The sequence below is a fragment of the Struthio camelus genome, chromosome 33, assembly GCF_040807025.1.
Source record: "Struthio camelus isolate bStrCam1 chromosome 33, bStrCam1.hap1, whole genome shotgun sequence".
In the NCBI taxonomy this organism is placed as follows: Eukaryota; Metazoa; Chordata; class Aves; order Struthioniformes; family Struthionidae; genus Struthio; species Struthio camelus.
This window is the reverse complement of record NC_090974.1, coordinates 3911756-3983844: the sequence shown is the minus strand read 5'-3', so window position 1 is coordinate 3983844 and position 72089 is coordinate 3911756.

The following is a 72089-nucleotide window of genomic DNA, read 5'->3' as shown; positions in this document are numbered from 1 at the left end:
CTCATGATGTCACGAACAACTGAGCTCACAATCACCACCAGCACACACATGCCTGCCACTGGCCTCTCATGACGTCACGAGCAACTGAGCTCACAATCACCACCAGCACACACATGCCTGCCACTGGCTTCTCACGCCCTCAGGCACAGCGACCTCACAATCACCAAGAGCACACACATGCCTGCCACTGGCTTTTAACTCCCTCAGGTACAAGCACCTCACAATCACAACCAGAACACACCAGTCTGACACTGGCCTCTCATGCCTCCACGCACAACTGACCTCAAAATCACCACCAGCACACACATGCCTGCCACTGGCTCCTCATACCGTCATGCACAAGGACCTCACTGTCCCCCCCCAGCACACACATGCCTGCCACTGGCCTCTGAAGACGTCATGAACAACTGAGCTCACAATCACCACCAGCAGACACGTGCCTGCCACTGGCTTTTAACTCCCTACGGCACAAGGACCTCACAATCACCACCAGCAGACACATGCCTGCCACTGGCCTCTCAACCCGTCACGCACAAGTACCTCACAGTCACCCCCAGAACACACATGCCTGGCAATGGCCTCTCATGACGTAACGAGCAACTGAGCTCACAATCACCACCAGCACACACATGCCTGGCACCGGCCTCTGATGACATCAGGAACAACTGAGCTCACAATCACCACCAGCACACACATGCCTGCCACTGGCCTCTCGCCCTCACACACAATGACCTCACAATAACCACCAGCAAAAAAAGCCTGGCACTGGCCTCTAACGCCCTAAGGCACAAGGACCTCACAATCACCACCAGCACACACATGCCTGGCACTGGCCTCTGATGATGTCACGAACAACTCAGCTCACAATCACCACCAGCACACACATGCCTGGCACTGGCCTCTGAAGACGTAACGAGCAACTGAGTTCACAATCACCACCAGCACACACATGCCTGGCAATGGCCTCTGAAGACGTAATGAGCAACTGAGCTCACACTCACCACCAGCACACACATGCCTGGCACTGGCCTATGATGACATCAGGAACAACTGAGCTCACATTCACCACCAGCACACACATGCCTGCCACTGACCTCTCGCCCTCAGACACAATGACCTCCCAATAACCACCAGCAAAAAAAGCCTGGCACTGGCCTCTAACGCCCTAAGGCACAAGGACCTCACAATCACCACCAGCACACACATGCCTGCCACTGGCCTCTGATGATGTCACGAACAACTGAGCTCACAATCACCACCAGCACACACATGCCTGCCACTGGCCTCTCATGACGTCACGAGCAACTGAGCTCACAATCACCACCAGCACACACATGCCTGCCACTGGCTTCTCACGCCCTCAGGCACAGGGACCTCACAATCACCACCAGCACACACATGCCTGCCACTGGCTTTTAACTCCCTCAGGTACAAGCACCTCACAATCACAACCAGAACACACCAGTCTGACACTGGCCTCTCATGCCTCCACGCAAAACTGACCTCAAAATCACCACCAGCACACACATGCCTGCCACTGGCTCCTCATACCGTCATGCACAAGGACCTCACAGTCACCCCCAGAACACACATGCCTGGCACCGGCCTCTGATGACGTCACGAACAATTGAGCTCACAATCACCACCAGCACACACATGCCTGCCACTGGCCTCTCGCCCTCAGACACAATGACCTCACAATAACCACCAGCAAAAAAAGCCTGGCACTGGCCTCTAACGCCCTAAGGCACAAGGACCTCACAATCACCACCAGCACACACATGCCTGCCACTGGCCTCTCATGACGTCACGAGAAACTGAGCTCACAATCACCGCCAGCACACACATGCCTGCCACTGGCGCCTCATACTGTCATGCACAAGGACCTCACAGTCCCCCCCAGCACACACATGCCTGCCACTGGCCTCTCATGCCCTCAGGCACAACGACTTCAAAATCACCACCAGTAGACTAGTGCCTGGCACTGGCATGTGGCAACATCACGAACACCTGAGCTCACAATCACCACCAGCACACACATGCCTGGCACTGGCCTCTCGCCCTCAGACACAATGACCTCACAATAACCACCAGCAAAAAAAGCCGGGCACTGGCCTCTAACGCCCTAAAGGCACAAGGACCTCACAATCACCACCAGCACACACATGCCTGGCACTGGCCTCTGATGATGTCACGAACAACTGAGCTCACAATCACCACCAGCACACACATGCCTGCCACTGGCCTCTGATGACGTCACGAGCAACTGAGATCACAATCACCACCAGCACACACATGCCTGCCACTGGCTTCTCATGACGTCACGAGCAACTGAGCTCACAATCACCACCAGCACACACATGCCTGCCACTGGCTTCTCACGCCCTCAGGCACAGGGACCTCACAATCACCACCAGCACACACATGCCTGCCACTGGCTTTTAACTCCCTCAGGTACAAGCACCTCACAATCACAACCAGAACACACCAGTCTGACACTGGCCTCTCATGCCTCCACGCACAACTGACCTCAAAATCACCACCAGCACACACATGCCTGCCACTGGCTCCTCATACCGTCATGCACAAGGACCTCACAGTCCCCCCCAGCACACACATGCCTGCCACTGGCCTCTAAAGACGTCATGAACAACTGAGCTCACAATCACCACCAGCAGACACGTGCCTACCACTGGCTTTTAACTCCCTACGGCACAAGGACCTCACAATCACCACCAGCACACACATGCCTGGCACTGGCCTCACAACCCATCACGCAAAAGTACCTCACAGTCACCCCCAGCACACACATGCCTGGCAATGGCCTCTGAAGGCGTAACGAGCAACTGAGCTCACAATCACCACCAGCACACACATGCCTGGCACCGGCCTCTGATGACATCAGGAACAATTGAGCTCACAATCACCACCAGCACACACATGCCTGCCACTGGCCTCTCATGCCCTCAGGCACAAGGACCTCAAAATCACCACCAGTAGACTAGTGCCTGGCATGGCATGTGGCAACATCACGAACAACTGAGCTCACAATCACCAACAGCACACACATGCCTGCCACTGGCCTCTCGCCCTCAGACACAATGACCTCACAATAACCACCAGCAAAAAAAGCCTGGCACTGGCCTCTAACGCCCTAAGGCACAAGGACATCACAATCACCACCAGCACACACATGCCTGGCACTGGCCTCTGATGATGTCACGAACAACTGAGCTCACAATCACCACCAGCACACACATGCCTGCCACTGGCCTCTCATGACGTCACGAGCAACTGAGCTCACAATCACCACCAGCACACACATGCCTGCCACTGGCTTCTCACGCCCTCAGGCACAGCGACCTCACAATCACCACCAGCACACACATGCCTGCCACTGGCTTTTAACTCCTTCAGGTACAAGCACCTCACAATCACAACCAGAACACACCAGTCTGACACTGGCCTCTCATGCCTCCACGCACAACTGACCTCAAAATCACCACCAGCACACACATGCCTGGCACTGGCCTCTGAAGACGTAACGAGCAACTGAGCTCACAATCACCACCAGCACACACATGCCTGGCAATGGCCTCTCATGACGTAATGAGCAACTGAGTTCACACTCACCACTAGCACACACATGCCTGGCACTGGCCTCTGATGACATCAGGAACAATTGAGCTCACAATCACCACCAGCACACACATGCCTGCCACTGGCCTCTCATGCCCTCAGGCACAAGGACTTCAAAATCACCACCAGTAGACTAGTGCCTGGCACTGGCATGTGGCAACATCACGAACACCTGAGCTCACAATCACCACCAGCACACACATGCCTGCCACTGGCCTCTCGCCCTCAGACACAATGACCTCACAATAACCACCAGCAAAAAAAGCCTGGCACTGGCCTCTAACGCCCTCACGCAGAAGTACCTCACAATCACCACCAGCACACACATGCCTGGCACTGGCCTCTGATGACGTCACGAGCAACTGTGCTCACAATCACCACCAGCACACACATGCCTGCCACTGGCCTCTCATGCCCTCAGGCACAAGGACTTCAAAATCACCACCAGCAGACTAGTGCCTGACACTGGCATGTGACAACATTACGAACAACTGAGCTCACAATCACCACCAGCACACACATGCCTGCCACTGGCCTCTCGCCCTCAGACACAATGACCTCACAATAACCACCAGCAAAAAAAGCCTGGCACTGGCCTCTAACGCCCTAAGGCACAAGGACATCACAATCACCACCAGCACACACATGCCTGGCAGTGGCCTCTGATGATGTCACGAACAACTGAGCTCACAATCACCACCAGCACACACATGCCTGCCACTGGCCTCTCATGACGTCACGAGCAACTGAGCTCACAATCACCACCAGCACACGCATGCCTGCCACTGGCTTCTCACGCCCTCAGGCACAGCGACCTCACAATCACCAAGAGCACACACATGCCTGCCACTGGCTTTTAACTCCCTCAGGTACAAGCACCTCACAATCACAACCAGAACACACCAGTCTGACACTGGCCTCTCATGCCTCCACGCACAACTGACCTCAAAATCACCACCAGCACACACATGCCTGCCACTGGCTCCTCATACCGTCATGCACAAGGACCTCACAGTCCCCCCCAGCACACACATGCCTGCCACTGGCCTCTGAAGACGTCATGAACAACTGAGATCACAATCACCACCAGCAGACACGTGGCTGCCACTGGCTTTTAACTCCCTACGGCACAAGGACCTCACAATCACCACCAGCAGACACATGCCTGGCACTGGCCTCACAACCCGTTACGCACAAGTACCTCACAGTCACCCCCAGCACACACATGCCTTGCACTGGCCTCTGAAGATGTAACGAGCAACTGAGCTCACAATCACCACCAGCACACACATGCCTGGCAATGGCCTCTCATGACGTAAAGAGCAACTGAGTTCACACTCACCACTAGCACACACATGCCTGCCACTGGCCTCTGATGACATCAGGAACAATTGAGCTCACAATCACCACCAGCACACACATGCCTGCCACTGGCCTCTCATGCCCTCAGGCACAGGGTCTTCACAATCACCACCAGCCAACACATACCTGCCAATGGCCTCTCACACCCTCACGCACAAGGACCTCACAATCACCACCAGCACACACATGCCTGGCACTGGCCTCTCGCCCTCAGACACAATGACCTCACAATAACCACCAGCAAAAGAAGCCTGGCACTGGCCTCTAACGCCCTAAAGGCACAAGGACCTCACAATCACCACCAGCACACACATGCCTGGCACTGGCCTCTGATGATGTCACGAACAACTGAGCTCACAATCACTACCAGCACACACATGCCTGCCACTGGCCTCTCATGACGTCACGAGCAACTGAGCTCACAATCACCACCAGCACACACATGCCTGGCACTGGCCTCTGATGACGTCACGAACAGCTGAGCTCACAATCACCACCAGCACACACATGCCTGGCACTGGCCTATCATGACGTCACGAGCAACTGAGCTCACAATCACCGCCAGCACACACATGCCTGCCACTGGCTACTCACGCACTCAGGCACAGCGACCTCACAATCACCACCAGCACACACCTGCCTGCCACTGGCTCCTCATACCGTCATGCACAAGGACCTCACAGTCCCCCCCAGCACACACATGCCTGCCACTGGCCTCTCATGCCCTCAGGCACAAGGACTTCAAAATCACCACCAGTAGACTAGTGCCTGGCACTGGCATGTGGCAACATCACGAACAACTGAGCTCACAATCACCACCAGCACACACATGCCTGCCACTGGCCTCTCGCCCTCAGACACAATGACCTCACAATAACCACCAGCAAAAAAAGCCGGGCACTGGCCTCTAACGCCCTAAATGCACAAGGACCTCACAATCACCACCAGCACACACATGCCTGGCACTGGCCTCTGATGACGTCGCGAGCAACTGAGCTCACAATCACCACCAGCACACACATGCCTGCCACTAGCCTTTGAAGACGTCATGAACAACTGAGCTCACAATCACCACCAGCACACACATGCCTGCCACTGGCCTCTCATGACGTCACGAGCAACTGAGCTCACAATCACCGCCAGCACACACATGCCTGCCACTGGCTTCTCACGCCCTCAGGCACAGGGACCTCACAATCACCACCAGCACACACATGCCTGCCACTGGCTTTTAACTCCCTCAGGTACAAGCACCTCACAATCACAACCAGAACACACCAGTCTGACACTGGCCTCTCATGCCTCCACGCAAAACTGACCTCAAAATCACCACCAGCACACACATGCCTGCCACTGGCTCCTCATACCGTCATGCACAAGGACCTCACAGTCACCCCCAGAACACACATGCCTGGCACCGGCCTCTGATGACGTCACGAACAATTGAGCTCACAATCACCACCAGCACACACATGCCTGCCACTGGCCTCTCGCCCTCAGACACAATGACCTCACAATAACCACCAGCAAAAAAAGCCTGGCACTGGCCTCTAACGCCCTAAGGCACAAGGACCTCACAATCACCACCAGCACACACATGCCTGCCACTGGCCTCTCATGACGTCACGAGAAACTGAGCTCACAATCACCGCCAGCACACACATGCCTGCCACTGGCGCCTCATACTGTCATGCACAAGGACCTCACAGTCCCCCCCAGCACACACATGCCTGCCACTGGCCTCTCATGCCCTCAGGCACAACGACTTCAAAATCACCACCAGTAGACTAGTGCCTGGCACTGGCATGTGGCAACATCACGAACACCTGAGCTCACAATCACCACCAGCACACACATGCCTGGCACTGGCCTCTCGCCCTCAGACACAATGACCTCACAATAACCACCAGCAAAAAAAGCCGGGCACTGGCCTCTAACGCCCTAAAGGCACAAGGACCTCACAATCACCACCAGCACACACATGCCTGGCACTGGCCTCTGATGATGTCACGAACAACTGAGCTCACAATCACCACCAGCACACACATGCCTGCCACTGGCCTCTGATGACGTCACGAGCAACTGAGCTCACAATCACCACCAGCACACACATGCCTGCCACTGGCTTCTCATGACGTCACGAGCAACTGAGCTCACAATCACCACCAGCACACACATGCCTGCCACTGGCTTCTCACGCCCTCAGGCACAGGGACCTCACAATCACCACCAGCACACACATGCCTGCCACTGGCTTTTAACTCCCTCAGGTACAAGCACCTCACAATCACAACCAGAACACACCAGTCTGACACTGGCCTCTCATGCCTCCACGCACAACTGACCTCAAAATCACCACCAGCACACACATGCCTGCCACTGGCTCCTCATACCGTCATGCACAAGGACCTCACAGTCCCCCCCAGCACACACATGCCTGCCACTGGCCTCTAAAGACGTCATGAACAACTGAGCTCACAATCACCGCCAGCAGACACGTGCCTACCACTGGCTTTTAACTCCCTACGGCACAAGGACCTCACAATCACCACCAGCACACACATGCCTGGCACTGGCCTCACAACCCATCACGCACAAGTACCTCACAGTCACCCCCAGCACACACATGCCTGGCAATGGCCTCTGAAGGCGTAACGAGCAACTGAGCTCACAATCACCACCAGCACACACATGCCTGGCACCGGCCTCTGATGACATCAGGAACAATTGAGCTCACAATCACCACCAGCACACACATGCCTGCCACTGGCCTCTCATGCCCTCAGGCACAAGGACCTCAAAATCACCACCAGTAGACTAGTGCCTGGCATGGCATGTGGCAACATCACGAACAACTGAGCTCACAATCACCAACAGCACACACATGCCTGCCACTGGTCTCTCGCCCTCAGACACAATGACCTCACAATAACCACCAGCAAAAAAAGCCTGGCACTGGCCTCTAACGCCCTAAGGCACAAGGACATCACAATCACCACCAGCACACACATGCCTGGCACTGGCCTCTGATGATGTCACGAACAACTGAGCTCACAATCACCACCAGCACACACATGCCTGCCACTGGCCTCTCATGACGTCACGAGCAACTGAGCTCACAATCACCACCAGCACACACATGCCTGCCACTGGCTTCTCACGCCCTCACGCACAGGGACCTCACAATCACCACCAGCACACACATGCCTGCCACTGGCTTTTAACTCCCTCAGGTACAAGCACCTCACAATCACAACCAGAACACACCAGTCTGACACTGGCCTCTCATGCCTCCACGCACAACTGACCTCAAAATCACCACCAGCACACACATGCCTGCCACTGGCTCCTCATACCGTCATGCACAAGGACCTCACAGTCCCCCCCAGCACACACATGCCTGGCACCGGCCTCTGATGACATCAGGAACAATTGAGCTCACAATCACCACCAGCACACACATGCCTGCCACTGACCTCTCATGCCCTCAGGCACAAGGACCTCAAAATCACCACCAGTAGACTAGTGCCTGGCATGACATGTGACAACATCACGAACACCTGAGCTCACAATCACCACCAGCACACACATGCCTGGCACTGGCCTCTGATGATGTCACGAACAACTGAGCTCACAATCACCACCAGCACACACATGCCTGCCACTGGCTTTTAACTCCCTCAGGTACAAGCACCTCACAATCACAACCAGAACACACCAGTCTGACACTGGCCTCTCATGCCTCCACGCACAACTGACCTCAAAATCACCACCAGCACACACATGCCTGCCACTGGCTCCTCATACCGTCATGCACAAGGACCTCACAGTCCCCCCCAGCACACACATGCCTGCCACTGGCCTCTAAAGACGTCATGAACAACTGAGCTCACAATCACCGCCAGCAGACACGTGCCTACCACTGGCTTTTAACTCCCTACGGCACAAGGACCTCACAATCACCACCAGCACACACATGCCTGGCACTGGCCTCACAACCCATCACGCACAAGTACCTCACAGTCACCCCCAGCACACACATGCCTGGCAATGGCCTCTGAAGGCGTAACGAGCAACTGAGCTCACAATCACCACCAGCACACACATGCCTGGCACCGGCCTCTGATGACATCAGGAACAATTGAGCTCACAATCACCACCAGCACACACATGCCTGCCACTGGCCTCTCATGCCCTCAGGCACAAGGACCTCAAAATCACCACCAGTAGACTAGTGCCTGGCATGGCATGTGGCAACATCACGAACAACTGAGCTCACAATCACCAACAGCACACACATGCCTGCCACTGGTCTCTCGCCCTCAGACACAATGACCTCACAATAACCACCAGCAAAAAAAGCCTGGCACTGGCCTCTAACGCCCTAAGGCACAAGGACATCACAATCACCACCAGCACACACATGCCTGGCACTGGCCTCTGATGATGTCACGAACAACTGAGCTCACAATCACCACCAGCACACACATGCCTGCCACTGGCCTCTCATGACGTCACGAGCAACTGAGCTCACAATCACCACCAGCACACACATGCCTGCCACTGGCTTCTCACGCCCTCAGGCACAGCGACCTCACAATCACCACCAGCACACACATGCCTGCCACTGGCTTTTAACTCCTTCAGGTACAAGCACCTCACAATCACAACCAGAACACACCAGTCTGACACTGGCCTCTCATGCCTCCACGCACAACTGACCTCAAAATCACCACCAGCACACACATGCCTGGCACTGGCCTCTGAAGACGTAACGAGCAACTGAGCTCACAATCACCACCAGCACACACATGCCTGGCAATGGCCTCTCATGACGTAATGAGCAACTGAGTTCACACTCACCACTAGCACACACATGCCTGGCACTGGCCTCTGATGACATCAGGAACAATTGAGCTCACAATCACCACCAGCACACACATGCCTGCCACTGGCCTCTCATGCCCTCAGGCACAAGGACTTCAAAATCACCACCAGTAGACTAGTGCCTGGCACTGGCATGTGACAACATCACGAACAACTGAGCTCACAATCACCACCAGCACACACATGCCTGCCACTGGCCTCTCGCCCTCAGACACAATGACCTCACAATAACTACCAGCAAAAAAAGCCTGGCACTGGCCTCTAACGCCCTAAAGGCACAAGGACCTCACAATCACCACCAGCACACACATGCCTGGCACTGGCCTCTGATGATGTCACGAACAACTGAGCTCACAATCACCACCAGCACACACATGCCTGCCACTGGCCTCTGATGACGTCACGAGCAACTGAGCTCACAATCACCACCAGCACACACATGCCTGCCACTGGCCTCTGATGACGTCACGAACAACTGAGCTCACAATCACCACCAGCACACACATGCCTGCCACTGGCTTCTCACGCCCTCACGCACAGGGACCTCACAATCACCACCAGCACACACATGCCTGCCACTGGCTTTTAACTCCCTCAGGTACAAGCACCTCACAATCACAACCAGAACACACCAGTCTGACACTGGCCTCTCATGCCTCCACGCACAACTGACCTCAAAATCACCACCAGCACACACATGCCTGCCACTGGCTCCTCATACCGTCATGCACAAGGACCTCACAGTCCCCCCCAGCACACACATGCCTGGCACCGGCCTCTGATGACATCAGGAACAATTGAGCTCACAATCACCACCAGCACACACATGCCTGCCACTGACCTCTCATGCCCTCAGGCACAAGGACCTCAAAATCACCACCAGTAGACTAGTGCCTGGCATGACATGTGACAACATCACGAACACCTGAGCTCACAATCACCACCAGCACACACATGCCTGGCACTGGCCTCTGATGATGTCACGAACAACTGAGCTCACAATCACCACCAGCACACACATGCCTGCCACTGGCCTCTGATGACGTCACGAGCAACTGAGCTCACAATCACCACCAGCACACACATGCCTGCCACTGGCCTCTCGCCCTCAGACACAATGACCTCACAATAACCACCAGCAAAACAAGCCTGGCACTGGCCTCTAACGCTCTAAGGCACAAGGACCTCACAATCACCACCAGCACACACATGCCTGCCACTGGCCTCTGATGATGTCACGAACAACTGAGCTCACAATCACCGCCAGCACACACATGCCTGCCACTGGCCTCTGATGACGTCACGAGCAACTGAGCTCACAATCACCACCAGCACACACATGCCTGCCACTGGCCTCTCGCCCTCAGACACAATGACCTCACAATAACCACCAGCAAAAAAAGCCTGGCACTGGCCTCTAACGCCCTAAGGCACAAGGACATCACAATCAACACCAGCACACACATGTCTGCCTCTGGCCTCTGATGATGTCACGAACAACTGAGCTCACAATCACCACCAGCACACACATGCCTGCCACTGGCCTCTCATGACGTCACGAGCAACTGAGCTCACAGTCACCACCAGCACACACATGCCTGCCACTGGCTTCTCACGCCCTCACGCACAGCGACCTCACAATCACCACCAGCACACACATGCCTGCCACTGGCTTTGAACTCCCTCAGGTACAAGCACCTCACAATCACAACCAGAACACACCAGTCTGACACTGGCCTCTCATGCCTCCACGCACAACTGACCTCAAAATCACCACCAGCAAACACATGCCTGCCACTGGCTCCTCATACCGTCATGCCCAAGGACCTCACAGTCACCCCCAGCACACACATGCCTGGCACCGGCCTCTGATGACATCAGGAACAATTGAGCTCACAATCACCAGCAGCACACACATGCCTGCCACTGACCTCTCATGCCCTCAGGCACAAGGACCTCAAAATCACCACCAGTAGACTAGTGACTGGCATGGCATGTGACAACATCACGAACAACTGAGCTCACAATCACCACCAGCACACACATGCCTGCCACTGGCCTCTCGCCCTCAGACACAATGACCTCACAATAACCACCAGCAAAAGAAGCCTGGCACTGGCCTCTAACGCCCTAAGGAACAAGGACCTCACAATCACCACCAGCACACACATGCCTGGCACTGGCCTCTGATGATGTCACGAACAACTGAGCCTACAATCACCACCAGCACACACATGCCTGCCACTGGCCTCTGATGACGTCGCGAGCAACTGAGCTCACAATCACCACCAGCACACACATGCCTGCCACTGGCCTCTCGCCCTCAGACACAATGACCTCACAATAACCACCAGCAAAAAAAGCCTGGCACTGGCCTCTAACGCCCTAAGGCACAAGGACATCACAATCAACACCAGCACACACATGCCTGCCACTGGCCTCTGATGATGTCACGAACAACTGAGCTCACAATCACCACCAGCACACACATGCCTGCCACTGGCTCCTCATACCGTCATGCACAAGGACCTCACAGTCACCCCCAGCACACACATGCCTGGCAATGGCCTCTGATGACATCAGGAACAATTGAGCTCACAATCCCCCCCAGCACACACATGCCTGCCACTGGCCTCTCATGCCCTCAGGCACAACGACTTCAAAATCACCACCAGTAGACTAGTGCCTGGCACTGGCATGTGACAACATCACGAACAACTGAGCTCACAATCACCACCAGCACACACATGCCTGGCACTGGCCTCTCGCCCTCAGACACAATGACCTCACAATAACCACCAGCAAAAGAAACCTGGCACTGGCCTCTAACGCCCTAAAGGCACAAGGACCTCACAATCACCACCAGCACACACATGCCTGCCACTGGCCTCTGATGATGTCACGAACAACTGAGCTCACAATCACCACCAGCACACACATGCCTGGCACTGGCCTCTGATGACGTCACGAGCAACTGAGCTCACAATCACCACCAGCACAAACATGCCTGCCACTGGCTTCTCACGCCCTCACGCACAGGGACCTCACAATCACCACCAGCACACACATGCCTGCCACTGGCTTTTAACTCCCTCAGGTACAAGCACCTCACAATCACAACCAGAACACACGAGTCTGACACTGGCCTCTCATGCCTCCACGCACAACTGACCTCAAAATCACCACCAGCACACACATGCCTGCCACTGGCTCCTCATACCGTCATGCACAAGGACCTCACAGTCACCCCCAGCACACACATGCCTGGCACCGGCCTCTGAAGACGACATGAACAACTGAGCTCACAATCACCACCAGCACACACATGCCTGCCACTGACCTCTCATGCCCTCAGGCACAAGGACCTCAAAATCACCACCAGCACACACATGCCTGGCACTGGCCTCTGATGATGTCACGAACAACTGAGCTCACAATCACCACCAGCACACACATGCCTGCCACTGGCCTCTGATGACGTCACGAGCAACTGAGCTCACAATCACCACCAGCACACACATGCCTGCCACTGGCTTCTCATGACGTCACGAGCAACTGAGCTCACAATCACCACCAGCACACACATGCCTGCCACTGGCTTCTCACGCCCTCAGGCACAGGGACCTCACAATCACCACCAGCACACACATGCCTGCCACTGGCTTTTAACTCCCTCAGGTACAAGCACCTCACAATCACAACCAGAACACACCAGTCTGACACTGGCCTCTCATGCCTCCACGCACAACTGACCTCAAAATCACCACCAGCACACACATGCCTGCCACTGGCTCCTCATACCGTCATGCACAAGGACCTCACAGTCCCCCCCAGCACACACATGCCTGCCACTGGCCTCTAAAGACGTCATGAACAACTGAGCTCACAATCACCGCCAGCAGACACGTGCCTACCACTGGCTTTTAACTCCCTACGGCACAAGGACCTCACAATCACCACCAGCACACACATGCCTGGCACTGGCCTCACAACCCATCACGCACAAGTACCTCACAGTCACCCCCAGCACACACATGCCTGGCAATGGCCTCTGAAGGCGTAACGAGCAACTGAGCTCACAATCACCACCAGCACACACATGCCTGGCACCGGCCTCTGATGACATCAGGAACAATTGAGCTCACAATCACCACCAGCACACACATGCCTGCCACTGGCCTCTCATGCCCTCAGGCACAAGGACCTCAAAATCACCACCAGTAGACTAGTGCCTGGCATGGCATGTGGCAACATCACGAACAACTGAGCTCACAATCACCAACAGCACACACATGCCTGCCACTGGTCTCTCGCCCTCAGACACAATGACCTCACAATAACCACCAGCAAAAAAAGCCTGGCACTGGCCTCTAACGCCCTAAGGCACAAGGACATCACAATCACCACCAGCACACACATGCCTGGCACTGGCCTCTGATGATGTCACGAACACCTGAGCTCACAATCACCACCAGCACACACATGCCTGCCACTGGCCTCTCATGACGTCACGAGCAACTGAGCTCACAATCACCACCAGCACACACATGCCTGCCACTGGCTTCTCACGCCCTCAGGCACAGCGACCTCACAATCACCACCAGCACACACATGCCTGCCACTGGCTTTTAACTCCTTCAGGTACAAGCACCTCACAATCACAACCAGAACACACCAGTCTGACACTGGCCTCTCATGCCTCCACGCACAACTGACCTCAAAATCACCACCAGCACACACATGCCTGGCACTGGCCTCTGAAGACGTAACGAGCAACTGAGCTCACAATCACCACCAGCACACACATGCCTGGCAATGGCCTCTCATGACGTAATGAGCAACTGAGTTCACACTCACCACTAGCACACACATGCCTGGCACTGGCCTCTGATGACATCAGGAACAATTGAGCTCACAATCACCACCAGCACACACATGCCTGCCACTGGCCTCTCATGCCCTCAGGCACAAGGACTTCAAAATCACCACCAGTAGACTAGTGCCTGGCACTGGCATGTGGCAACATCACGAACACCTGAGCTCACAATCACCACCAGCACACACATGCCTGCCACTGGCCTCTCGCCCTCAGACACAATGACCTCACAATAACTACCAGCAAAAAAAGCCTGGCACTGGCCTCTAACGCCCTAAAGGCACAAGGACCTCACAATCACCACCAGCACACACATGCCTGGCACTGGCCTCTGATGATGTCACGAACAACTGAGCTCACAATCACCACCAGCACACACATGCCTGCCACTGGCCTCTGATGACGTCACGAGCAACTGAGCTCACAATCACCACCAGCACACACATGCCTGCCACTGGCCTCTGATGACGTCACGAACAACTGAGCTCACAATCACCACCAGCACACACATGCCTGCCACTGGCTTCTCACGCCCTCAGGCACAGCGACCTCACAATCACCACCAGCACACACATGCCTGCCACTGGCTTTTAACTCCCTCAGGTACAAGCACCTCACAATCACAACCAGAACACACCAGTCTGACACTGGCCTCTCATGCCTCCACGCACAACTGACCTCAAAATCACCACCAGCACACACATGCCTGCCACTGGCTCCTCATACCGTCATGCACAAGGACCTCACAGTCCCCCCCAGCACACACATGCCTGGCACCGGCCTCTGATGACATCAGGAACAATTGAGCTCACAATCACCACCAGCACACACATGCCTGCCACTGACCTCTCATGCCCTCAGGCACAAGGACCTCAAAATCACCACCAGTAGACTAGTGCCTGGCATGACATGTGACAACATCACGAACACCTGAGCTCACAATCACCACCAGCACACACATGCCTGGCACTGGCCTCTGATGATGTCACGAACAACTGAGCTCACAATCACCACCAGCACACACATGCCTGCCACTGGCCTCTGATGACGTCACGAGCAACTGAGCTCACAATCACCACCAGCACACACATGCCTGCCACTGGCCTCTCGCCCTCAGACACAATGACCTCACAATAACCACCAGCAAAACAAGCCTGGCACTGGCCTCTAACGCTCTAAGGCACAAGGACCTCACAATCACCACCAGCACACACATGCCTGCCACTGGCCTCTGATGATGTCACGAACAACTGAGCTCACAATCACCGCCAGCACACACATGCCTGCCACTGGCCTCTGATGACGTCACGAGCAACTGAGCTCACAATCACCACCAGCACACACATGCCTGCCACTGGCCTCTCGCCCTCAGACACAATGACCTCACAATAACCACCAGCAAAAAAAGCCTGGCACTGGCCTCTAACGCCCTAAGGCACAAGGACATCACAATCAACACCAGCACACACATGTCTGCCTCTGGCCTCTGATGATGTCACGAACAACTGAGCTCACAATCACCACCAGCACACACATGCCTGCCACTGGCCTCTCATGACGTCACGAGCAACTGAGCTCACAGTCACCACCAGCACACACATGCCTGCCACTGGCTTCTCACGCCCTCAGGCACAGCGACCTCACAATCACCACCAGCACACACATGCCTGCCACTGCCTTTTAACTCCCTCAGGTACAAGCACCTCACAATCACAACCAGAACACACCAGTCTGACACTGGCCTCTCATGCCTCCACGCACAACTGACCTCAAAATCACCACCAGCACACACATGCCTGCCACTGGCTCCTCATACCGTCATGCCCAAGGACCTCACAGTCACCCCCAGCACACACATGCCTGGCACCGGCCTCTGATGACATCAGGAACAATTGAGCTCACAATCACCAGCAGCACACACATGCCTGCCACTGACCTCTCATGCCCTCAGGCACAAGGACCTCAAAATCACCACCAGTAGACTAGTGACTGGCATGGCATGTGACAACATCACGAACAACTGAGCTCACAATCACCACCAGCACACACATGCCTGCCACTGGCCTCTCGCCCTCAGACACAATGACCTCACAATAACCACCAGCAAAAGAAGCCTGGCACTGGCCTCTAACGCCCTAAGGAACAAGGACCTCACAATCACCACCAGCACACACATGCCTGGCACTGGCCTCTGATGATGTCACGAACAACTGAGCCTACAATCACCACCAGCACACACATGCCTGCCACTGGCCTCTGATGACGTCACGAGCAACTGAGCTCACAATCACCACCAGCACACACATGCCTGCCACTGGCCTCTCGCCCTCAGACACAATGACCTCACAATAACCACCAGCAAAAAAAGCCTGGCACTGGCCTCTAACGCCCTAAGGCACAAGGACATCACAATCAACACCAGCACACACATGCCTGCCACTGGCCTCTGATGATGTCACGAACAACTGAGCTCACAATCACCACCAGCACACACATGCCTGCCACTGGCTCCTCATACCGTCATGCACAAGGACCTCACAGTCACCCCCAGCACACACATGCCTGGCAATGGCCTCTGATGACATCAGGAACAATTGAGCTCACAATCCCCCCCAGCACACACATGCCTGCCACTGGCCTCTCATGCCCTCAGGCACAACGACTTCAAAATCACCACCAGTAGACTAGTGCCTGGCACTGGCATGTGACAACATCACGAACAACTGAGCTCACAATCACCACCAGCACACACATGCCTGGCACTGGCCTCTCGCCCTCAGACACAATGACCTCACAATAACCACCAGCAAAAGAAACCTGGCACTGGCCTCTAACGCCCTAAAGGCACAAGGACCTCACAATCACCACCAGCACACACATGCCTGCCACTGGCCTCTGATGATGTCACGAACAACTGAGCTCACAATCACCACCAGCACACACATGCCTGGCACTGGCCTCTGATGACGTCACGAGCAACTGAGCTCACAATCACCACCAGCACACACATGCCTGCCACTGGCTTCTCACGCCCTCACGCACAGGGACCTCACAATCACCACCAGCACACACATGCCTGCCACTGGCTTTTAACTCCCTCAGGTACAAGCACCTCACAATCACAACCAGAACACACCAGTCTGACACTGGCCTCTCATGCCTCCACGCACAACTGACCTCAAAATCACCACCAGCACACACATGCCTGCCACTGGCTCCTCATACCGTCATGCACAAGGACCTCACAGTCACCCCCAGCACACACATGCCTGGCACCGGCCTCTGAAGACGACATGAACAACTGAGCTCACAATCACCACCAGCACACACATGCCTGCCACTGACCTCTCATGCCCTCAGGCACAAGGACCTCAAAATCACCACCAGTGGACTAGTGCCTGGCATGGCATGTGGCAACATCACGAACACCTGAGCTCACAATCACCACCAGCACACACATGCCTGCCACTGGCCTCTCGCCCTCAGACACAATGACCTCACAATAACCACCAGCAAAAAAAGCCTGGCACTGGCCTCTAACGCCCTAAGGAACAAGGACCTCACAATCACCACCAGCACACACATGCCTGGCACTGGCCTCTGATGATGTCACGAACAACTGAGCTCACAATCACCACCAGCACACACATGCCTGCCACTGACCTCTGATGACGTCACGAGCAACTGAGCTCACAATCACCACCAGCACACACATGCCTGCCACTGGCCTCTCGCCCTCAGACACAATGACCTCACAATAACCACCAGCAAAAAAAGCCTGGCACTGGCCTCTAACGCCCTACGGCACAAGGACCTCACAATCACCACCAGCACACACATGCCTGGCACTGGCCTCTGATGATGTCACGAACAACTGAGCTCACAATCACCACCAGCACACACATGCCTGCCACTGGCTCCTCATACCGTCATGCACAAGGACCTCACAGTCACCCCCAGCACACACATGCCTGGCAATGGCCTCTGATGACATCAGGAACAATTGAGCTCACAATCACCACCAGCACACACATGCCTGCCACTGGCCTCTCATGCCCTCAGGCACAACGACTTCAAAATCACCACCAGTAGACTAGTGCCTGGCACTGGCCTCTGATGACATCAGGAACAACTGAGCTCACAATCACCACCAGCACACACATGCCTGCCACTGGCCTCTCGCCCTCAGACACAATGACCTCACAATAACCACCAGCAAAAGAAGCCTGGCACTGGCCTCTAACGCCCTAAAGGCACAAGGACCTCACAATCACCACCAGCACACACATGCCTGGCACTGGCCTCTGATGATGTCACGAACAACTGAGCTCACAATCACCACCAGCACACACATGCCTGGCACTGGCCTCTGATGACATCACGAGCAACTGAGCTCACAATCACCACCAGCACACACATGCCTGCCACTGGCCTATGATGACGTCACGAGCAACTGAGCTCACAATCACCACCAGCACAAACATGCCTGCCACTGGCTTCTCACGCCCTCACGCACAGGGACCTCACAATCACCACCAGCACACACATGCCTGCCACTGGCTTTTAACTCCCTCAGGTACAAGCACCTCACAATCACAACCAGAACACACCAGTCTGACACTGGCCTCTCATGCCTCCACGCACAACTGACCTCAAAATCACCACCAGCACACACATGCCTGCCACTGGCTCCTCATACCGTCATGCACAAGGACCTCACAGTCACCCCCAGCACACACATGCCTGGCACCGGCCTCTGAAGACGACATGAACAACTGAGCTCACAATCACCACCAGCACACACATGCCTGCCACTGACCTCTCATGCCCTCAGGCACAAGGACCTCAAAATCACCACCAGTGGACTAGTGCCTGGCATGGCATGTGGCAACATCACGAACACCTGAGCTCACAATCACCACCAGCACACACATGCCTGCCACTGGCCTCTCGCCCTCAGACACAATGACCTCACAATAACCACCAGCAAAAGAAGCCTGGCACTGGCCTCTAACGCCCTAAGGAACAAGGACCTCACAATCACCACCAGCACACACATGCCTGGCACTGGCCTCTGATGATGTCACGAACAACTGAGCTCACAATCACCACCAGCACACACATGCCTGCCACTGACCTCTGATGACGTCACGAGCAACTGAGCTCACAATCACCACCAGCACACACATGCCTGCCACTGGCCTCTCGCCCTCAGACACAATGACCTCACAATAACCACCAGCAAAAAAAGCCTGGCACTGGCCTCTAACGCCCTACGGCACAAGGACCTCACAATCACCACCAGCACACACATGCCTGGCACTGGCCTCTGATGATGTCACGAACAACTCAGCTCACAATCACCACCAGCACACACATGCCTGCCACTGGCTCCTCATACCGTCATGCACAAGGACCTCACAGTCACCCCCAGCACACACATGCCTGGCAATGGCCTCTGATGACATCAGGAACAATTGAGCTCACAATCACCACCAGCACACACATGCCTGCCACTGGCCTCTCATGCCCTCAGGCACAACGACTTCAAAATCACCACCAGTAGACTAGTGCCTGGCACTGGCATGTGGTAACATCACGAACAACTGAGCTCACAATCACCACCAGCACACACATGCCTGGCACTGGCCTCTCGCCCTCAGACACAATGACCTCACAATAACCACCACCAAAAGAAACCTGGCACTGGCCTCTAACGCCCTAAAGGCACAAGGACCTCACAATCACCACCAGCACACACATGCCTGGCACTGGCCTCTGATGATGTCACGAACAACTGAGCTCACAATCACCACCAGCACACACATGCCTGGCACTGGCCTCTGATGACATCACGAGCAACTGAGCTCACAATCACCACCAGCACACACATGCCTGCCACTGGCCTATGATGACGTCACGAGCAACTGAGCTCACAATCACCACCAGCACAAACATGCCTGCCACTGGCTTCTCACGCCCTCACGCACAGGGACCTCACAATCACCACCAGCACACACATGCCTGCCACTGGCTTTTAACTCCCTCAGGTACAAGCACCTCACAATCACAACCAGAACACACGAGTCTGACACTGGCCTCTCATGCCTCCACGCACAACTGACCTCAAAATCACCACCAGCACACACATGCCTGCCACTGGCTCCTCATACCGTCATGCACAAGGACCTCACAGTCACCCCCAGCACACACATGCCTGGCACCGGCCTCTGAAGACGACATGAACAACTGAGCTCACAATCACCACCAGCACACACATGCCTGCCACTGGCCTCTCGCCCTCAGACACAATGACCTCACAATAACCACCAGCAAAAAAAGCCTGGCACTGGCCTCTAACGCCCTAAGGCACAAGGACCTCACAATCAACACCAGCACACACATGCCTGCCTCTGGCCTCTGATGATGTCACGAACAACTGAGCTCACAATCACCACCAGCACACACATGCCTGCCACTGGCTTCTCACGCCCTCAGGCACAGCGACCTCACAATCACCACCAGCACACACATGCCTGCCACTGCCTTTTAACTCCCTCAGGTACAAGCACCTCACAATCACAACCAGAACACACGAGTCTGACACTGGCCTCTCATGCCTCCACGCACAACTGACCTCAAAATCACCACCAGCACACACATGCCTGCCACTGGCTCCTCATACCGTCATGCACAAGGACCTCACAGTCCCCCCCAGCACACACATGCCTGCCACTGGCCTCTAAAGACGTCATGAACAACTGAGCTCACAATCACCACCAGCAGACACGTGCCTGCCACTGGCTTTTAACTCCCTACGGCACAAGGACCTCACAATCACCACCAGCACACACATGCCTGGCACTGGCCTCACAACCCATCACGCACAAGTACCTCACAGTCACCCCCAGCACACACATACCTGGCAATGGCCTCTCATGACGTAACGAGCAACTGAGCTCACAATCACCACCAGCACACACATGCCTGGCACCGGCCTCTGATGACATCAGGAACAATTGAGCTCACAATCACCACCAGCACACACATGCTTGCCACTGGCCTCTCATGCCCTCAGGCACAAGGACCTCAAAATCACCACCAGTAGACTAGTGCCTGACACTGGCATGTGGCAACATCACGAACAACTGAGCTCACAATCACCAACAGCACACACATGCCTGCCACTGGCCTCTCGCCCTCAGACACAATGACCTCACAATAACCACCAGCAAAAAAAGCCGGGCACTGGCCTCTAACGCCCTAAAGGCACAAGGACCTCACAATCACCACCAGCACACACATGCCTGGCACTGGCCTCTGATGATGTCACGAACAACTGAGCTCACAATCACCACCAGCACACACATGCCTGCCACTGGCCTCTCATGACGTCACGAGCAACTGAGCTCACAATCACCACCAGCACACACATGCCTGCCACTGGCTTCTCACGCCCTCAGGCACAGCGACCTCACAATCACCACCAGCACACACATGCCTGCCACTGGCTTTTAACTCCTTCAGGTACAAGCACCTCACAATCACAACCAGAACACACCAGTCTGACACTGGCCTCTCATGCCTCCACGCACAACTGACCTCAAAATCACCACCAGCACACACATGCCTGGCACTGGCCTCTGAAGACGTAACGAGCAACTGAGCTCACAATCACCCCCAGCACACACATGCCTGGCACCGGCCTCTGATGACATCAGGAACAATTGAGCTCACAATCACCAACAGCACACACATGCCTGCCACTGGCCTCTGATGACATCAGGAACAATTGAGCTCACAATCACCACCAGCACACACATGCCTGCCACTGGCCTCTCATGCCCTCAGGCACAACGACTTCAAAATCACCACCAGTAGACTAGTGCCTGGCACTGGCATGTGGCAACATCACGAACAACTGAGCTCACAATCACCACCAGCACACACATGCCTGCCACTGGCCTCTCGCCCTCAGACACAATGACCTCACAATAACCACCAGCAAAAAAAGTCTGGCACTGGCCTCTAACGCCCTAAAGGCACAAGGACCTCACAATCACCACCAGCACTCACATGCCTGGCACTGGCCTCTGATGATGTCACGAACAACTGAGCTCACAATCACCACCAGCACACACATGCCTGCCACTGGCCTCTGATGACGTCACGAGCAACTGAGCTCACAATCACCACCAGCACACACATGCCTGCCACTGGCCTCTGATGACGTCACGAGCAACTGAGCTCACAATCACCACCAGCACACACATGCCTGCCACTGGTCTCTGATGACGTCACGAGCAACTGAGCTCACAATCACCGCCAGCACACACATGCCTGCCACTGGCTTCTCACGCCCTCAGGCACAGGGACCTCACAATCACCACCAGCACACACATGCCTGCCACTGGCTTTTAACTCCCTCAGGTACAGGCACCTCACAATCACAACCAGAACACACGAGTCTGACACTGGCCTCTCATGCCTCCACGCACAACTGACCTCAAAATCACCACCAGCACACACATGCCTGCCACTGGCTCCTCATACCGTCATGCACAAGGACCTCACAGTCCCCCCCAGCACACACATGCCTGGCACCGGCCTCTGATAACATCATGAACAATTGAGCTCACAATCACCACCAGCACACACATGCCTGCCACTGACCTCTCATGCCCTCAGGCACAAGGACCTCAAAATCACCACCAGTAGACTAGTGCCTGGCATGACATGTGACAACATCACGAACACCTGAGCTCACAATCACCAACAGCACACACATGCCTGGCACTGGCCTCTGATGATGTCACGAACAACTGAGCTCACAATCACCACCAGCACACACATGCCTGCCACTGGCCTCTGATGACGTCACGAGCAACTGAGCTCACAATCACCACCAGCACACACATGCCTGCCACTGGCCTCTCGCCCTCAGACACAATGACCTCACAATAACCACCAGCAAAACAAGCCTGGCACTGGCCTCTAACGCTCTAAGGCACAAGGACCTCACAATCACCACCAGCACACACATGCCTGCCACTGGCCTCTGATGATGTCACGAACAACTGAGCTCACAATCACCGCCAGCACACACATGCCTGCCACTGGCCTCTGATGACGTCACGAGCAACTGAGCTCACAATCACCACCAGCACACACATGCCTGCCACTGGCCTCTCGCCCTCAGACACAATGACCTCACAATAACCACCAGCAAAAAAAGCCTGGCACTGGCCTCTAACGCCCTAAGGCACAAGGACATCACAATCAACACCAGCACACACATGTCTGCCTCTGGCCTCTGATGATGTCACGAACAACTGAGCTCACAATCACCACCAACACACACATGCCTGCCACTGGCCTCTCATGACGTCACGAGCAACTGAGCTCACAGTCACCACCAGCACACACATGCCTGCCACTGGCTTCTCACGCCCTCAGGCACAGCGACCTCACAATCACCACCAGCACACACATGCCTGCCACTGCCTTTTAACTCCCTCAGGTACAAGCACCTCACAATCACAACCAGAACACACCAGTCTGACACTGGCCTCTCATGCCTCCACGCACAACTGACCTCAAAATCACCACCAGCACACACATGCCTGCCACTGGCTCCTCATACCGTCATGCACAAGGACCTCACTGTCCCCCCCCAGCACACACATGCCTGCCACTGGCCTCTGAAGACGTCATGAACAACTGAGCTCACAATCACCACCAGCAGACACGTGCCTGCCACTGGCTTTTAACTCCCTACGGCACAAGGACCTCACAATCACCACCAGCACACACATGCCTGCCACTGGCTCCTCATACCGTCATGCCCAAGGACCTCACAGTCACCCCCAGCACACACATGCCTGGCACCGGCCTCTGATGACATCAGGAACAATTGAGCTCACAATCACCAGCAGCACACACATGCCTGCCACTGACCTCTCATGCCCTCAGGCACAAGGACCTCAAAATCACCACCAGTAGACTAGTGACTGGCATGGCATGTGACAACATCACGAACAACTGAGCTCACAATCACCACCAGCACACACATGCCTGCCACTGGCCTCTCGCCCTCAGACACAATGACCTCACAATAACCACCAGCAAAAGAAGCCTGGCACTGGCCTCTAACGCCCTAAGGAACAAGGACCTCACAATCACCACCAGCACACACATGCCTGGCACTGGCCTCTGATGATGTCACGAACAACTGAGCCTACAATCACCACCAGCACACACATGCCTGCCACTGGCCTCTGATGACGTCACGAGCAACTGAGCTCACAATCACCACCAGCACACACATGCCTGCCACTGGCCTCTCGCCCTCAGACACAATGACCTCACAATAACCACCAGCAAAAAAAGCCTGGCACTGGCCTCTAACGCCCTAAGGCACAAGGACATCACAATCAACACCAGCACACACATGCCTGCCACTGGCCTCTGATGATGTCACGAACAACTGAGCTCACAATCACCACCAGCACACACATGCCTGCCACTGGCTCCTCATACCGTCATGCACAAGGACCTCACAGTCACCCCCAGCACACACATGCCTGGCAATGGCCTCTGATGACATCAGGAACAATTGAGCTCACAATCACCACCAGCACACACATGCCTGCCACTGGCCTCTCATGCCCTCAGGCACAACGACTTCAAAATCACCACCAGTAGACTAGTGCCTGGCACTGGCATGTGACAACATCACGAACAACTGAGCTCACAATCACCACCAGCACACACATGCCTGGCACTGGCCTCTCGCCCTCAGACACAATGACCTCACAATAACCACCAGCAAAAGAAACCTGGCACTGGCCTCTAACGCCCTAAAGGCACAAGGACCTCACAATCACCACCAGCACACACATGCCTGGCACTGGCCTCTGATGATGTCACGAACAACTGAGCTCACAATCACCACCAGCACACACATGCCTGGCACTGGCCTCTGATGACGTCACGAGCAACTGAGCTCACAATCACCACCAGCACAAACATGCCTGCCACTGGCTTCTCACGCCCTCACGCACAGGGACCTCACAATCACCACCAGCACACACATGCCTGCCACTGGCTTTTAACTCCCTCAGGTACAAGCACCTCACAATCACAACCAGAACACACGAGTCTGACACTGGCCTCTCATGCCTCCACGCACAACTGACCTCAAAATCACCACCAGCACACACATGCCTGCCACTGGCTCCTCATACCGTCATGCACAAGGACCTCACAGTCACCCCCAGCACACACATGCCTGGCACCGGCCTCTGAAGACGACATGAACAACTGAGCTCACAATCACCACCAGCACACACATGCCTGCCACTGACCTCTCATGCCCTCAGGCACAAGGACCTCAAAATCACCACCAGTGGACTAGTGCCTGGCATGGCATGTGGCAACATCACGAACACCTGAGCTCACAATCACCACCAGCACACACATGCCTGCCACTGGCCTCTCGCCCTCAGACACAATGACCTCACAATAACCACCAGCAAAAGAAGCCTGGCACTGGCCTCTAACGCCCTAAGGAACAAGGACCTCACAATCACCACCAGCACACACATGCCTGCCACTGGCCTCTGATGATGTCACGAACAACTGAGCTCACAATCACCACCAGCACACACATGCCTGCCACTGACCTCTGATGACGTCACGAGCAACTGAGCTCACAATCACCACCAGCACACACATGCCTGCCACTGGCCTCTCGCCCTCAGACACAATGACCTCACAATAACCACCAGCAAAAAAAGCCTGGCACTGGCCTCTAACGCCCTACGGCACAAGGACCTCACAATCACCACCAGCACACACATGCCTGGCACTGGCCTCTGATGATGTCACGAACAACTGAGCTCACAATCACCACCAGCACACACATGCCTGCCACTGGCTCCTCATACCGTCATGCACAAGGACCTCACAGTCACCCCCAGCACACACATGCCTGGCAATGGCCTCTGATGACATCAGGAACAATTGAGCTCACAATCACCACCAGCACACACATGCCTGCCACTGGCCTCTCATGCCCTCAGGCACAACGACTTCAAAATCACCACCAGTAGACTAGTGCCTGGCACTGGCATGTGACAACATCACGAACAACTGAGCTCACAATCACCACCAGCACACACATGCCTGCCACTGGCCTCTCGCCCTCAGACACAATGACCTCACAATAACCACCAGCAAAAGAAGCCTGGCACTGGCCTCTAACGCCCTAAAGGCACAAGGACCTCACAATCACCACCAGCACACACATGCCTGGCACTGGCCTCTGATGATGTCACGAACAACTGAGCTCACAATCACCACCAGCACACACATGCCTGGCACTGGCCTCTGATGACATCACGAGCAACTGAGCTCACAATCACCACCAGCACACACATGCCTGCCACTGGCCTCTCATGACGTCACGAGCAACTGAGCTCACAATCACCACCAGCACAAACATGCCTGCCACTGGCTTCTCACGCCCTCACGCACAGGGACCTCACAATCACCACCAGCACACACATGCCTGCCACTGGCTTTTAACTCCCTCAGGTACAAGCACCTCACAATCACAACCAGAACACACCAGTCTGACACTGGCCTCTCATGCCTCCACGCACAACTGACCTCAAAATCACCACCAGCACACACATGCCTGCCACTGGCTCCTCATACCGTCATGCACAAGGACCTCACAGTCACCCCCAGCACACACATGCCTGGCACCGGCCTCTGAAGACGACATGAACAACTGAGCTCACAATCACCACCAGCACACACATGCCTGCCACTGACCTCTCATGCCCTCAGGCACAAGGACCTCAAAATCACCACCAGTGGACTAGTGCCTGGCATGGCATGTGGCAACATCACGAACACCTGAGCTCACAATCACCACCAGCACACACATGCCTGCCACTGGCCTCTCGCCCTCAGACACAATGACCTCACAATAACCACCAGCAAAAGAAGCCTGGCACTGGCCTCTAACGCCCTAAGGAACAAGGACCTCACAATCACCACCAGCACACACATGCCTGGCACTGGCCTCTGATGATGTCACGAACAACTGAGCTCACAATCACCACCAGCACACACATGCCTGCCACTGACCTCTGATGACGTCACGAGCAACTGAGCTCACAATCACCACCAGCACACACATGCCTGCCACTGGCCTCTCGCCCTCACACACAATGACCTCACAATAACCACCAGCAAAAAAAAGCCTGGCACTGGCCTCTAACGCCCTACGGCACAAGGACCTCACAATCACCACCAGCACACACATGCCTGGCACTGGCCTCTGATGATGTCACGAACAACTGAGCTCACAATCACCACCAGCACACACATGCCTGCCACTGGCTCCTCATACCGTCATGCACAAGGACCTCACAGTCACCCCCAGCACACACATGCCTGGCAATGGCCTCTGATGACATCAGGAACAATTGAGCTCACAATCACCACCAGCACACACATGCCTGCCACTGGCCTCTCATGCCCTCAGGCACAACGACTTCAAAATCACCACCAGTAGACTAGTGCCTGGCACTGGCATGTGGTAACATCACGAACAACTGAGCTCACAATCACCACCAGCACACACATCCCTGGCACTGGCCTCTCGCCCTCAGACACAATGACCTCACAATAACCACCAGCAAAAGAAGCCTGGCACTGGCCTCTAACGCCCTAAAGGCACAAGGACCTCACAATCACCACCAGCACACACATGCCTGGCACTGGCCTCTGATGATGTCACGAACAACTGAGCTCACAATCACCACCAGCACACACATGCCTGGCACTGGCCTCTGATGACATCACGAGCAACTGAGCTCACAATCACCACCAGCACACACATGCCTGCCACTGGCCTATGATGACGTCACGAGCAACTGAGCTCACAATCACCACCAGCACAAACATGCCTGCCACTGGCTTCTCACGCCCTCACGCACAGGGACCTCACAATCACCACCAGCACACACATGCCTGCCACTGGCTTTTAACTCCCTCAGGTACAAGCACCTCACAATCACAACCAGAACACACGAGTCTGACACTGGCCTCTCATGCCTCCACGCACAACTGACCTCAAAATCACCACCAGCACACACATGCCTGCCACTGGCTCCTCATACCGTCATGCACAAGGACCTCACAGTCACCCCCAGCACACACATGCCTGGCACCGGCCTCTGAAGACGACATGAACAACTGAGCTCACAATCACCACCAGCACACACATGCCTGCCACTGGCCTCTCGCCCTCAGACACAATGACCTCACAATAACCACCAGCAAAAAAAGCCTGGCACTGGCCTCTAACGCCCTAAGGCACAAGGACCTCACAATCAACACCAGCACACACATGCCTGCCTCTGGCCTCTGATGATGTCACGAACAACTGAGCTCACAATCACCACCAGCACACACATGCCTGCCACTGGCTTCTCACGCCCTCAGGCACAGCGACCTCACAATCACCACCAGCACACACATGCCTGCCACTGCCTTTTAACTCCCTCAGGTACAAGCACCTCACAATCACAACCAGAACACACCAGTCTGACACTGGCCTCTCATGCCTCCACGCACAACTGACCTCAAAATCACCACCAGCACACACATGCCTGCCACTGGCTCCTCATACCGTCATGCACAAGGACCTCACAGTCCCCCCCAGCACACACATGCCTGCCACTGGCCTCTAAAGACGTCATGAACAACTGAGCTCACAATCACCACCAGCAGACACGTGCCTGCCACTGGCTTTTAACTCCCTACGGCACAAGGACCTCACAATCACCACCAGCACACACATGCCTGGCACTGGCCTCACAACCCATCACGCACAAGTACCTCACAGTCACCCCCAGCACACACATACCTGGCAATGGCCTCTCATGACGTAACGAGCAACTGAGCTCACAATCACCACCAGCACACACATGCCTGGCACCGGCCTCTGATGACATCAGGAACAATTGAGCTCACAATCACCACCAGCACACACATGCTTGCCACTGGCCTCTCATGCCCTCAGGCACAAGGACCTCAAAATCACCACCAGTAGACTAGTGCCTGACACTGGCATGTGGCAACATCACGAACAACTGAGCTCACAATCACCAACAGCACACACATGCCTGCCACTGGCCTCTCGCCCTCAGACACAATGACCTCACAATAACCACCAGCAAAAAAAGCCTGGCACTGGCCTCTAACGCCCTAAAGGCACAAGGACCTCACAATCACCACCAGCACACACATGCCTGGCACTGGCCTCTGATGATGTCACGAACAACTGAGCTCACAATCACCACCAGCACACACATGCCTGCCACTGGCCTCTCATGACGTCACGAGCAACTGAGCTCACAATCACCACCAGCACACACATGCCTGCCACTGGCTTCTCACGCCCTCAGGCACAGCGACCTCACAATCACCACCAGCACACACATGCCTGCCACTGGCTTTTAACTCCTTCAGGTACAAGCACCTCACAATCACAACCAGAACACACCAGTCTGACACTGGCCTCTCATGCCTCCACGCACAACTGACCTCAAAATCACCACCAGCACACACATGCCTGCCACTGGCCTCTGAAGACGTAACGAGCAACTGAGCTCACAATCACCCCCAGCACACACATGCCTGGCACCGGCCTCTGATGACATCAGGAACAATTGAGCTCACAATCACCAACAGCACACACATGCCTGCCACTGGCCTCTGATGACATCAGGAACAATTGAGCTCACAATCACCACCAGCACACACATGCCTGCCACTGGCCTCTCATGCCCTCAGGCACAACGACTTCAAAATCACCACCAGTAGACTAGTGCCTGGCACTGGCATGTGGCAACATCACGAACAACTGAGCTCACAATCACCACCAGCACACACATGCCTGCCACTGGCCTCTCGCCCTCAGACACAATGACCTCACAATAACCACCAGCAAAAAAAGTCTGGCACTGGCCTCTAACGCCCTAAAGGCACAAGGACCTCACAATCACCACCAGCACTCACATGCCTGGCACTGGCCTCTGATGATGTCACGAACAACTGAGCTCACAATCACCACCAGCACACACATGCCTGCCACTGGCCTCTGATGACGTCACGAGCAACTGAGCTCACAATCACCACCAGCACACACATGCCTGCCACTGGCCTCTGATGACGTCACGAGCAACTGAGCTCACAATCACCACCAGCACACACATGCCTGCCACTGGTCTCTGATGACGTCACGAGCAACTGAGCTCACAATCACCGCCAGCACACACATGCCTGCCACTGGCTTCTCACGCCCTCAGGCACAGGGACCTCACAATCACCACCAGCACACACATGCCTGCCACTGGCTTTTAACTCCCTCAGGTACAAGCACCTCACAATCACAACCAGAACACACGAGTCTGACACTGGCCTCTCATGCCTCCACGCACAACTGACCTCAAAATCACCACCAGCACACACATGCCTGCCACTGGCTCCTCATACCGTCATGCACAAGGACCTCACAGTCACCCCCAGCACACACATGCCTGGCACCGGCCTCTGAAGACGACATGAACAACTGAGCTCACAATCACCACCAGCACACACATGCCTGCTACTGGCCTCTCGCCCTCAGACACAATGACCTCACAATAACCACCAGCAAAAAAAGCCTGGCACTGGCCTCTAACGCCCTAAGGCACAAGGACCTCACAATCAACACCAGCACACACATGCCTGCCTCTGGCCTCTGATGATGTCACGAACAACTGAGCTCACAATCACCACCAGCACACACATGCCTGCCACTGGCTTCTCACGCCCTCAGGCACAGCGACCTCACAATCACCACCAGCACACACATGCCTGCCACTGCCTTTTAACTCCCTCAGGTACAAGCACCTCACAATCACAACCAGAACACACCAGTCTGACACTGGCCTCTCATGCCTCCACGCACAACTGACCTCAAAATCACCACCAGCACACACATGCCTGCCACTGGCTCCTCATACCGTCATGCACAAGGACCTCACAGTCCCCCCCCAGCACACACATGCCTGCCACTGGCCTCTAAAGACGTCATGAACAACTGAGCTCACAATCACCACCAGCAGACACGTGCCTGCCACTGGCTTTTAACTCCCTACGGCACAAGGACCTCACAATCACCACCAGCACACACATGCCTGGCACTGGCCTCACAACCCATCACGCACAAGTACCTCACAGTCACCCCCAGCACACACATACCTGGCAATGGCCTCTCATGACGTAACGAGCAACTGAGCTCACAATCACCACCAGCACACACATGCCTGGCACCGGCCTCTGATGACATCAGGAACAATTGAGCTCACAATCACCACCAGCACACACATGCTTGCCACTGGCCTCTCATGCCCTCAGGCACAAGGACCTCAAAATCACCACCAGTAGACTAGTGCCTGACACTGGCATGTGGCAACATCACGAACAACTGAGCTCACAATCACCAACAGCACACACATGCCTGCCACTGGCCTCTCGCCCTCAGACACAATGACCTCACAATAACCACCAGCAAAAAAAGCCTGGCACTGGCCTCTAACGCCCTAAAGGCACAAGGACCTCACAATCACCACCAGCACACACATGCCTGGCACTGGCCTCTGATGATGTCACGAACAACTGAGCTCACAATCACCACCAGCACACACATGCCTGCCACTGGCCTCTCATGACGTCACGAGCAACTGAGCTCACAATCACCACCAGCACACACATGCCTGCCACTGGCTTCTCACGCCCTCAGGCACAGCGACCTCACAATCACCACCAGCACACACATGCCTGCCACTGCCTTTTAACTCCCTCAGGTACAAGCACCTCACAATCACAACCAGAACACACCAGTCTGACACTGGCCTCTCATGCCTCCACGCACAACTGACCTCAAAATCACCACCAGCACACACATGCCTGGCACTGGCCTCTGAAGACGTAACGAGCAACTGAGCTCACAATCACCCCCAGCACACACATGCCTGGCACCGGCCTCTGATGACATCAGGAACAATTGAGCTCACAATCACCAACAGCACACACATGCCTGCCACTGGCCTCTGATGACATCAGGAACAATTGAGCTCACAATCACCACCAGCACACACATGCCTGCCACTGGCCTCTCATGCCCTCAGGCACAACGACTTCAAAATCACCACCAGTAGACTAGTGCCTGGCACTGGCATGTGGCAACATCACGAACAACTGAGCTCACAATCACCACCAGCACACACATGCCTGCCACTGGCCTCTCGCCCTCAGACACAATGACCTCACAATAACCACCAGCAAAAAAAGTCTGGCACTGGCCTCTAACGCCCTAAAGGCACAAGGACCTCACAATCACCACCAGCACTCACATGCCTGGCACTGGCCTCTGATGATGTCACGAACAACTGAGCTCACAATCACCACCAGCACACACATGCCTGCCACTGGCCTCTGATGACGTCACGAGCAACTGAGCTCACAATCACCACCAGCACACACATGCCTGCCACTGGCCTCTGATGACGTCACGAGCAACTGAGCTCACAATCACCACCAGCACACACATGCCTGCCACTGGTCTCTGATGACGTCACGAGCAACTGAGCTCACAATCACCGCCAGCACACACATGCCTGCCACTGGCTTCTCACGCCCTCAGGCACAGGGACCTCACAATCACCACCAGCACACACATGCCTGCCACTGGCTTTTAACTCCCTCAGGTACAAGCACCTCACAATCACAACCAGAACACACGAGTCTGACACTGGCCTCTCATGCCTCCACGCACAACTGACCTCAAAATCACCACCAGCACACACATGCCTGCCACTGGCTCCTCATACCGTCATGCACAAGGACCTCACAGTCCCCCCCAGCACACACATGCCTGGCACCGGCCTCTGATAACATCAGGAACAATTGAGCTCACAATCACCACCAGCACACACATGCCTGCCACTGGCCTCTCGCCCTCAGACACAATGACCTCACAATAACCACCAGCAAAAGAAGCTTGGCACTGGCCTCTAACGCCCTAAGGCACAAGGACCTCAAAATCACCACCAGCACACACATGCCTGGCACTGGCCTCTGAAGACGTAACGAGCAACTGAGCTCACAATCACCACCAGCACACACATGCCTGGCAATGGCCTCTCATGACGTAATGAGCAACTGAGTTCACACTCACCACTAGCACACACATGCCTGCCACTGGCCTCTGATGACATCAGGAACAATTGAGCTCACAATCACCACCAGCACACACATGCCTGCCACTGGCCTCTCATGCCCTCAGGCACAGGGTCTTCACAATCACCACCAGCCAACACATACCTGCCAATGGCCTCTCACACCCTCACGCACAAGGACCTCACAATCACCACCAGCACACACATGCCTGGCACTGGCCTCTCACCCTCAGACACAATGACCTCACAATAACCACCAGCAAAAGAAGCCTGGCACTGGCCTCTAACGCCCTAAAGGCACATGGACCTCACAATCACCACCAGCACACACATGCCTGGCACTGGCCTCTGATGATGTCACGAACAACTGAGCTCACAATCACCCCCAGCACACACATGCCTGGCACTGGCCTCTCATGACGTCACGAACAACTGAGCTCACAATCACCACCAGCACACACATGCCTGGCACTGGCCTCTGATGACGTCACGAACAGCTGAGCTCACAATCACCACCAGCACACACATGCCTGGCACTGGCCTCTCATGACGTCACGAGCAACTGAGCTCACAATCACCACCAGCACACACATGCCTGCCACTGGCTCCTCATACCGTCATGCACAAGGACCTCACAGTCCCCCCCAGCACACACATGCCTGCCACTGGCCTCTAATGTCCTCAGGCACAAGGACTTCAAAATCACCACCAGTAGACTAGTGCCTGGCACTGGCATGTGGCAACATCACGAACAACTGAGCTCACAATCACCACCAGCACACACATGCCTGCCACTGGCCTCTCGCCCTCAGACACAATGACCTCACAATAACCACCAGCAAAAAAAGCCGGGCACTGGCCTCTAACGCCCTAAAGGCACAAGGACCTCACAATCACCACCAGCACACACATGCCTGGCACTGGCCTCTGATGACGTCGCGAGCAACAGAGCTCACAATCACCACCAGCACACACATGCCTGCCACTAGCCTTTGAAGACGTCATGAACAACTGAGCTCACAATCACCACCAGCACACACATGCCTGCCACTGGCCTCTGATGACGTCACGAGCAACTGAGCTCACAATCACCGCCAGCACACACATGCCTGCCACTGGCTTCTCACGCCCTCAGGCACAGGGACCTCACAATCACCACCAGCACACACATGCCTGCCACTGGCTTTTAATTCCCTCAGGTACAAGCACCTCACAATCACAACCAGAACACACGAGTCTGACACTGGCCTCTCATGCCTCCACGCACAACTGACCTCAAAATCACCACCAGCACACACATGCCTGCCACTGGCTCCTCATACCGTCATGCACAAGGACCTCACAGTCCCCCCCAGCACACACATGCCTGGCACCGGCCTCTGATGACATCAGGAACAATTGAGCTCACAATCACCACCAGCACACACATGCCTGCCACTGGCCTCTCATGCCCTCAGGCACAAGGACCTCAAAATCACCACCAGTAGACTAGTGCCTGGCATGGCATGTGACAACATCACGAACAACTGAGCTCACAATCACCACCAGCACACACATGCCTGCCACTGGCCTCTCGCCCTCAGACACAATGACCTCACAATAACCACCAGCAAAAAAAGCCTGGCACTGGCCTCTAACGCCCTAAGGCACAAGGACCTCACAATCACCACCAGCACACACATGCCTGCCACTGGCCTCTCATGACGTCACGAGAAACTGAGCTCACAATCACCGCCAGCACACACATGCCTGCCACTGGCGCCTCATACTGTCATGCACAAGGACCTCACAGTCCCCCCCAGCACACACATGCCTGCCACTGGCCTCTCATGCCCTCAGGCACAACGACTTCAAAATCACCACCAGTAGACTAGTGCCTGGCACTGGCATGTGGCAACATCACGAACACCTGAGCTCACAATCACCACCAGCACACACATGCCTGGCACTGGCCTCTGGCCCTCAGACACAATGACCTCACAATAACCACTAGCAAAAAAAGCCGGGCACTGGCCTCTAACGCCCTAAAGGCACAAGGACCTCACAATCACCACCAGCACACACATGCCTGGCACTGGCCTCTGATGATGTCACGAACAACTGAGCTCACAATCACCACCAGCACACACATGCCTGGCACTGGCCTCTGATGACGTCGCGAGCAACTGAGCTCACAATCACCACCAGCACACACATGCCTGCCACTGGCCTCTGATGACGTCACGAGCAACTGAGCTCACAATCACCACCAGCACACACATGCCTGCCACTGGCCTCTCATGACGTCACGAGCAACTGAGCTCACAATCACCGCCAGCACACACATGCCTGCCACTGGCTTCTCACGCCCTCAGGCACAGGGACCTCACAATCACCACCAGCACACACATGCCTGCCACTGCCTTTTAACTCCCTCAGGTACAAGCACCTCACAATCACAACCAGAACACACCAGTCTGACACTGGCCTCTCATGCCTCCACGCACAACTGACCTCAAAATCACCACCAGCACACACATGCCTGCCACTGGCCTCTGAAGACGTAACGAGCAACTGAGCTCACAATCACCCCCAGCACACACATGCCTGGCACCGGCCTCTGATGACATCAGGAACAATTGAGCTCACAATCACCAACAGCACACACATGCCTGCCACTGGCCTCTGATGACATCAGGAACAATTGAGCTCACAATCACCACCAGCACACACATGCCTGCCACTGGCCTCTCATGCCCTCAGGCACAACGACTTCAAAATCACCACCAGTAGACTAGTGCCTGGCACTGGCATGTGGCAACATCACGAACAACTGAGCTCACAATCACCACCAGCACACACATGCCTGCCACTGGCCTCTCGCCCTCAGACACAATGACCTCACAATAACCACCAGCAAAAAAAGTCTGGCACTGGCCTCTAACGCCCTAAAGGCACAAGGACCTCACAATCACCACCAGCACTCACATGCCTGCCACTGGCCTCTGATGACGTCACGAGCAACTGAGCTCACAATCACCACCAGCACACACATGCCTGCCACTGGTCTCTGATGACGTCACGAGCAACTGAGCTCACAATCACCGCCAGCACACACATGCCTGCCACTGGCTTCTCACGCCCTCAGGCACAGGGACCTCACAATCACCACCAGCACACACATGCCTGCCACTGGCTTTTAACTCCCTCAGGTACAAGCACCTCACAATCACAACCAGAACACACGAGTCTGACACTGGCCTCTCATGCCTCCACGCACAACTGACCTCAAAATCACCACCAGCACACACATGCCTGCCACTGGCTCCTCATACCGTCATGCACAAGGACCTCACAGTCCCCCCCAGCACACACATGCCTGGCACCGGCCTCTGATAACATCAGGAACAATTGAGCTCACAATCACCACCAGCACACACATGCCTGCCACTGGCCTCTCGCCCTCAGACACAATGACCTCACAATAACCACCAGCAAAAGAAGCTTGGCACTGGCCTCTAACGCCCTAAGGCACAAGGACCTCAAAATCACCACCAGCACACACATGCCTGGCACTGGCCTCTGAAGACGTAACGAGCAACTGAGCTCACAATCACCACCAGCACACACATGCCTGGCAATGGCCTCTCATGACGTAATGAGCAACTGAGTTCACACTCACCACTAGCACACACATGCCTGCCACTGGCCTCTGATGACATCAGGAACAATTGAGCTCACAATCACCACCAGCACACACATGCCTGCCACTGGCCTCTCATGCCCTCAGGCACAGGGTCTTCACAATCACCACCAGCCAACACATACCTGCCAATGGCCTCTCACACCCTCACGCACAAGGACCTCACAATCACCACCAGCACACACATGCCTGGCACTGGCCTCTCGCCCTCAGACACAATGACCTCACAATAACCACCAGCAAAAGAAGCCTGGCACTGGCCTCTAACGCCCTAAAGGCACATGGACCTCACAATCACCACCAGCACACACATGCCTGGCACTGGCCTCTGATGATGTCACGAACAACTGAGCTCACAATCACCCCCAGCACACACATGCCTGGCACTGGCCTCTCATGACGTCACGAACAACTGAGCTCACAATCACCACCAGCACACACATGCCTGGCACTGGCCTCTGATGACGTCACGAACAGCTGAGCTCACAATCACCACCAGCACACACATGCCTGGCACTGGCCTCTCATGACGTCACGAGCAACTGAGCTCACAATCACCACCAGCACACACATGCCTGCCACTGGCTCCTCATACCGTCATGCACAAGGACCTCACAGTCCCCCCCAGCACACACATGCCTGCCACTGGCCTCTAATGTCCTCAGGCACAAGGACTTCAAAATCACCACCAGTAGACTAGTGCCTGGCACTGGCATGTGGCAACATCACGAACAACTGAGCTCACAATCACCACCAGCACACACATGCCTGCCACTGGCCTCTCGCCCTCAGACACAATGACCTCACAATAACCACCAGCAAAAAAAGCCGGGCACTGGCCTCTAACGCCCTAAAGGCACAAGGACCTCACAATCACCACCAGCACACACATGCCTGGCACTGGCCTCTGATGACGTCGCGAGCAACAGAGCTCACAATCACCACCAGCACACACATGCCTGCCACTAGCCTTTGAAGACGTCATGAACAACTGAGCTCACAATCACCACCAGCACACACATGCCTGCCACTGGCCTCTGATGACGTCACGAGCAACTGAGCTCACAATCACCGCCAGCACACACATGCCTGCCACTGGCTTCTCACGCCCTCAGGCACAGGGACCTCACAATCACCACCAGCACACACATGCCTGCCACTGGCTTTTAATTCCCTCAGGTACAAGCACCTCACAATCACAACCAGAACACACGAGTCTGACACTGGCCTCTCATGCCTCCACGCACAACTGACCTCAAAATCACCACCAGCACACACATGCCTGCCACTGGCTCCTCATACCGTCATGCACAAGGACCTCACAGTCACCCCCAGCACACACATGCCTGGCACCGGCCTCTGATGACATCAGGAACAATTGAGCTCACAATCACCACCAGCACACACATGCCTGCCACTGGCCTCTCATGCCCTCAGGCACAAGGACCTCAAAATCACCACCAGTAGACTAGTGCCTGGCATGGCATGTGACAACATCACGAACAACTGAGCTCACAATCACCACCAGCACACACATGCCTGCCACTGGCCTCTCGCCCTCAGACACAATGACCTCACAATAACCACCAGCAAAAAAAGCCTGGCACTGGCCTCTAACGCCCTAAGGCACAAGGACCTCACAATCACCACCAGCACACACATGCCTGCCACTGGCCTCTCATGACGTCACGAGAAACTGAGCTCACAATCACCGCCAGCACACACATGCCTGCCACTGGCGCCTCATACTGTCATGCACAAGGACCTCACAGTCCCCCCCAGCACACACATGCCTGCCACTGGCCTCTCATGCCCTCAGGCACAACGACTTCAAAATCACCACCAGTAGACTAGTGCCTGGCACTGGCATGTGGCAACATCACGAACACCTGAGCTCACAATCACCACCAGCACACACATGCCTGGCACTGGCCTCTGGCCCTCAGACACAATGACCTCACAATAACCACTAGCAAAAAAAGCCGGGCACTGGCCTCTAACGCCCTAAAGGCACAAGGACCTCACAATCACCACCAGCACACACATGCCTGGCACTGGCCTCTGATGATGTCACGAACAACTGAGCTCACAATCACCACCAGCACACACATGCCTGGCACTGGCCTCTGATGACGTCGCGAGCAACTGAGCTCACAATCACCACCAGCACACACATGCCTGCCACTGGCCTCTGATGACGTCACGAGCAACTGAGCTCACAATCACCACCAGCACACACATGCCTGCCACTGGCCTCTCATGACGTCACGAGCAACTGAGCTCACAATCACCGCCAGCACACACATGCCTGCCACTGGCTTCTCACGCCCTCAGGCACAGGGACCTCACAATCACCACCAGCACACACATGCCTGCCACTGCCTTTTAACTCCCTCAGGTACAAGCACCTCACAATCACAACCAGAACACACCAGTCTGACACTGGCCTCTCATGCCTCCACGCACAACTGACCTCAAAATCACCACCAGCACACACATGCCTGCCACTGGCTCCTCATACCGTCATGCACAAGGACCTTACAGTCACCCCCAGCACACACATGCCTGGCACCGGCCTCTGATGACATCAGGAACAATTGAGCTCACAATCACCACCAGCACACACATGCCTGCCACTGGCCTCTCATGCCCTCAGGCACAAGGACCTCAAAATCACCACCAGTAGACTAGTGCCTGGCATGGCATGTGACAACATCACGAACAACTGAGCTCACAATCACCACCAGCACACACATGCCTGCCACTGGCCTCTCGCCCTCAGACACAATGACCTCACAATAACCACCAGCAAAAGAAGCCTGGCACTGGCCTCTAACGCCCTAAGGCACAAGGACCTCACAATCACCACCAGCACACACATGCCTGGCACTGGCCTCTGATGACGTCACGAGCAACTGAGCTCACAATCACCACCAGCACACACATGCCTGCCACTGGCCTCTGATGACGTCACGAACAGCTGAGCTCACAATCACCACCAGCACACAAATGCCTGGCACTGGCCTCTCATGACGTCATGAGCAACTGAGCTCACAATCACCGCCAGCACACACATGCCTGCCACTGGCTTCTCACGCACTCAGGCACAGGGACCTCACAATCACCACCAGCACACACATGCCTGCCACTGGCTCCTCATACCGTCATGCACAAGGACCTCACAGTCCCCCCCAGCACACACATGCCTGCCACTGGCCTCTCATGCCCTCAGGCACAAGGACTTCAAAATCACCACCAGTAGACTAGTGCCTGGCACTGGCATGTGGCAACATCACCAACACCTGAGCTCACAATCACCACCAGCACACACATGCCTGCCACTGGCCTCTCGCCCTCAGACACAATGACCTCACAATAACCACCAGCAAAAGAAGCCGGGCACTGGCCTCTAACGCCCTAAAGGCACAAGGACCTCACAATCACCACCAGCACACACATGCCTGCCACTGGCCTCTGATGATGTCACGAGCAACTGAGCTCACAATCACCACCAGCACACACATGCCTGCCACTGGCCTCTCATGACGTCACGAGCAACTGAGCTCACAATCACCGCCAGCACACACATGCCTGCCACTGGCTTCTCATGCCCTCAGGCACAGGGACCTCACAATCACCACCAGCACACACATGCCTGGCACTGGCCTCTCGCCCTCAGACACAATGACCTCACAATAACCACCAGCAAAAGAAGCCTGGCACTGGCCTCTAACGCCCTAAAGGCACAAGGACCTCACAATCACCACCAGCACACACATGCCTGGCACTGGCCTCTGATGATGTCACGAACAACTGAGCTCACAATCACCCCCAGCACACACATGCCTGGCACTGGCCTCTCATGACGTCACGAACAACTGAGCTCACAATCACCACCAGCACACACATGCCTGGCACTGGCCTCTGATGACGTCACGAACAGCTGAGCTCACAATCACCACCAGCACACACATGCCTGGCACTGGCCTCTCATGACGTCACGAGCAACTGAGCTCACAATCACCACCAGCACACACATGCCTGCCACTGGCTCCTCATACCGTCATGCACAAGGACCTCACAGTCCCCCCCAGCACACACATGCCTGCCACTGGCCTCTAATGTCCTCAGGCACAAGGACTTCAAAATCACCACCAGTAGACTAGTGCCTGGCACTGGCATGTGGCAACATCACGAACAACTGAGCTCACAATCACCACCAGCACACACATGCCTGCCACTGGCCTCTCGCCCTCAGACACAATGACCTCACAATAACCACCAGCAAAAAAAGCCGGGCACTGGCCTCTAACGCCCTAAAGGCACAAGGACCTCACAATCACCACCAGCACACACATGCCTGGCACTGGCCTCTGATGACGTCGCGAGCAACAGAGCTCACAATCACCACCAGCACACACATGCCTGCCACTAGCCTTTGAAGACGTCATGAACAACTGAGCTCACAATCACCACCAGCACACACATGCCTGCCACTGGCCTCTGATGACGTCACGAGCAACTGAGCTCACAATCACCGCCAGCACACACATGCCTGCCACTGGCTTCTCACGCCCTCAGGCACAGGGACCTCACAATCACCACCAGCACACACATGCCTGCCACTGGCTTTTAATTCCCTCAGGTACAAGCACCTCACAATCACAACCAGAACACACGAGTCTGACACTGGCCTCTCATGCCTCCACGCACAACTGACCTCAAAATCACCACCAGCACACACATGCCTGCCACTGGCTCCTCATACCGTCATGCACAAGGACCTCACAGTCACCCCCAGCACACACATGCCTGGCACCGGCCTCTGATGACATCAGGAACAATTGAGCTCACAATCACCACCAGCACACACATGCCTGCCACTGGCCTCTCATGCCCTCAGGCACAAGGACCTCAAAATCACCACCAGTAGACTAGTGCCTGGCATGGCATGTGACAACATCACGAACAACTGAGCTCACAATCACCACCAGCACACACATGCCTGCCACTGGCCTCTCGCCCTCAGACACAATGACCTCACAATAACCACCAGCAAAAAAAGCCTGGCACTGGCCTCTAACGCCCTAAGGCACAAGGACCTCACAATCACCACCAGCACACACATGCCTGCCACTGGCCTCTCATGACGTCACGAGAAACTGAGCTCACAATCACCGCCAGCACACACATGCCTGCCACTGGCGCCTCATACTGTCATGCACAAGGACCTCACAGTCCCCCCCAGCACACACATGCCTGCCACTGGCCTCTCATGCCCTCAGGCACAACGACTTCAAAATCACCACCAGTAGACTAGTGCCTGGCACTGGCATGTGGCAACATCACGAACACCTGAGCTCACAATCACCACCAGCACACACATGCCTGGCACTGGCCTCTGGCCCTCAGACACAATGACCTCACAATAACCACTAGCAAAAAAAGCCGGGCACTGGCCTCTAACGCCCTAAAGGCACAAGGACCTCACAATCACCACCAGCACACACATGCCTGGCACTGGCCTCTGATGATGTCACGAACAACTGAGCTCACAATCACCACCAGCACACACATGCCTGGCACTGGCCTCTGATGACGTCGCGAGCAACTGAGCTCACAATCACCACCAGCACACACATGCCTGCCACTGGCCTCTGATGACGTCACGAGCAACTGAGCTCACAATCACCACCAGCACACACATGCCTGCCACTGGCCTCTCATGACGTCACGAGCAACTGAGCTCACAATCACCGCCAGCACACACATGCCTGCCACTGGCTTCTCACGCCCTCAGGCACAGGGACCTCACAATCACCACCAGCACACACATGCCTGCCACTGCCTTTTAACTCCCTCAGGTACAAGCACCTCACAATCACAACCAGAACACACCAGTCTGACACTGGCCTCTCATGCCTCCACGCACAACTGACCTCAAAATCACCACCAGCACACACATGCCTGCCACTGGCTCCTCATACCGTCATGCACAAGGACCTCACAGTCACCCCCAGCACACACATGCCTGGCACCGGCCTCTGATGACATCAGGAACAATTGAGCTCACAATCACCACCAGCACACACATGCCTGCCACTGGCCTCTCATGCCCTCAGGCACAAGGACCTCAAAATCACCACCAGTAGACTAGTGCCTGGCATGGCATGTGACAACATCACGAACAACTGAGCTCACAATCACCACCAGCACACACATGCCTGCCACTGGCCTCTCGCCCTCAGACACAATGACCTCACAATAACCACCAGCAAAAGAAGCCTGGCACTGGCCTCTAACGCCCTAAGGCACAAGGACCTCACAATCACCACCAGCACACACATGCCTGGCACTGGCCTCTGATGACGTCACGAGCAACTGAGCTCACAATCACCACCAGCACACACATGCCTGCCACTGGCCTCTGATGACGTCACGAACAGCTGAGCTCACAATCACCACCAGCACACAAATGCCTGGCACTGGCCTCTCATGACGTCATGAGCAACTGAGCTCACAATCACCGCCAGCACACACATGCCTGCCACTGGCTTCTCACGCACTCAGGCACAGGGACCTCACAATCACCACCAGCACACACATGCCTGCCACTGGCTCCTCATACCGTCATGCACAAGGACCTCACAGTCCCCCCCAGCACACACATGCCTGCCACTGGCCTCTCATGCCCTCAGGCACAAGGACTTCAAAATCACCACCAGTAGACTAGTGCCTGGCACTGGCATGTGGCAACATCACCAACACCTGAGCTCACAATCACCACCAGCACACACATGCCTGCCACTGGCCTCTCGCCCTCAGACACAATGACCTCACAATAACCACCAGCAAAAGAAGCCGGGCACTGGCCTCTAACGCCCTAAAGGCACAAGGACCTCACAATCACCACCAGCACACACATGCCTGCCACTGGCCTCTGATGATGTCACGAGCAACTGAGCTCACAATCACCACCAGCACACACATGCCTGCCACTGGCCTCTCATGACGTCACGAGCAACTGAGCTCACAATCACCGCCAGCACACACATGCCTGCCACTGGCTTCTCATGCCCTCAGGCACAGGGACCTCACAATCACCACCAGCACACACATGCCTGCCACTGGCTTTTAACTCCCTCAGGTACAAGCACCTCACAATCACAACCAGAACACACCAGTCTGACACTGGCCTCTCATGCCCTCAGGCACAAGGACCTCAAAATCACCACCAGTAGACTAGTGCCTGCCACTGTATCCTCATACCGTCATGCACAAGGACCTCACAGTCACCCCCAGCACACACATGCCTGGCACCGGCCTCTGATGACATCAGGAACAATTGAGCTCACAATCACCACCAGCACACACATGCCTGCCACTGGCCTCTCATGCCCTCAGGCACAAGGACCTCAAAATCACCACCAGCAGACACATGCCTGGCATGGCATGTGACAACATCACGAACAACTGAGCTCACAATCACCACCAGCACACACATGCCTGCCACTGGCTTCTCACGCCCTCAGGCACAGCGACCTCACAATCACCACCAGCACACACATGCCTGCCACTGGCTTTTAACTCCCTCAGGTACAAGCACCTCACAATCACAACCAGAACACACCAGTCTGACACTGGCCTCTCATGCCTCCACGCACAACTGACCTCAAAATCACCACCAGCACACACATGCCTGCCACTGGCTCCTCATACCGTCATGCACAAGGACCTCACAGTCCCCACCCAGCACACACATGCCTGGCACTGGCCTCTGAAGACGTCATGCACAACTGAGATCACAATCACCACCAGCAGACACGTGCCTGGCACTGGCCTCACAACCCGTTACGCACAAGTACCTCACAGTCACCCCCAGCACACACATGCCTTGCACTGGCTTCTGAAGACGTAACGAACAACTGAGCTCACAATCACCACCAGCACACACATGCCTGGCAATGGCCTCTCATGACGTCACGAGCAACTGAGCTCACAATCACCGCCAGCACACACATGCCTGCCACTGGCTTCTCACGCCCTCAGGCACAGCGACCTCACAATCACCACCAGCACACACATGCCTGCCACTGGCGCCTCATACTGTCATGCACAAGGACCTCACAGTCCCCCCCAGCACACACATGCCTGCCCCTGGCCTCTCGCCCTCAGACACAATGACCTCACAATAACCACCAGCAAAAAAAGCCGGGCACTGGCCTCTAACGCCCTAAAGGCACAAGGACCTCACAATCACCACCAGCACACACATGCCTGGCACTGGCCTCTGATGACGTCACGAACAACTGAGCTCACAATCACCACCAGCACACACATGCCTGCCACTAGCCTTTGAAGACGTCATGAACAACTGACCTCACAATCACCACCAGCACACACATGCCTGCCACTGGCCTCTGATGACGTCACGAGCAACTGAGCTCACAATCACCACCAGCACACACATGCCTGCCACTGGCTTCTCACACCCTCAGGCACAGGGACCTCACAATCACCACCAGCACACACATGCCTGCCACTGGCTTTTAACTCCCTCAGGTACAAGCACCTCACAATCACAACCAGAACACACCAGTCTGACACTGGCCTCTCATGCCTCCACGCACAACTGACCTCAAAATCACCACCAGCACACACATGCCTGCCACTGTATCCTCATACCGTCATGCACAAGGACCTCACAGTCACCCCCAGCACACACATGCCTGGCACCGGCCTCTGATGACATCAGGAACAATTGAGCTCACAATCACCACCAGCACACACATGCCTGCCACTGGCCTCTCATGCCCTCAGGCACAAGGACCTCAAAATCACCACCACTAGACTAGTGCCTGGCATGTCATGTGACAACATCACGAACAACTGAGCTCACAATCACCACCAGCACACACATGCCTGCCACTGGCTTCTCACGCCCTCAGGCACAGCGACCTCACAATCACCACCAGCACACACATGCCTGCCACTGGCTTTTAACTCCCTCAGGTACAAGCACCTCACAATCACAACCAGAACACACCAGTCTGACACTGGCCTCTCATGCCTCCACGCACAATTGACCTCAAAATCACCACCAGCACACACATGCCTGCCACTGGCTCCTCATACCGTCATGCACAAGGACCTCACAGTCCCCACCCAGCACACACATGCCTGGCACTGGCCTCTGAAGACGTCATGCACAACTGAGATCACAATCACCACCAGCAGACACGTGCCTGGCACTGGCCTCACAACCCGTTACGCAAAAGTACCTCACAGTCACCCCCAGCACACACATGCCTTGCACTGGCCTCTGAAGACGTAACGAACAACTGAGCTCACAATCACCACCAGCACACACATGCCTGGCAATGGCCTCTCATGACGTCACGAGCAACTGAGCTCACAATCACCGCCAGCACACACATGCCTGCCACTGGCTTCTCACGCCCTCAGGCACAGCGACCTCACAATCACCACCAGCACACACATGCCTGCCACTGGCGCCTCATACTGTCATGCACAAGGACCTCACAGTCCCCCCCAGCACACACATGCCTGCCACTGGCCTCTCGCCCTCAGACACAATGACCTCACAATAACCACCAGCAAAAAAAGCCGGGCACTGGCCTCTAACGCCCTAAAGGCACAAGGACCTCACAATCACCACCAGCACACACATGCCTGGCACTGGCCTCTGATGATGTCACGAACAACTGAGCTCACAATCACCACCAGCACACACATGCCTGCCACTAGCCTTTGAAGACGTCATGAACAACTGACCTCACAATCACCACCAGCACACACATGCCTGCCACTGGCCTCTGATGATGTCACGAGCAACTGAGCTCACAATCACCACCAGCACACACATGCCTGCCACTGGCTTCTCACGCCCTCACGCACAGGGACCTCACAATCACCACCAGCACACACATGCCTGTCACTGGCTTTTAACTCCCTCAGGTACAAGCACCTCACAATCACAACCAGAACACACGAGTCTGACACTGGCCTCTCATGCCTCCACGCACAACTGACCTCAAAATCACCACCAGCACACACATGCCTGCCACTGGCTCCTCATACCGTCATGCACAAGGACCTCACAGTCCCCCCCAGCACACACATGCCTGGCACCGGCCTCTGATGACATCAGGAACAATTGAGCTCACAATCACCACCAGCACACACATGCCTGCCACTGGCCTCTCATGCCCTCAGGCACAAGGACCTCAAAATCACCACCAGTAGACTAGCGCCTGGCATGGCATGTGACAACATCACGAACAACTGAGCTCACAATCACCACCAGCACACACATGCCTGCCACTGGCCTCTCGCCCTCAGACACAATGACCTCACAATAACCACCAGCAAAAAAAGCCTGGCACTGGCCTCTAACGCCCTAAGGCACAAGGACCTCACAATCACCACCAGCACACACATGCCTGGCACTGGCCTCTGATGATGTCACGAACAACTGAGCTCACAATCACCACCAGCACACACATGCCTGCCACTGGCCTCTGATGACGTCGCGAGCAACTGAGCTCACAATCACCACCAGCACACACATGCCTGCCACTGGCCTCTGATGACGTCACGAACAACAGAGCTCACAATCACCACCAGCACACACATGCCTGCCACTGGCCTCTCATGACGTCACGAGCAACTGAGCTCACAATCATCGCCAGCACACACATGCCTGCCACTGGCTTCTCACGCCCTCAGGCACAGGGACCTCACAATCACCACCAGCACACACATGCCTGCCACTGCCTTTTAATTCCCTCAGGTACAAGCACCTCACAATCACAACCAGAACACACCAGTCTGACACTGGCCTCTCATTCCTCCACGCACAACTGACCTCAAAATCACCACCAGCACACACATGCCTGGCACTGGCCTCTCATGACGTCACGAGCAACTGAGCTCACAATCACCGCCAGCACACACATGCCTGCCACTGGCTTCTCACGCCCTCAGGCACAGCGACCTCACAATCACCACCAGCACACACATGCCTGCCACTGCCTTTTAACTCCCTCAGGTACAAGCACCTCACAATCACAACCAGAACACACCAGTCTGACACTGGCCTCTCATGCCTCCACGCACAACTGACCTCAAAATCACCACCAGCACACACATGCCTGCCACTGGCTCCTCATACCGTCATGCCCAAGGACCTCACAGTCACCCCCAGAACACACATGCCTGGCACCGGCCTCTGATGACATCAGGAACAATTGAGCTCACAATCACCACCAGCACACACATGCCTGCCACTGGCCTCTCATGCCCTCAGGCACAACGACTTCAAAATCACCACCAGCAGACACATGCCTGGCACTGGCATGTGGCAACATCACGAACAACTGAGCTCACAATCACCACCAGCACACACATGCCTGCCACTGGCTTCTCACGCCCTCAGGCACAGCGACCTCACAATCACCACCAGCACACACATGCCTGCCACTGGCTTTTAACTCCCTCAGGTACAAGCACCTCACAATCACAACCAGAACACACGAGTCTGACACTGGCCTCTCATGCCTCCACGCACAACTGACCTCAAAATCACCACCAGCACACACATGCCTGCCACTGGCTCCTCATACCGTCATGCACAAGGACCTCACAGTCACCCCCAGCACACACATACCTGGCACTGGCCTCTAAAGAAGTCATGAACAACTGAGATCACAATCACCACCAGCAGACACGTGCCTGCCACTGGCTTTTAACTCCCTACGGCACAAGGACCTCACAATCACCACCAGCACACACATGCCTGGCACTGGCCTCACAACCCGTTACGCACAAGTACCTCACAGTCACCCCCAGCACACACATGCCTGGCACTGGCCTCTGAAGACGTAACGAGCAACTGAGCTCACAATCACCACCAGCACACACATGCCTGGCAATGGCCTCTCATGACGTAATGAGCAACTGAGTTCAGACTCACCACTAGCACACACATGCCTGCCACTGGCCTCTGATGACATCAGGAACAATTGAGCTCACAATCACCACCAGCACACACATGCCTGCCACTGGCCTCTCATGCCCTCAGGCACAACGACTTCAAAATCACCACCAGTAGACTAGTGCCTGGCACTGGCATGTGGCAACATCACGAACAACTGAGCTCACAATCACCACCAACACACACATGCCTGCCACTGGCCTCTCGCCCTCAGACACAATGACCTCACAATAACCACCAGCAAAAGAAGCCTGGCACTGGCCTCTAACGCCCTAAAGGCACAAGGACCTCACAATCACCACCAGCACACACATGCCTGGCACTGGCCTCTCAACCCGTCACGCACAAGGACCTCACAGTCACCCCCAGCACACACATGCCTTGCACTGGCCTCTGAAGACGTCATGAACAACTGAGCTCACAATCACCACCAGCACACACATGCCTGGCAATGGCCTCTCATGACGTAATGAGCAACTGAGTTCAGACTCACCACTAGCACACACATGTCTGCCACTGGCCTCTGATGACGTCACGAGCAACTGAGCTCACAATCACCACCAGCACACACATGCCTGCCACTGGCCTCTCATGCCCTCAGGCACAACGACTTCAAAATCACCACCAGTAGACTAGTGCCTGGCACTGGCATGTGGCAACATCACGAACAACTGAGCTCACAATCACCACCAGCACACACATGCCTGCCACTGGCCTCTCATGCCCTCAGGCACAAGGACTTCAAAATCACCACCAGTAGACTAGTGCCTGGCACTGGCATGTGGCAACATCACGAACAACTGAGCTCACAATCACCACCAGCACACACATGCCTGGCACTGGCCTCTCGCCCTCAGACACAATGACCTCACAATAACCACCAGCAAAAGAAGCCTGGCACTGGCCTCTAACGCCCTAAAGGCACAAGGACCTCACAATCACCACCAGCACACACATGCCTCGCACTGGCCTGACAACCCGTTACGCACAAGGACCTCACAGTCACCCCCAGCACACACATGCCTTGCACTGGCCTCTGAAGACGTCACGAGCAACTGAGCTCACAATCACCACCAGCACACACATGCCTGGCAATGGCCTCTCATGACGTAATGAGCAACTGAGTTCACACTCACCACTAGCAAACACATGCCTGCCACTGGCCTCTGATGACATCAGGAACAATTGAGCTCACAATCACCACCAGCACACACATGCCTGCCACTGGCCTCTCATGCCCTCAGGCACAAGGACCTCAAAATCACCACCAGTAGACTAGTGCCTGGCATGGCATGTGACAACATCACGAGCAACTGAGCTCACAATCACCACCAGCACACACATGTCTGCCACTGGCTTCTCATGCCCTCAGGCACAGCGACCTCACAATCACCACCAGCACACACATGCCTGCCACTGGCTTTTAACTCCCTCAGGTACAAGCACCTCACAATCACAACCAGAACACACCAGTCTGACACTGGCCTCTCATGCCTCCACGCACAACTGACCTCAAAATCACCACCAGCACACACATGCCTGCCACTGGCTCCTCATACCATCATGCACAAGGACCTCACAGTCACCCCCAGCACACACATGCCTGGCAGTGGCCTCTGAAGACGTCATGCACAACTGAGATCACAATCACCACCAGCAGACACGTGCCTGCCACTGGCTTTTAACTCCCTACGGCACAAGGACCTCACAATCACCACCAGCACACACATGCCTGGCACTGGCCTCACAACCCGTTACGCACAAGTACATCACAGTCACCCCCAGCACACACATGCCTTGCACTGGCCTCTGAAGACGTCACGAGCAACTGAGCTCACAATCACCACCAGCACACACATGCCTGGCAATGGCCTCTCATGACGTAATGAGCAACTGAGTTCAGACTCACCACTAGCACACACATGCCTGCCACTGGCCTCTGATGACGTCACGAGCAACTGAGCTCACAATCACCACCAGCACACACATGCCTGCCACTGGCCTCTCATGCCCTCAGGCACAAGGACCTCAAAATCACCACCAGTAGACTAGTGCCTGGCACTGGCATGTGGCAACATCACGAACAACTGAGCTCACAATCACCACCAGCACACACATGTCTGCCACTGGCCTCTCGCCCTCACACACAATGACCTCACAATAACCACCAGCAAAAGAAGCCTGGCACTGGCCTCTAACGCCCTAAGGCACAAGGACATCACAATCACCACCAGCACACACATGCCTGGCACTGGCCTCACAACCCGTTACGCACAAGGACCTCACAGTCACCCCCAGCACACACATGCCTTGCACTGGCCTCTGAAGACGTCATGAACAACTGAGCTCACAATCACCACCAGCACACACATGCCTGCCACTGGCCTCTCGCCCTCAGACACAATGACCTCACAATAACCACCAGCAAAAGAAGCCTGGCACTGGCCTCTAACGCCCTAAAGGCACAAGGACCTCACAATCACCACCAGCACACACATGCCTGCCACTGGCCTCTGATGATGTCACGAACAACTGAGCTCACAATCACCACCAGCACACACATGCCTGCCACTGGCCTCTGATGACGTCACGAGCAACTGAGCTCACAATCACCACCAGCACACACATGCCTGGCACTGGCCTCTGATGACGTCACGAACAGCTGAGCTCACAATCACCACCAGCACACACATGCCTGCCACTGGCCTCTCATGACGTCACGAGCAACTGAGCTCACAATCACCGCCAGCACACACATGCCTGCCACTGGCTTCTCACGCCCTCAGGCACAGCAACCTCACAATCACCACCAGCACACACATGCCTGCCACTGGCGCCTCATACCGTCATGCACAAGGACCTCACAGTCCCCCCCAGCACACACATGCCTGCCACTGGCCTCGCATGCCCTCAGGCACAAGGACTTCAAAATCACCACCAGTAGACTAGTGCCTGGCACTGGCATGTGGCAACATCACGAACACCTGAGCTCACAATCACCATCAGCACACACATGCCTGCCACTGGCCTCTCGCCCTCAGACACAATGACCTCACAATAACCACCAGCAAAAAAAGCCGGGCACTGGCCTCTAACGCCCTAAAGGCACAAGGACCTCACAATCACCACCAGCACACACATGCCTGGCACTGGCCTCTGATGATGTCACGAACAACTGAGCTCACAATCACCACCAGCACACACATGCCTGCCACTGGCCTCTGATGACGTCGCGAGCAACTGAGCTCACAATCACCACCAGCACACACATGCCTGCCACTGGCCTCTGATGACGTCACGAGCAACTGAGCTCACAATCACCGCCAGCACACACATGCCTGCCACTGGCTTCTCACGCCCTCAGGCACAGCGACCTCACAATCACCACCAGCACACACATGCGTGCCACTGGCTTTTAACTCCCTCAGGTACAAGCACCTCACAATCACAACCAGAACACACGAGTCTGACACTGGCCTCTCATGCCTCCACGCACAACTGACCTCAAAATCACCACCAGCACACACATGCCTGCCACTGGCTCCTCATACCGTCATGCACAAGGACCTCACAGTCACCCCCAGCACACACATGCCTGGCACTGGCCTCTAAAGAAGTCATGAACAACTGAGATCACAATCACCACCAGCAGACACGTGCCTGCCACTGGCTTTTAACTCCCTACGGCACAAGGACCTCACAATCACCATCAGCACACACATGCCTGGCACTGGCCTCACAACCCGTTACGCACAAGTACCTCACAGTCACCCCCAGCACACACATGCCTGGCACTGGCCTCTGAAGACGTAACGAGCAACTGAGCTCACAATCACCACCAGCACACACATGCCTGGCAATGGCCTCTCATGACGTAATGAGCAACTGAGTTCAGACTCACCACTAGCACACACATGCCTGCCACTGGCCTCTGATGACATCAGGAACAATTGAGCTCACAATCACCACCAGCACACACATGCCTGCCACTGGCCTCTCATGCCCTCAGGCACAACGACTTCAAAATCACCACCAGTAGACTAGTGCCTGGCACTGGCATGTGGCAACATCACGAACAACTGAGCTCACAATCACCACCAACACACAAATGCCTGCCACTGGCCTCTCGCCCTCAGACACAATGACCTCACAATAACCACCAGCAAAAGAAGCCTGGCACTGGCCTCTAACGCCCTAAAGGCACAAGGACCTCACAATCACCACCAGCACACACATGCCTGGCACTGGCCTCACAACCCGTTACGCACAAGGACCTCACAGTCACCCCAAGCACACACATGCCTTGCACTGGCCTCTGAAGACGTCACGAGCAACTGAGCTCACAATCACCACCAGCACACACATGCCTGGCAATGGCCTCTCATGACGTAATGAGCAACTGAGTTCAGACTCACCACTAGCACACACATGCCTGCCACTGGCCTCTGATGACGTCACGAGCAACTGAGCTCACAATCACCACCAGCACACACATGCCTGCCACTGGCCTCTCATGCCCTCAGGCACAACGACTTCAAAATCACCACCAGTAGACTAGTGCCTGGCACTGGCATGTGGCAACATCACGAACAACTGAGCTCACAATCACCACCAGCACACACATGCCTTGCACTGGCCTCTGAAGACGTCACGAGCAACTGAGCTCACAATCACCACCAGCACACACATGCCTGGCAATGGCCTCTCATGACGTAATGAGCAACTGAGTTCACACTCACCACTAGCAAACACATGCCTGCCACTGGCCTCTGATGACATCAGGAACAATTGAGCTCACAATCACCACCAGCACACACATGCCTGCCACTGGCCTCTCATGCCCTCAGGCACAAGGACCTCAAAATCACCACCAGTAGACTAGTGCCTGGCATGGCATGTGACAACATCACGAGCAACTGAGCTCACAATCACCACCAGCACACACATGTCTGCCACTGGCTTCTCATGCCCTCAGGCACAGCGACCTCACAATCACCACCAGCACACACATGCCTGCCACTGGCTTTTAACTCCCTCAGGTACAAGCACCTCACAATCACAACCAGAACACACGAGTCTGACACTGGCCTCTCATGCCTCCACGCACAACTGACCTCAAAATCACCACCAGCACACACATGCCTGCCACTGGCTCCTCATACCGTCATGCACAAGGACCTCACAGTCACCCCCAGCACACACATGCCTGGCACTGGCCTCTAAAGAAGTCATGAACAACTGAGATCACAATCACCACCAGCAGACACGTGCCTGCCACTGGCTTTTAACTCCCTACGGCACAAGGACCTCACAATCACCACCAGCACACACATGCCTGGCACTGGCCTCACAACCCGTTACGCACAAGTACATCACAGTCACCCCCAGCACACACATGCCTGGCAATGGCCTCTCATGACGTCACGAGCAACTGAGCTCACAATCACCACCAGCACACACATGCCTGGCAATGGCCTCTCATGACATCAGGAACAACTGAGCTCACAATCACCACCAGCACACACATGCCTGCCACTGGCCTCTGATGACGTCACGAGCAACTGAGCTCACAATCACCACCAGCACACACATGCCTGCCACTGGCCTCTCATGCCCTCAGGCACAAGGACCTCAAAATCACCACCAGTAGACTAGTGCCTGGCACTGGCATGTGGCAACATCACGAACAACTGAGCTCACAATCACCACCAGCACACACATGTCTGCCACTGGCCTCTCGCCCTCACACACAATGACCTCACAATAACCACCAGCAAAAGAAGCCTGGCACTGGCCTCTAACGCCCTAAGGCACAAGGACATCACAATCACCACCAGCACACACATGCCTGGCACTGGCCTCACAACCCGTTACGCACAAAGACCTCACAGTCACCCCCAGCACACACATGCCTTGCACTGGCCTCTGAAGACGTCATGAACAACTGAGCTCACAATCACCACCAGCACACACATGCCTGCCACTGGCCTCTCGCCCTCAGACACAATGACCTCACAATAACCACCAGCAAAAGAAGCCTGGCACTGGCCTCTAACGCCCTAAAGGCACAAGGACCTCACAATCACCACCAGCACACACATGCCTGCCACTGGCCTCTGATGATGTCACGAACAACTGAGCTCACAATCACCACCAGCACACACATGCCTGCCACTGGCCTCTGATGACGTCACGAGCAACTGAGCTCACAATCACCACCAGCACACACATGCCTGGCACTGGCCTCTGATGACGTCACGAACAGCTGAGCTCACAATCACCACCAGCACACACATGCCTGCCACTGGCCTCTCATGACGTCACGAGCAACTGAGCTCACAATCACCGCCAGCACACACATGCCTGCCACTGGCTTCTCACGCCCTCAGGCACAGCAACCTCACAATCACCACCAGCACACACATGCCTGCCACTGGCGCCTCATACCGTCATGCACAAGGACCTCACAGTCCCCCCCAGCACACACATGCCTGCCACTGGCCTCGCATGCCCTCAGGCACAAGGACTTCAAAATCACCACCAGTAGACTAGTGCCTGGCACTGGCATGTGGCAACATCACGAACACCTGAGCTCACAATCACCATCAGCACACACATGCCTGCCACTGGCCTCTCGCCCTCAGACACAATGACCTCACAATAACCACCAGCAAAAAAAGCCGGGCACTGGCCTCTAACGCCCTAAAGGCACAAGGACCTCACAATCACCACCAGCACACACATGCCTGGCACTGGCCTCTGATGATGTCACGAACAACTGAGCTCACAATCACCACCAGCACACACATGCCTGCCACTGGCCTCTGATGACGTCGCGAGCAACTGAGCTCACAATCACCACCAGCACACACATGCCTGCCACTGGCCTCTGATGACGTCACGAGCAACTGAGCTCACAATCACCGCCAGCACACACATGCCTGCCACTGGCTTCTCACGCCCTCAGGCACAGCGACCTCACAATCACCACCAGCACACACATGCCTGTCACTGGCTTCTCACGCCCTCAGGTACAAGCACCTCACAATCACAACCAGAACACACCAGTCTGACACTGGCCTCTCATGCCTCCACGCACAACTGACCTCAAAATCACCACCAGCACACACATGCCTGCCACTGGCTCCTCATACCGTCATGCACAAGGACCTCACAGTCCCCCCCAGCACACACATGCCTGGCACCGGCCTCTGATGACATCAGGAACAATTGAGCTCACAATCACCACCAGCACACACATGCCTGCCACTGACCTCTCATGCCCTCAGGCACAAGGACCTCAAAATCACCACCAGTAGACTAGTGCCTGGCATGGCATGTGACAACATCACGAACAACTGAGCTCACAATCACCACCAGCACACACATGCCTGCCACTGGCCTCTCGCCCTCAGACACAATGACCTCACAATAACCACCAGCAAAAGAAGCCTGGCACTGGCCTCTAACGCCCTAAGGCACAAGGACCTCACAATCACCACCAGCACACACATGCCTGGCACTGGCCTCTGATGATGTCACGAACAACTGAGCTCACAATCACCACCAGCACACACATGCCTGCCACTGGCCTCTCATGCCCTCAGGCACAACGACTTCAGAATCACCACCAGTAGACTAGTGCCTGGCACTGGCATGTGACAACATCACGAACAACTGAGCTCACAATCACCACCAGCACACACATGTCTGCCACTGGCCTCTCGCCCTCAGACACAATGACCTCACAATAACCACCAGCAAAAGAAGCCTGGCACTGGCCTCTAACGCCCTAAAGGCACAAGGACCTCACAATCACCACCAGCACTCACATGCCTGGCACTGGCCTCTGATGATGTCACGAACAACTGAGCTCACAATCACCACCAGCACACACATGCCTGCCACTGGCCTCTGATGACGTCACGAGCAACTGAGCTCACAATCACCACCAGCACACACATGCCTGCCACTGGCCTCTGATGACGTCACGAACACCTGAGCTCACAATCACCACGAGCACACACACGCCTGGCACTGGCCTCTCATGACGTCACGAACACCTGAGCTCACAATCACCACCAGCACACACATGCCTGCCACTGGCTTCTCACGCACTCAGGCACAGCGACCTCACAATCACCACCAGCACACACATGCCTGCCACTGGCTCCTCATACCGTCATGCACAAGGACCTCACAGTCCCCCCCAGCACACACATGCCTGCCACTGGCCTCTCATGCCCACAGGCACAACGACTTCAAAATCACCACCAGTAGACTAGTGCCTGGCACTGGCATGTGGCAACATCACGAACACCTGAGCTCACAATCACCATCAGCACACACATGCCTGCCACTGGCCTCTCGCCCTCAGACACAATGACCTCACAATAACCACCAGCAAAAAAAGCCGGGCACTGGCCTCTAACGCCCTAAAGGCACAAGGACCTCACAATCACCACCAGCACACACATGCCTTGCACTGGCCTCTGATGATGTCACGAACAACTGAGCTCACAATCACCACCAGCACACACATGCCTGCCACTGGCCTCTCATGACGTAATGAGCAACTGAGTTCACACTCACCACTAGCAAACACATGCCTGCCACTGGCCTCTGATGACATCAGGAACAATTGAGCTCACAATCACCACCAGCACACACATGCCTGCCACTGGCCTCTCATGCCCTCAGGCACAAGGAACTCAAAATCACCACCAGTAGACTAGTGCCTGGCATGGCATGTGACAACATCACGAACAACTGAGCTCACAATCACCACCAGCACACACATGTCTGCCACTGGCTTCTCATGCCCTCAGGCACAGCGACCTCACAATCACCACCAGCACACACATGCCTGCCACTGGCTTTTAACTCCCTCAGGTACAAGCACCTCACAATCACAACCAGAACACACGAGTCTGACACTGGCCTCTCATGCCTCCACGCACAACTGACCTCAAAATCACCACCAGCACACACATGCCTGCCACTGGCTCCTCATACCGTCATGCACAAGGACCTCACAGTCACCCCCAGCACACACATGCCTGGCACTGGCCTCTGAAGACGTCATGCACAACTGAGATCACAATCACCACCAGCAGACACGTGCCTGCCACTGGCTTTTAACTCCCTACGGCACAAGGACCTCACAATCACCACCAGCACACACATGCCTGGCACTGGCCTCACAACCCGTTACGCACAAGTACCTCACAGTCACCCCCAGCACACACATGCCTTGCACTGGCCTCTGAAGACGTAACGAGCAACTGAGCTCACAATCACCACCAGCACACACATGCCTGGCAATGGCCTCTCATGACGTAATGAGCAACTGAGTTCACACTCACCACTAGCACACACATGCCTGCCACTGGCCTCTGATGACGTCACGAGCAACTGAGCTCACAATCACCACCAGCACACACATGCCTGGCAATGGCCTCTCATGCCCTCAGGCACAAGCACCTCAAAATCACCACCAGTAGACTAGTGCCTGGCACTGGCATGTGGCAACATCACGAACAACTGAGCTCACAATCACCACCAGCACACACATGTCTGCCACTGGCCTCTCGCCCTCAGACACAATGACCTCACAATAACCACCAGCAAAAGAAGCCTGGCACTGGCCTCTAACGCCCTAAGGCACAAGGACCTCACAATCACCACCAGCACACACATGCCTCGCACTGGCCTCACAACCCGTTACGCACAAGGACCTCACAGTCACCCCCAGCACACACATGCCTTGCACTGGCCTCTGAAGACGTCATGAACAACTGAGCTCACAATCACCACCAGCACACACATGCCTGGCAATGGCCTCTCATGAGGTAATGAGCAACTGAGTTCACACTCACCACTAGCACACACATGCCTGCCACTGGCCTCTGATGACATCAGGAACAATTGAGCTCACAATCACCACCAGCACACACATGCCTGCCACTGGCCTCTCGCCCTCAGACACAATGACCTCACAATAACCACCAGCAAAAGAAGCCTGGCACTGTCCTCTAACGCCCTAAAGGCACAAGGACCTCACAATCACCACCAGCACACACATGCCTGCCACTGGCCTCTGATGATGTCACGAACAACTGAGCTCACAATCACCACCAGCACACACATGCCTGCCACTGGCCTCTGATGACGTCAGGAGCAACTGAGCTCACAATCACCACCAGCACACACATGCCTGCCACTGGCCTCTGATGACGTCACGAACAGCTGAGCTCACAATCACCACCAGCACACACATGCCTGCCACTGGCCTCTCATGACGTCACGAGCAACTGAGCTCACAATCACCGCCAGCACACACATGCCTGCCACTGGCTTCTCACGCCCTCAGGCAGAGCGACCTCACAATCACCACCAGCACACACATGCCTGCCACTGGCGCCTCATACCGTCATGCACAAGGACCTCACAGTCCCCCCCAGCACACACATGCCTGCCACTGGCCTCGCATGCCCTCAGGCACAAGGACTTCAAAATCACCACCAGTAGACTAGTGCCTGGCACTGGCATGTGGCAACATCACGAACACCTGAGCTCACAATCACCATCAGCACACACATGCCTGCCACTGGCCTCTCGCCCTCAGACACAATGACCTCACAATAACCACCAGCAAAAAAAGCCGGGCACTGGCCTCTAACGCCCTAAAGGCACAAGGACCTCACAATCACCACCAGCACACACATGCCTGGCACTGGCCTCTGATGATGTCACGAACAACTGAGCTCACAATCACCACCAGCACACACATGCCTGCCACTGGCCTCTCATGCCCTCAGGCACAACGACTTCAGAATCACCACCAGTAGACTAGAGCCTGGCACTGGCATGTGGCAACATCACGAACAACTGAGCTCACAATCACCACCAGCACACACATGCCTGGCACTGGCCTCTCGCCCTCAGACACAATGACCTCACAATAACCACCAGCAAAAGAAGCCTGGCACTGGCCTCTAACGCCCTAAGGCACAAGGACATCACAATCACCACCAGCACACACATGCCTGGCACTGGCCTCACAACCCGTTACGCACAAGGACCTCACAGTCACCCCCAGCACACACATGCCTTGCACTGGCCTCTGAAGACGTCATGAACAACTGAGCTCACAATCACCACCAGCACACACATGCCTGCCACTGGCCTCTCGCCCTCAGACACAATGACCTCACAATAACCACCAGCAAAAGAAGCCTGGCACTGGCCTCTAACGCCCTAAAGGCACAAGGACCTCACAATCACCACCAGCACACACATGCCTGCCACTGGCCTCTGATGATGTCACGAACAACTGAGCTCACAATCACCACCAGCACACACATGCCTGCCACTGGCCTCTGATGACGTCACGAGCAACTGAGCTCACAATCACCACCAGCACACACATGCCTGCCACTGGCCTCTGATGACGTCACGAACAGCTGAGCTCACAATCACCACCAGCACACACATGCCTGCCACTGGCCTCTCATGACGTCACGAGCAACTGAGCTCACAATCACCGCCAGCACACACATGCCTGCCACTGGCTTCTCACGCCCTCAGGCACAGCAACCTCACAATCACCACCAGCACACACATGCCTGCCACTGGCGCCTCATACCGTCATGCACAAGGACCTCACAGTCCCCCCCAGCACACACATGCCTGCCACTGGCCTCGCATGCCCTCAGGCACAAGGACTTCAAAATCACCACCAGTAGACTAGTGCCTGGCACTGGCATGTGGCAACATCACGAACACCTGAGCTCACAATCACCATCAGCACACACATGCCTGCCACTGGCCTCTCGCCCTCAGACACAATGACCTCACAATAACCACCAGCAAAAAAAGCCGGGCACTGGCCTCTAACGCCCTAAAGGCACAAGGACCTCACAATCACCACCAGCACACACATGCCTGGCACTGGCCTCTGATGATGTCACGAACAACTGAGCTCACAATCACCACCAGCACACACATGCCTGCCACTGACCTCTCATGCCCTCAGGCACAAGGACCTCAAAATCACCACCAGTAGACTAGTGCCTGGCATGGCATGTGACAACATCACGAACAACTGAGCTCACAATCACCACCAGCACACACATGCCTGCCACTGGCCTCTCGCCCTCAGACACAATGACCTCACAATAACCACCAGCAAAAGAAGCCTGGCACTGGCCTCTAACGCCCTAAGGCACAAGGACCTCACAATCACCACCAGCACACACATGCCTGGCACTGGCCTCTGATGATGTCACGAACAACTGAGCTCACAATCACCACCAGCACACACATGCCTGCCACTGGCCTCTCATGCCCTCAGGCACAACGACTTCAGAATCACCACCAGTAGACTAGTGCCTGGCACTGGCATGTGGCAACATCACGAACAACTGAGCTCACAATCACCACCAGCACACACATGTCTGCCACTGGCCTCTCGCCCTCAGACACAATGACCTCACAATAACCACCAGCAAAAGAAGCCTGGCACTGGCCTCTAACGCCCTAAAGGCACAAGGACCTCACAATCACCACCAGCACTCACATGCCTGGCACTGGCCTCTGATGATGTCACGAACAGCTGAGCACACAATCACCACCAGCACACACACGCCTGGCACTGGCCTCTCATGACGTCACGAGCAACTGAGCTCACAATCACCGCCAGCACACACATGCCTGCCACTGGCTTCTCACGCACTCAGGCACAGCGACCTCACAATCACCACCAGCACACACATGCCTGCCACTGGCTCCTCATACCGTCATGCACAAGGACCTCACAGTCCCCCCCAGCACACACATGCCTGCCACTGGCCTCTCATGCCCACAGGCACAACGACTTCAAAATCACCACCAGTAGACTAGTGCCTGGCACTGGCATGTGGCAACATCACGAACACCTGAGCTCACAATCACCATCAGCACACACATGCCTGCCACTGGCCTCTCGCCCTCAGACACAATGACCTCACAATAACCACCAGCAAAAAAAGCCGGGCACTGGCCTCTAACGCCCTAAAGGCACAAGGACCTCACAATCACCACCAGCACACACATGCCTTGCACTGGCCTCTGATGATGTCACGAACAACTGAGCTCACAATCACCACCAGCACACACATGCCTGCCACTGGCCTCTCATGACGTAATGAGCAACTGAGTTCACACTCACCACTAGCAAACACATGCCTGCCACTGGCCTCTGATGACATCAGGAACAATTGAGCTCACAATCACCACCAGCACACACATGCCTGCCACTGGCCTCTCATGCCCTCAGGCACAAGGACCTCAAAATCACCACCAGTAGACTAGTGCCTGGCATGGCATGTGACAACATCACGAACAACTGAGCTCACAATCACCACCAGCACACACATGTCTGCCACTGGCTTCTCATGCCCTCAGGCACAGCGACCTCACAATCACCACCAGCACACACATGCCTGCCACTGGCTTTTAACTCCCTCAGGTACAAGCACCTCACAATCACAACCAGAACACACCAGTCTGACACTGGCCTCTCATGCCTCCACGCACAACTGACCTCAAAATCACCACCAGCACACACATGCCTGCCACTGGCTCCTCATACCGTCATGCACAAGGACCTCACAGTCACCCCCAGCACACACATGCCTGGCAGTGGCCTCTGAAGACGTCATGCACAACTGAGATCACAATCACCACCAGCAGACACGTGCCTGCCACTGGCTTTTAACTCCCTACGGCACAAGGACCTCACAATCACCACCAGCACACACATGCCTGGCACTGGCCTCACAACCCGTTACGCACAAGTACCTCACAGTCACCCCCAGCACACACATGCCTTGCACTGGCCTCTGAAGACGTAACGAGCAACTGAGCTCAAAATCACCACCAGCACACACATGCCTGGCAATGGCCTCTCATGACGTAATGAGCAACTGAGTTCACACTCACCACTAGCACACACATGCCTGCCACTGGCCTCTGATGACGTCACGAGCAACTGAGCTCACAATCACCACCAGCACACACATGCCTGCCACTGGCCTCTCATGCCCTCAGGCACAACGACTTCAAAATCACCACCAGTAGACTAGTGCCTGGCACTGGCATGTGGCAACATCACGAACAACTGAGCTCACAATCACCACCAGCACACACATGTCTGCCACTGGCCTCTCGCCCTCAGACACAATGACCTCACAATAACCACCAGCAAAAGAAGCCTGGCACTGGCCTCTAACGCCCTAAGGCACAAGGACATCACAATCACCACCAGCACACACATGCCTGGCACTGGCCTCACAACCCGTTACGCACAAGGACCTCACAGTCACCCCCAGCACACACATGCCTTGCACTGGCCTCTGAAGACGTCATGAACAACTGAGCTCACAATCACCACCAGCACACACATGCCTGGCAATGGCCTCTCATGAGGTAATGAGCAACTGAGTTCACACTCACCACTAGCACACACATGCCTGCCACTGGCCTCTGATGACATCAGGAACAATTGAGCTCACAATCACCACCAGCACACACATGCCTGCCACTGGCCTCTCGCCCTCAGACACAATGACCTCACAATAACCACCAGCAAAAGAAGCCTGGCACTGGCCTCTAACGCCCTAAAGGCACAAGGACCTCACAATCACCACCAGCACACACATGCCTGCCACTGGCCTCTGATGATGTCACGAACAACTGAGCTCACAATCACCACCAGCACACACATGCCTGCCACTGGCCTCTGATGACGTCACGAGCAACTGAGCTCACAATCACCACCAGCACACACATGCCTGCCACTGGCCTCTGATGACGTCACGAACAGCTGAGCTCACAATCACCACCAGCACACACATGCCTGCCACTGGCCTCTCATGACGTCACGAGCAACTGAGCTCACAATCACCGCCAGCACACACATGCCTGCCACTGGCTTCTCACGCCCTCAGGCAGAGCGACCTCACAATCACCACCAGCACACACATGCCTGCCACTGGCGCCTCATACCGTCATGCACAAGGACCTCACAGTCCCCCCCAGCACACACATGCCTGCCACTGGCCTCGCATGCCCTCAGGCACAAGGACGTCAAAATCACCACCAGTAGACTAGTGCCTGGCACTGGCATGTGGCAACATCACGAACACCTGAGCTCACAATCACCATCAGCACACACATGCCTGCCACTGGCCTCTCGCCCTCAGACACAATGACCTCACAATAACCACCAGCAAAAAAAGCCGGGCACTGGCCTCTAACGCCCTAAAGGCACAAGGACCTCACAATCACCACCAGCACACACATGCCTGGCACTGGCCTCTGATGATGTCACGAACAACTGAGCTCACAATCACCACCAGCACACACATGCCTGCCACTGGCCTCTGATGACGTCGCGAGCAACTGAGCTCACAATCACCACCAGCACACACATGCCTGCCACTGGCCTCTGATGACGTCACGAGCAACTGAGCTCACAATCACCGCCAGCACACACATGCCTGCCACTGGCTTCTCACGCCCTCAGGCACAGCGACCTCACAATCACCACCAGCACACACATGCCTGCCACTGCCTTTTAACTCCCTCAGGTACAAGCACCTCACAATCACAACCAGAACACACCAGTCTGACACTGGCCTCTCATGCCTCCACGCACAACTGACCTCAAAATCACCACCAGCACACACATGCCTGCCACTGGCTCCTCATACCGTCATGCACAAGGACCTCACAGTCACCCCCAGCACACACATGCCTGGCACCGGCCTCTGATGACATCAGGAACAATTGAGCTCACAATCACCACCAGCACACACATGCCTGCCACTGACCTCTCATGCCCTCAGGCACAAGGACCTCAAAATCACCACCAGTAGACTAGTGCCTGGCATGGCATGTGACAACATCACGAACAACTGAGCTCACAATCACCACCAGCACACACATGCCTGCCACTGGCCTCTGATGACGTCACGAACAGCTGAGCTCACAATCACCACCAGCACACACACGCCTGGCACTGGCCTCTCATGACGTCACGAGCAACTGAGCTCACAATCACCGCCAGCACACACATGCCTGCCACTGGCTTCTCACGCACTCAGGCACAGCGACCTCACAATCACCACCAGCACACACATGCCTGCCACTGGCTCCTCATACCGTCATGCACAAGGACCTCACAGTCCCCCCCAGCACACACATGCCTGCCACTGGCCTCTCATGCCCACAGGCACAACGACTTCAAAATCACCACCAGTAGACTAGTGCCTGGCACTGGCATGTGGCAACATCACGAACACCTGAGCTCACAATCACCATCAGCACACACATGCCTGCCACTGGCCTCTCGCCCTCAGACACAATGACCTCACAATAACCACCAGCAAAAGAAGCCTGGCACTGGCCTCTAACGCCCTAAGGCACAAGGACCTCACAATCACCACCAGCACACACATGCCTGGCACTGGCCTCTGATGATGTCACGAACAACTGAGCTCACAATCACCACCAGCACACACATGCCTGCCACTGGCCTCTCATGCCCTCAGGCACAACGACTTCAGAATCACCACCAGTGGACTAGTGCCTGGCACTGGCATGTGGCAACATCACGAACAACTGAGCTCACAATCACCACCAGCACACACATGTCTGCCACTGGCCTCTCGCCCTCAGACACAATGACCTCACAATAACCACCAGCAAAAGAAGCCTGGCACTGGCCTCTAACGCCCTAAAGGCACAAGGACCTCACAATCACCACCAGCACTCACATGCCTGGCACTGGCCTCTGATGATGTCACGAACAACTGAGCTCACAATCACCACCAGCACACACATGCCTGGCACTGGCCTCTGATGACGTCACGAGCAACTGAGCTCACAATCACCACCAGCACACACATGCCTGCCACTGGCCTCTGATGACGTCACGAACAGCTGAGCTCACAATCACCACCAGCACACACACGCCTGGCACTGGCCTCTCATGACGTCACGAGCAACTGAGCTCAAAATCACCGCCAGCACACACATGCCTGCCACTGGCTTCTCACGCACTCAGGCACAGCGACCTCACAATCACCACCAGCACACATGCCTGCCACTGGCTCCTCATACCGTCATGCACAAGGACCTCACAGTCCCCCCCAGCACACACATGCCTGCCACTGGCCTCTCATGCCCACAGGCACAAGGACTTCAATATCACCACCAGTAGACTAGTGCCTGGCACTGGCATGTGGCAACATCACGAACACCTGAGCTCACAATCACCATCAGCACACACATGCCTGCCACTGGCCTCTCGCCCTCAGACACAATGACCTCACAATAACCACCAGCAAAAAAAGCCGGGCACTGGCCTCTAACGCCCTAAAGGCACAAGGACCTCACAATCACCACCAGCACACACATGCCTGGCACTGGCCTCTGATGATGTCACGAACAACTGAGCTCACAATCACCACCAGCACACACATGCCTGCCACTGGCCTCTCATGACGTCACGAGCAACTGAGCTCACAATCACCGCCAGCACACACATGCCTGCCACTGGCTTCTCACGCCCTCAGGCACAGGGACCTCACAATCACCACCAGCACACACATGCCTGCCACTGGCTTTTAACTCCCTCAGGTACAAGCACCTCACAATCACAACCAGAACACACCAGTCTGACACTGGCCTCTCATGCCTCCACGCACAACTGACCTCAAAATCACCACCAGCACACACATGCCTGCCACTGGCTCCTCATACCGTCATGCACAAGGACCTCACAGTCCCCCCCCAGCACACACATGCCTGGCACTGGCCTCTGAAGACGTCATGCACAACTGAGATCACAATCACCACCAGCAGACACGTGCCTGGCACTGGCCTCACAACCCGTTACGCACAAGTACCTCACAGTCACCCCCAGCACACACATGCCTTGCACTGGCCTCTGAACGTAACGAGCAACTGAGCTCACAATCACCACCAGCACACACATGCCTGGCAATGGCCTCTCATGACGTAATGAGCAACTGAGTTCAGACTCACCACTAGCACACACATGCCTGGCACTGGCCTCTGATGACATCAGGAACAATTGAGCTCACAATCACCACCAGCACACACATGCCTGCCACTGGCCTCTCATGCCCTCAGGCACAACGACTTCAAAATCACCACCAGTAGACTAGTGCCTGGCACTGGCATGTGGCAACATCACGAACAACTGAGCTCACAATCACCACCAGCACACACATGTCTGCCACTGGCCTCTCGCCCTCAGACACAATGACCTCACAATAACCACCAGCAAAAGAAGCCTGGCACTGGCCTCTAACGCCCTAAGGCACAAGGACATCACAATCACCACCAGCACACACATGCCTGGCACTGGCCTCACAACCCGTTACGCACAAGGACCTCACAGTCACCCCCAGCACACACATGCCTTGCACTGGCCTCTGAAGACGTCATGAACAACTGAGCTCACAATCACCACCAGCACACACATGCCTGGCAATGGCCTCTCATGAGGTAATGAGCAACTGAGTTCACACTCACCACTAGCACACACATGCCTGCCACTGGCCTCTGATGACATCAGGAATAACTGAGCTCACAATCACCACCAGCACACACATGCCTGCCACTGGCCTCTCGCCCTCAGACACAATGACCTCACAATAACCACCAGCAAAAGAAGCCTGGCACTGGCCTCTAACGCCCTAAAGGCACAAGGACCTCACAATCACCACCAGCACACACTGCCTGGCACTGGCCTCTGATGATGTCACGAACAACTGAGCTCACAATCACCACCAGCACACACATGCCTGCCACTGGCCTCTCATGACGTCACGAGCAACTGAGCTCACAATCACCACCAGCACACACATGCCTGCCACTGGCCTCTGATGACGTCACGAACAGCTGAGCTCACAATCACCACCAGCACACACATGCCTGCCACTGGCCTCTCATGACGTCACGAGCAACTGAGCTCACAATCACCGCCAGCACACACATGCCTGCCACTGGCTTCTCACGCCCTCAGGCACAGCGACCTCACAATCACCACCAGCACACACATGCCTGCCACTGGCGCCTCATACCGTCATGCACAAGGACCTCACAGTCCCCCCCAGCACACACATGCCTGCCACTGGCCTCGCATGCCCTCAGGCACAAGGACTTCAAAATCACCACCAGTAGATTAGTGCCTGGCACTGGCATGTGGCAACATCACGAACACCTGAGCTCACAATCACCATCAGCACACACATGCCTGCCACTGGCCTCTCGCCCTCAGACACAATGACCTCACAATAACCACCAGCAAAAGAAGCCTGGCACTGGCCTCTAACGCCCTAAAGGCACAAGGACCTCACAATCACCACCAGCACACACATGCCTGGCACTGGCCTCTGATGATGTCACGAACAACTGAGCTCACAATCACCACCAGCACACACATGCCTGCCACTGGCCTCTGATGATGTCACGAGCAACGGAGCTCACAATCACCACCAGCACACACATGCCTGCCACTGGCCTCTGATGACGTCACGAGCAACTGAGCTCACAATCACCGCCAGCACACACATGCCTGCCACTGGCTTCTCACGCCCTCAGGCACAGCGACCTCACAATCACCACCAGCACACACATGCCTGTCACTGGCTTTTAACTCCCTCAGGTACAAGCACCTCACAATCACAACCAGAACACACCAGTCTGACACTGGCCTCTCATGCCTCCACGCACAACTGACCTCAAAATCACCACCAGCACACACATGCCTGCCACTGGCTCCTCATACCGTCATGCACAAGGACCTCACAGTCCCCCCCAGCACACACATGCCTGCCACTGGCCTCTGAAGACGTCATGAACAACTGAGCTCACAGTCCCCCCCAGCACACACATGCCTGCCACTTGCCTCTGAAGACGTCATGAACAACTGAGCTCACAATCACCACCAGCACACACATGCCTGCCACTGACCTCTCATGCCCTCAGGCACAAGGACCTCAAAATCACCACCAGTAGACTAGTGCCTGGCATGGCATGTGACAACATCACGAACAACTGAGCTCACAATCACCACCAGCACACACATGCCTGCCACTGGCCTCTCGCCCTCAGACACAATGACCTCACAATAACCACCAGCAAAAGAAGCCTGGCACTGGCCTCTAATGCCCTAAGGCACAAGGACCTCACAATCACCACCAGCACACACATGCCTGGCACCGGCCTCTGATGACATCAGGAACAATTGAGCTCACAATCACCACCAGCACACACATGCCTGCCACTGGCCTCTCATGCCCTCAGGCACAACGACTTCAGAATCACCACCAGTAGACTGGTGCCTGGCACTGGCATGTGGCAACATCACGAACAACTGAGCTCACAATCACCACCAGCACACACATGCCTGCCACTGGCCTCTCGCCCTCAGACACAATGACCTCACAATAACCACCAGCAAAAGAAGCCTGGCACTGGCCTCTAACGCCCTAAAGGCACAAGGACCTCACAATCACCACCAGCACTCACATGCCTGGCACTGGCCTCTGATGATGTCACGAACAACTGAGCTCACAATCACCACCAGCACACACATGCCTGGCACTGGCCTCTGATGACGTCACGAGCAACTGAGCTCACAATCACCACCAGCACACACATGCCTGCCACTGGCCTCTGATGACGTCACGAACAGCTGAGCTCACACTCACCACCAGCACACACACGCCTGGCACTGGCCTCTCATGACGTCACGAGCAACTGAGCTCACAATCACCGCCAGCACACACATGCCTGCCACTGGCCTCTCATGCCCTCAGGCACAACGACTTCAAAATCACCACCAGTAGACTAGTGCCTGGCACTGGCATGTGGCAACATCACGAACAACTGAGCTCACAATCACCACCAGCACACACATGTCTGCCACTGGCCTCTCGCCCTCAGACACAATGACCTCACAATAACCACCAGCAAAAGAAGCCTGGCACTGGCCTCTAACGCCCTAAGGCACAAGGACATCACAATCACCACCAGCACACACATGCCTGGCACTGGCCTCACAACCCGTTACGCACAAGGACCTCACAGTCACCCCCAGCACACACATGCCTTGCACTGGCCTCTGAAGACGTCATGAACAACTGAGCTCACAATCACCACCAGCACACACATGCCTGGCAATGGCCTCTCATGAGGTAATGAGCAACTGAGTTCACACTCACCACTAGCACACACATGCCTGCCACTGGCCTCTGATGACATCAGGAATAACTGAGCTCACAATCACCACCAGCACACACATGCCTGCCACTGGCCTCTCGCCCTCAGACACAATGACCTCACAATAACCACCAGCAAAAGAAGCCTGGCACTGGCCTCTAACGCCCTAAAGGCACAAGGACCTCACAATCACCACCAGCACACACTGCCTGGCACTGGCCTCTGATGATGTCACGAACAACTGAGCTCACAATCACCACCAGCACACACATGCCTGCCACTGGCCTCTCATGACGTCACGAGCAACTGAGCTCACAATCACCGCCAGCACACACATGCCTGCCACTGGCTTCTCACGCCCTCAGGCACAGCGACCTCACAATCACCACCAGCACACACATGCCTGCCACTGGCGCCTCATACCGTCATGCACAAGGACCTCACAGTCCCCCCCAGCACACACATGCCTGCCACTGGCCTCGCATGCCCTCAGGCACAAGGACTTCAAAATCACCACCAGTAGATTAGTGCCTGGCACTGGCATGTGGCAACATCACGAACACCTGAGCTCACAATCACCATCAGCACACACATGCCTGCCACTGGCCTCTCGCCCTCAGACACAATGACCTCACAATAACCACCAGCAAAAGAAGCCTGGCACTGGCCTCTAACGCCCTAAAGGCACAAGGACCTCACAATCACCACCAGCACACACATGCCTGGCACTGGCCTCTGATGATGTCACGAACAACTGAGCTCACAATCACCACCAGCACACACATGCCTGGCACTGGCCTCTGATGACGTCACGAGCAACTGAGCTCACAATCACCACCAGCACACACATGCCTGCCACTGGCCTCTGATGACGTCACGAGCAACTGAGCTCACAATCACCGCCAGCACACACATGCCTGCCACTGGCTTCTCACGCCCTCAGGCACAGCGACCTCACAATCACCACCAGCACACACATGCCTGTCACTGGCTTTTAACTCCCTCAGGTACAAGCACCTCACA